Source organism: Schistocerca serialis, chromosome 4 (genome assembly GCF_023864345.2).
Source record: "Schistocerca serialis cubense isolate TAMUIC-IGC-003099 chromosome 4, iqSchSeri2.2, whole genome shotgun sequence".
In the NCBI taxonomy this organism is placed as follows: Eukaryota; Metazoa; Arthropoda; class Insecta; order Orthoptera; family Acrididae; genus Schistocerca; species Schistocerca serialis.
The window spans coordinates 641640753-641712841 of NC_064641.1; the positions used below are offsets into that span (position 1 = coordinate 641640753).

Consider the following 72089-nt stretch of genomic DNA (forward strand, 5'->3'; position numbering starts at 1 on the left):
AGTTGCAACTTACGATTAGGCGTTTGGATGACTGGGCGCAGATGTGTGGTTTTAAGTTTTCCACCGAGAAGTCTGTATGTGTTCTTTTTAACCGTTCTCGTTCGATTTTAACCTTTCCTGAGTTGCGGTTGACGGACACTATTCTTACTTTTAAAGACACGGTGAGATTTCTGGGGCTCATTTTTGACTCGAGGCTCACGTGGTTACCTCATCTTAAAGACCTGAAACGGCGGTCGCTTCAGGCTTTAAGTATTTTAAAATGTCTTAGCCACAGTACATGGGGAGCTGCTCCAGTTTTACAGAGCGTTTGTGCGATCTCGGCTCGATTATGGGTGCACGGTGTATGGGTCTGCGAGGCCTTCTTACTTAAAGATTTTGGACGTTGTCCACCATGAAGGGCTTCGGTTGGCCACTGGGGCATTCCGAACTAGCCCCATACCAAGCCTCTGTGCAGAGGCAGGTGAACCGCACTTCATATGCGGCGACGGCTACTTACGGTACGCCAGGCGTATAAAACTTTATTCACGCCATACACACCTGCGTACCATACAACGTGCGACGCAGCCCTATGTGATTCGCGCACAGGATTGCCTCGCTGCGATGTCTATGGCTGGTTTTCGTGTTTTACGTCGCGGTTGGAGCAGATCTCCACCTTGGCTCCTCCGGAGACCCAAACTTATTTTAGATTTGACTCGTTTTAAGAAGGATGGCACGCCAGATTTTACATTCCAGTCACTGTTTTTTAACATTTTAGATGTGCATCACGGTTTCACTGTCGTTTACACTCATGGCTCCAAACAGGAGAATTTCCTTGGCTGTTCTGTGGTGTTCCCTGATCATGTTACCCGGATTCGCCTCCCTTCTGAATATACCGTTTTCGCAGCGGAGCTCCACGCGATCCTGAAGGCACTGGAGCTGATGCATCGTGTTCGGGGCGATCGATTTCTTCTCTGCTCCGATTCTCTTAGTGCCTTACAATCACTGCAGAACCTATACCCGACTGAGGAGATGGTCCAGCTGATATATGACCAACTGTACTTGCTCCAACGGAGGGGTAAAGAGGTATCCTTCTGCTGGGTGCCTGGTCATGTCGGTATATGGGGCAATGAACAGGCCGATCGGGCTGCCAAGGAGTCCTGCAGAGAGCAGGATGTGGTCCAGTGTCCTATCCCCTTGCAGTCGGTCATTGCTGCACTCCACAGGAAGTGCATGGAGTTGTGGGAGGACGAATGGCTGGCGGTGACGGCCAATAAACTGCGGTCGGTAAAGTCAACCACTCGGCCGTGGCGTTCCTCCTGCCGGTTGCTCAGGCGGGAAGAGGTGGCCCTCACACGTCTTCGGATCGGGCATTGTCCTCTCACACATAGCTTTTTATTACGGCGAGAGGATCCTCCGTTTTGTGATGCTTGTGGTGTGCACATCTCTGTCCGGCACATTTTAAAAGACTGCATTTTATACCGTGATGCACGGGCAGAAGCACAAGTTGATGGGGATCTGCCTTCTGTTTTAGCTAATGATGAGACGTGTGTGTCTAGGGTTTTTAAGTTTTGTGACGTGTCTGGACTCTGGCCTAAACTTTTAGGCTGGAGGTTTTAGTGTATTGCAGAGTGGCTGACTCCTCCCCTTTTTTTCCTTGTGGTCAGCCAGCCACTTCCATCTGCTACATTGTTTTACCTCCCTCTATCATTTTCTTCCTGTGTTGTCCATGTTTTACTGTTGACACCCTGCTTCATCCCACACTTCGGTGTGGATGAGCACATATTTTTCAACGATTGTTACCCGTGTTTTATGTTCCGTTTTAAATTCCTGTTCTGGGATTTTTCTTGACACCCGTCTCCCTATGTTACTGAACGGGCGCTGAAGACCTTGCTGTCGTGCGCCCACAAAACCCCTCTACTCTACTCTACTCTCTCTCTCTGGTTCCCCTTACTCCGCCTCAGTTACACTATGTCGGCGATTGCTGTGCAAACAAGTTCTCCACGTTCGCGTACACTACCATTATTCTACCACGCAAACATAGGGGTTACACTCGTCTGGTGTGAGACGTTCCCTGGGGGGCTCACCGGGGGCCGAACCGCACAATAACCCTGGGTTCGGTGTGGGGCGGCGGAGGGGTGAAGTGGACTGCGGTAGTCGTCGTGGGGCTGTGGACCACTACGACTGCGGCGGGGACGGAGCCTCTCCGTCGTTTCTAGGTCCCCGGTTAACATACAATACATACAGTACAATACAAACCCTTCACATCTGCGATTCCCATGTGGGAACTAGTGATGGATTCTCTGCAACATTCTGTCATCTCGCACCATTGGTCGTGGAATAGTGGCAACTGGATTAGAGTATTACCGTCCCGTGTGTAGGTTGCCGCTAATACCACAGCACAAACGGCTGCGTTTGATATAGTGTCGTGACAGGGAAGCGTGGCCTGCTGGTGAACGGCGTCGCACTTTCCTCAGTGATGAATCTAGCTTCTGCACTATCTCGGCTGACCATCGTCAGCCACCATGTCAGCAGCCTGGAGAAAGGTCCCTTTTTTCAAGTGTATCGTTAAGCTCAGCGATATTACTCCTGGAGTCATGGTATGGGGAACCATCAGATATGAGTTCAGTCACATCTGGCAGTTACTGAGGGAACTCTGACAGCACAACAGTATGTGAAGGACATCTCGTGTCCTACTGTTTATGTCTCATGAGACAGTATTTTGGGACCATTTTCAACAAGATAATACTCATACATATTTTCTGAATATCGCACCTTATGATAATGTGGAAAAAAAACTGTGCGTTATGATGCGGAGTGATATTCAGAAAACTTCTATGTCAACTGACTCTGGCCGCAATTATATGCGGCTGTTTGTCTACAGCAGATGTCTCTATGAAATGTCTGTGTGATGTTGAAATACTCTAGTGGCTAGCAAGATCCCCAGATCTGTACCCGACACGACAAACGTTTGATCAATTAGGCCATTAGCTCCGTCCCAGTGCCAGTATCAGGAAATCTAGGAGTAGTTCTAACAGTTGTGGGTTAAACTGCATCAGGAGAGGACGTCTGTAAACACCTTTCACAACTGAAACAGTTCATACATAAAGACCAGCGGGGATGCAAAATCACACTATTAAGTGGACTGAACTGCCATGTTTTTTTTTTTTTTTTTTTTTTTTTTGTAAATTTGACTTGATTTTGTAATCAATGAAATAACATGACACATTCATTACAGTAGTGCAGTTGATCGTCTTGAGGTTGAAGCTATTTTGTCTGTGTTTGCTTCAACAACCCCACCCAGTCGTATTTCTTGTCCTGCTCCCATTTGGGTACTTTACTTTTTTTGCTATGCAATGTGGTTTTAACACCTGGCCTTCCAGACAAACAGCCTTCAGGACGGACTATAAGCATTTCCACTGGTCAGTTTCCACCCTTGCGAAAAAACACTACTGGCCATTAAAATTGCTACACCAAGAAGAAATGCAGATGATAAACGGGTATTCATTGGACAAATATATTACATTAGAACTGACATGTGATTACATTTTCAGCAATTTGGGTGCATAGATCCTGAGAAATCAGTACCCAGAACAACCACCTCTGGCCGTAATAACGGCCTTGATACGCCTAGGCATTGAGTCAAACAGAGCTTTGATGGCGTGCATTGAGTCAAACAGAGCTGGGATGGCGTGTACAGGTATAGCTGCCCATTCAGCTTCAACATGATACCACAGTTCATCGGGAGTAGTGACTGGCGTATTGTGACGAGTCAGTTCCTCGGCCACCATTGACCAGACGTTTTCAATTGGTGAGAGATCTAAAGAACGTGCTGGCCAGGGCAGCAGTCTAACATTTCTTCTATCCAGAAAGGCCCGTATAGGACCTGCAACATGCGGTCGTGCATTATCCTGCTGAAATTTAGGGTTTCGCGGGGATCGAATGAAGGGTAGTGGCACGGGTCGTAACACATCTGAAATGTAACGTCCACTGTTCCCCATACCATCACGCCGGGTGATACGCCAGTATGGCGATGACGAATACACGCTTCCAATGTGCGTTCACTGCGACGTCGCGAAACACGGATGCGACCATCATGATGATGTAAACAGAACCTAGATTCATCCGAAAAAATGACGTTTTGCCATTCGTGCACCCAGGTTCGTCGTTGAGTACATCATCACAGGCGCTCCTGTCTGCGATGCAGCTTCAAGGGTAACCGCAGCCATGGTCTGCGAGCTAATAGTCCATGCTGCTGCAAACGTCGTCGAACTGTTCTTGCAGATGGTTGTTAACTCAGGGATCGAGACGTGGCTGCAAGATCCGTTACAGCCATGCGGATAAGCTACCTGTCATCTCTACTGCTAGTGATACGAGGCCGTTGGGATCCAGTACGGCGTTCCGTATTACCCTCCTGAACCCACCGATTCCATATTCTGCTAACAGTCCTTGGATCTCGACCAACGTGAACAGCAATGTCGCGATACGATAAACCGCAATCGCGATAGGCTAGAATCCTACCGTTATCAAAGTCGGAAACGTGATGGTACGCATTCCTCCTCCTTACACGAGGCATCACTACAACGTTTCACCAGGCAACGCCGGTAAACTGCTGTTTGTGTATGAGAAATCGGTTGGAAACTTTCCTCGTGTCAGCACGTTGTAGGTATCGCCACCGGCGCTAACCTTGTGTGAATGCTCTGAAAAGCTAATCATTTGCGTATCAGAGCATATTTTCCTGTCGGCTAAATTTCGCGTCTGTAGCACGTCATCGTCGTGGTGTAGCAATTTTAATGGCCAATAGTGTAACTTCTCCAGAAGGTGCTGCTTCGCACCAGCTGTCAGGAGAAAACCACTTGCTTTTGTAAACTGATTTGTGGGCTCAGACCACGGTCCATTGAGAAGAATTGGGAAAGACTAGATCTGTATCTCCAGCATGAACTAAAACCCAATTCTCTAGGATACCGAAAACCATTTTAATCGTTCACAAGAGCGATCAACCACACGCGTGACCAGGAAATAAATATGTTACAACTGACGGCACTGACCCACTCGCGACATGATTGGCCACTGATTTACAAGCTGGCACGTGACAGACCCAACACGAGTAGTGGGTTTTGACTAGAAAGTGCTTCGTGTGGAACGGACTGTAAGCGAAGTCGATCGGAGGCGACGAGAAGAGCCCGCTGTGGGCCTGGCTGGCGCTGCGGAGGCGGAGGCGGCCGTGGCGGCGTGGGAGGCGGTCTGGCGGTCCGGCCGACTACCTGTTCGCCCCCGCGCTAGCGGCGTTGGGCCGCGCTGCGCTAACGAGCCGAGCATAATGGCGTCCAATTTGGAAGGGCCCGCAGCGCCGGCGGATGCACGCAGCGACACGCGCCGCGCCGGCCCTGCTGCGTCGCCCGGCGCGGCTCTTCCACGAACACGTGGGCGGCGCGGGCTGCCTGCGGAAGGGCAAGCCCGCAGACGCCTCGCTCCCTTCCAAAGTGCTTATGAGGGACTCAGGTGTAACAGCGGCGTAGTCAGCACTGGATGAATAGTTAATCACCCTTCAGCAGATAGAACGCTGGCATCAGCTACCACCTCATCTAGCACTGATTATGGGAAGTTGAGGAAAAGTCCACAACTTTCTGCAAGCGTTCCATATCCAGCTGAAGCCACTCATAGATTTTTAGACCTCATCGAGCTACCGTACGATAGATTTAATTGAGACAGTTTTCAACTTAAAAAGAAAAAAAAAAGTCGACAGTTTCTAAAAAGAAATATTAAAATCAAAATTATATTGGACTGCAGCTGTTGGGTCTAAAAATATATCTAGGTTTCGAAAATAACTGTTTCTATTTACTCAGGGGGGAGGGGTCAATAGAAACAGTAGTGCTAATCTTATTATTTTTTCTGTTTACTGGTATTCAGGTGAATGGGACCATGTCACAATCTCTTTCGAACCTAGTGGAAGTTTCCTTTAAAAATATTTGTTTTCGTTTATTTTGTCACAATCTCTTTCGAACCTAGTGGAAGTTTCCTTTAAAAATATTTGTTTTCGTTTATTTTTGAACTCGTACTGACTTGGTCGGTTGGTTGTAACTTTGCTGTTGTTTATCTTTCGGTGACTTTGTGCACTTCCAACTGCGAGAGAAACCAAATATACCGGGTAATCAAAAAACCAAATTCATGTTGTATTCTCGCAGGTAGATACCGGGTGATCAAAAAGTCAGTATAAATTTGAAAACTTAATAAACCACGGAATAATGTAGATAGATAGGTAAAAATTGACACACATGCTTGGAGTGACTTGGGGTTTTATTAGAACAAAAAAAAAAAAAAGAAAAAGAAAAAGGAAGAAAAGTTCACAAAATGTCCGACAGATGGCGCTTCACAGCAAAACGCGTCAGTGCTACCTTGACGGGTGAAAGATACGTCGATATGTTACAGAATCGCATCATCCCCAGCCTGGATGATAAACACCTGCTGGAACGTACGATGTTTATGCAAGATGGCGCTCCACCCCATATTGCTAGACGCGTGAAAGATCTCTTGCGTGGCCAGCCGATGCGGCCGAGCGGTTCTAGGCGCTTCAGTCTGGAACCGCAAGACCGCTACGGTCGGAGGTTCGAATCCTGCCTCGGGCATGGATGCGTGTGATGTCCTTAGGTTAGTTAGGTTTAAGTAGTTCTAAGTTCTAGGGGACTGATGGCCTCGGATGTTAAGTCCCATAGTGCTCAGAGCCATTTGACCCATCTCTTGCGCGCGTCATTTGGTGATGATCGTGTGGTCAGCCGCCACTTTCGTCATGCGTGGCCTCCCAGGTCCCTAGACCTCAGTCCTTGCGATTATTGGCTTTGGGGTTACCTGAAGTCGCAAGTGTATCGTGATCGACCGACATCTCTAGGGATGCTGAAAGACAACATCCGCCGCCAGTGCCTCACCATAACTCCGGACATGCTTTACAGTGCTGTTCACAACATTATTCCTCGACTACAGCTGTTGTTGAGGAATGATGGTGGACATATTGAGCATTTCCTGTAAAGAACGACATCTTTGCTTTGTCTTACTTTGTTATGCTAATTATTGCTATTCTGATCAGATGAAGCACCATCTGTCGGACATGTTTTGAACTTATGTATTTTTTTGGTTCTAATAAAACCCCATGTCATTCCAAACATGTGTGTCAATTTGTACCTCTGTATCTACATTATTCCGTGATTTATTCAGTTTTCAAATTTATACTGAATTTTTGATCACCCGGTATCTAGCTTCGAGAATACAACATGAATTTGGGGCTATTTTATAATCTTTCTAAAAATATCTGCTGACTGATTAAATCCTGAACTTAACTATTAACCTCTTTAATTAAGCAAAGCGGTCCCAGTGCGTTAATAATCTGCCTAACGATGCAGTTCATGAAATGCCCCCTGTACGTTGATAATTTTCGTAACAAACTAATCGTGAAATGAAAATATCTTACCTCGTAACATAATTGCTAGAAAACGTGGTGCTTGCCGCTCTCTGCGCGCCAGATGCAAATTTCTATCTACATTTGCTGAGAGCTTAGTGCAGTGCTCCGGACAACAAGTAAACTGTTTTATACACCTCACTGAGTGAGACACTCTTTAAATAAAACTGGCTTGGATTTAGGATGTGGACAGTGCTCTTAAAGAACTATTTCTTTAACAAACTGGTTTTGAATTATGTGATATATTATTACTTGTTTGAAATTCATGTTAAAACACTCATAAGGGCAATACAGATACCACAAATGTTAGACAAATAATTAATAAACATAAAAATACCGTACGGTGAAAAGTTACTCAATCTTTAATGAAAAATCTAAAGTTCCCTGATATGGATGCCTCATTCAACAATGGTTCCAAAGTACGCGCGACTGTAACACAACTGAATAAAAAGTATTACCTTCCTTCCTCTTCATATGCTTGTGTAATCTCATTACATCTCATTTCATTTTAAATCACTGATCGAATCTTTGTCCTCTGTTCCGCAATATTTACACAGAAATCATTTTAGTTATTTACAGATGCACTTAACTTTACGTCTACATTGCCACAAGTCCTCTGTTCGACGTCAGTCTCACTACACCTCTAACAATAGAATTCCCGCGCTCTTCGCTGCCAAACAGCGATGACATAACAGACACAGTTACTCTGATGGAAGACTGCGCGCGAATAATCAGAAAATTCAAAATTGTCGCCTAGCGTTTAAGACATCCAAAGTATGTACAAACTCCAGAAATGCAAATAACGAACTCCCAATAGACCTGTTTCATCAGGAATATAAAAAAACAAAATTTTACTTCGTTGTAACACGAAATTGAGCAACTTAGTTTGTTTATACGTTAGGTAACTCACACCATATTAAATTAATGTGTGTGAAATTTTATGGGACTTAACTGCTAAGGTCATCAGTCCCTAAGCTTACAAGCTACTTAACCTAAATTATCCTAAGGACAAACACACACACACCCATACCCGAGGGAGGACTCGAACCTCCGCCCGGACCAGCCGCATAGTCCATGACTGCAGCGCCTTAGACAGCTCGGCTAATCCACCATATTAAAGATGATGTCTTTCAGTCAAGGAGTCGTACCACGAGAAATAATTAAGAGTTTTTGAACAACATCTTCTTTGACTAAAAAATGAAACATCTGTTAAAATAAACGTATTTAATCGGTTTTGCTTTTCCTTTACAACGTCAACCTAAACTTTGCCTTCTAAATGACACATTCTACATGCATACAATCTAAATGACTGCTTACTTTTTCCATATACTTTAATCACAACACTTTCTCCTGGGCTGAACACGGTGCTACGTGCTTCTACATTTCCGTCAGTTTAGATTGGTCTTACAAGTTCAAAATACGTAAATTCACCACCACATCTAATGTCTGTTGTAGAATGGACACAATGTAAACTGACGGTGTCATCAACTTTCAAATTCACAATTTTCCTGTTAGACTGGTTCACTACCAACCTAGGCAAAGAAATCTTTGAGTGATATTCTTATTTGTCTTCCGACGCTATATCATATAATTTTTTTGCAAGTTTTGTTCCTATTCACCTCATTGATTTCTATTTACCCCATTTTACTGTACAGTACCAAATTACTGCGGTTCATCCGCTGCTCTGAATAGTCTCAGAGATTTTCAGTGTCATTAACATCGAGTGATTTATCGGATCATGCGAGATGTGATATGATGCCTAACAAGGAACCCATGAGTAGAGTTCCGTGACTCCGCAGCTCGTGGTCGTGTGGTAGCGTTCTCGCTTCCCACGCCCGGGTTCCCGGGTTCGATTCCTGCCGGGGTCAGGGGTTTTCTCTGCCTCGTGATGACTGGGTGTTGTGTGATGTCCTTAGGTTAGTTAGGTTTAAGAAGTTCTAGGGGACTGATGACCATAGATATTAAGTCGCATAGTGCTCAGGGCCATTTGAACTATTTTTGAACAGTTCCGTGAACCTAGCTGTTGTCATCTTGGAAGACGGTAGTGACCACAGTATCTTCTTGAAGCAGATGTAGAAGAAATGGCTATATATCCTCCTTCATGACCAGGGCAACGTCAGTGAGAGCTCTCTAAGTCCTGGAAAGAGAAACGCCTCCAATCCACCTACAGCTGAACTACACAATGGCTCACTGGGCCGTCGTTGCACTTGACACCTTGCATCAAGTAACATGAGGCATTATTGCGACTCTTCGGGCCATTCTAAAGGCCGTCTCCCCCTCTCTTTGTCTCCTCCTCTCCCCTCTCTCTGCCCATCTGCTCTTGTTCCTCTCTCTGTCCAACACCTATATCCCCCTCAGCCTATCTCCCCCTTTCCTCCTTTCCCCGTCCACGTCATCCTTTTCTCTGTCCCCCTCCTTTCTCCTATCTATGTCCATCTCCTCCTTTCCCCTCTCTGTCCATGTGCGCCGGCCGGGGTGGCCGAGCGGTTCTAGGCGCTTCAGTCTGGAACCGCGCGACCGCTACGGTCACAGGTTCGAGTCCTGCCGCGGGCATGGGTCTGTGTGATGTCCTTAGGTTAGGTAGGTTTAAGTAGTTCTAAGTTCTAGGGGACTGATGACCTCAGCTGTTAAGTCCCATAGTGCTCAGAACCATTTGAACCATTTGTCCATGTGATCCTCCCCACCTTCTGTCACCAAGTTATCACCTACATACCAATAGCACGCTAGTGGTTGTTACCCCAAAATTATTACCAGATTGTAAGTAATATGTGTACCAAGTTTGGCTGAAATCGATCCATGGGTTTAAGAGAACCTTTTCACCTTCGGCTTTGCCAGGATATGCACATACCACATTATTTCACATATGTTTAACATATTAGACACATATTACTACACATATTTCAGCTTTATCACTAACGAATTTCCCCCTAAAGTCTCATTTTCACGCAGTTCAATCTTTATGACGGCATATTTCCTGAACAAAGTTTCGCTAAATGATATAATTTTGCAAGTACATTTACTATTATATTTGGTGAGTTTTTCAGAAATTTGTTGAGAATAGAATTAATAACAAAGAAGTAATAAATGTAAACTTTATACAGTATGCGGCAGTTTTTCATGCGTCTCAGTGTTTATGAATCATATCTGCTGAGCAAAATAAACCAATAAAGTAGGAAAAATAGAGAATATAAACATTAGTTTTAATAGTTTAAAAAACTATGAGTCTTAGAATAATAATATTTTGGAGGTACATTTAGTGGTACATATGAACACTGACTGCTAAATGTGTCGTAAATATAGTTAATAGTAAAGAAGTAATAAATTGAATAAGATGCGGGACTTTTACTGCATGAAAAGCGAAAATGTAGTAAGAGATCAATTTTCTTTTCTTTTCATCATGTTGTGGGGGTTGTCAGCGAGAAAACTTTCGTTAAGATTTGAAATTATGTTTAAAGTCTGTTTAAAGTCACTAAGTACATTCATTCTCAAATACTGGATGAACAAAGTCTGGGAATTCACGTGTCATGAGCTGCACTTCTTTTTCATTCCCACCCATACCCCAATGACAACCCACGTGGTTCTAACGGAAACGGAGGGAGCTAAACAACAACATTACGAGTATGCTGAAACTGAAGAAGGTTTAAAGATTGTAGGAAAGATTAGGGATGAGTTGCAAATTCTCTCCAGAGGTGAGCTATCTGCTACACAGATACATAGGGTGTTTCCGTAAGAGCGTGTAAAAATTTAACAGTACACTGAACAATCTGAGGAAGGGAACCTGGCGTCGGAGAAGTCAGATTTTGGAGGGAATAGGAATAAAATCCCATTGTTCTGTACTTTTTTATTTACATTAGTTAGAATTAGCTGCAAATACTATCGTTTGTACTCTTATCTTACAAAATGTGCTGAAACTGACGGTCATCAAACGCAATACAAGCATGATATTGGCGAATAAAATTCTGACGAACCCTGACAAATATCCCTGGTTTGTTTCGAATCACACCACAGGCAGTTACAATTCTGACAACTAATTCCATCTTCGCATCCTCTAGGGCCTCATACACAAGTGATTTTAGATATCCCCATAGGGAACAATAAAGCGGATTCAGGTCAGGTGACCTCGCTGGCCAAGTAATAGGACCACCCCTTCCAGTCCAATGACCAGGAAACACTGTACCAGTACTGGTCCATAGTACTGTACTATACGCTTCGGAATAGCACTGAATAATGGATGGTTCTGTCGTTGATTCATAGCACGTTCTGTCATGGACAATGCAAATACGACACAACAGAGCCACCTTATGGACAAGTAAACTAAACCAACTCTGCATCATGACTTCCTGGTAATCAGGCTCATCCTCCCTGTTTCCATGCAGGAAATAAAGAACGTACATGCAAATAAACACAGTTGTACGTGTAAACTTGTACACACTTAGTTGTAAATAGGCTGGAAAACAGTAATGCTAGACAAAGCGGTAGAGAAGCTTATTTGCATGTCTCCTAAAGCTGGCTACCTGTTCAGTGGAGGATACTCTTTGTACTGTTGCATTTTTGTACGCTCTTACGGAAACACCTTGTATATAAAGAAATGATTGTCATTGACATGACATGACATTCATATCCAGTCCCCCCCTAGGTTACGATGTTTCTACGACCACCGTTCTTACGGCGTGCTAACTGACTGTGCTACACCATTCCCTTGCTGATGGGGGGCGTGCTCGGATGGCCGAGGCGGTTAACTACACTGGTCGCATTTAGCGAGTGATCCAGGTTTGACGCCTGCAGTGTGGTTCTAGGCGTTTCAGTCTGGAACTGCGCGACCGCTACGGTCGCAGGTTCGAATCCTGTCTCGGGCATGGATGTGTGTGATGTCCTTAGGTTAGTTAGGTTTAAGTAGTTCTATGTTTTATGATACTGATGACCTCAGCTGTTAAGTCCCATAGTGCTCAGAGCCATTCGAACCATTTTTTGAACCAGGTTTGACATCCGGTCCACCACAAATTTCCACCTACTCCCACTGATTTATTTCAGTGCCCAAATGCGGCTAACTTCATTGAAAATATTTTAATTCAATAGCTCTTTTCTGCCTTTCTGCCATGTCTCTACAACGACGCATTTTAGCTGCTCCGATTCTGTATAATCGATTGGCACTTAGGCACTACTTCATTGCCAAGATGTACATCAGTAATGGAGGACCACGTGACCGCCTCGTACCAATTCTACTGAAACGTCTCCTTAAAAAGATTATAAATGACTGTGCTTAAACTGACACACAATATTTTTAACGCAACGCAATCTGACTTTCAAAAATCCCTACAAAAGAATGGCCCTAACTAACAATAACCTATCCTTTCATGAATCACTTACCTCACAAAAACCTTCGGTACTCAAACTACTGCAATACAGCGTGCGCCAATACTGCCAGCTGAATAAAAGACTCTAACTACTGAAGGCACTAACTACTGATAGGCATACTTAGCAAGTGAAAGATTTTGATAGAGAACAATAACATTTACCTTAATAGTGTTCATCAGTTCATGACATCCAGTCTTACAAATTTACTATCTCTGATGGACACAGGTCCAGATCATCCGCTCTCAAAACTCCGCCATCTCTCTCCCCACATCCACCACTGCTGGCGGCTCACCTCCAACTGCGCAACGCTACGCGCTATTCACAGCCAACTGCCCAACACTACAATAGCAAATTCCAACAATGCAAACCAGCCACAGACTGCACACAGCACAGTCAGTGATTTTCATACAGAGCGCTACGTGGCGTTACCAATATAAAAACCTAAACAGCCTACTTACACGACGTTTTCTAGAGTGCTCGTAAGTGGCCACTGTGCCCTTTTAAGTAGTTCACTAATAATTTCCTCCAGCGAGCTCATTTTTTTGATGCGACGGCCCTTTCCACGCTGCGGGAAGTTTCCATTAATTGCAAAACTGGTGTTATCCGCTATTGCTTTCGCGAAAGCGAGTCTCTCCACGGCCAAAGCGGCGGGAGGCCCGCGGCTGTTTTACCGGGGGACGTCATTAGGGTAGGAATGCCCGTCGGCTGAAAAACCGCGCCGGCGCTCGCTCGCCTGTGACAGGACCCGGCCGCCGCCGCCGCCGTCGCTTCTTGTGGCGCCGCGGCCTTGGCTGACGTCACCCAGTCCAGGGGCGCCGGGCGGCGGCGGCGGCGGCGGCAGCGGCGACAGAGGCGCCGCACCTCACCGGAAGCTCGTGCCCCACTTACACGTGGGCACTGCGGGTGCACGTTACGCTCACGTGGCGCCTTCTGGATCGCTGTTTATGATTACAGTTACAAGTCTGCGCGTCCGGGGATACTGAGTACGGCTTGGTCCACAGGTGCGGAACCACTGTATAAGGTGAGGTGGTCCAGCAGTAGAGCGCTAGACTGTGGTCCTGGAGACCCGGATTCAGTCCCGGGTAGGAACGGAGATTCTTCCTCGTTCCTGCCCATCTAGGACAGTCCCAAGTCCACACAGCTCACAACCAAATGAGTACCGGGGCTCTCTCCAGGGGGTAAAAGGTGGCCGGGGCGATGGGCCCGCCACTATCCCCCTCCAGCTGCCGCGAAAAAGAAAGGTTGCACTCTACCTGGCGTTAGGCCACTAGCCAAATCATAGGCTTGCCCCACAGACTTAACCTACGACAGGAATGGTGGCAATTCTGGAAGCCACTCTACTCGCGTAAAGCTGAAATACTAAACACCTTTTTCCAGAGCTGTTTCACAGAGGAAGACCGCACTGCAGTTCCTTCTCTAAATCAACGCGCGAACGAAAAGATGGCTGACATCGAAGTAAGTGTCCAAGGAATAGAAAAGCAACTGAAATCACTCAACAGAGGAAAGTACACTGGACCTGACCCGATACCAATTCATTCTACACGGAGTACGCGAAAGAACTTGCCCCCTTCTAACAGCCGTGTACCACAGGTCTCTAGAGGAACGGACGGTTCCAAATGATTGGAAAAGAGCACAGAAGTCCCAGTTTTCAAGAAGGGTCGTCGAGCAGATGCGCAAAACTATAGGCCTATATCTCTGACATCGATCTGTTGTAGAATTTTAGAACATCTTTTTTGCTCGCGTATCATGTCATTCCTGGAATCCCAGGATCTACTCTGTAGGAATCAACATGGATTCCGGAAACAGCGATCGTGTGAGACCTAACTCGCTTTATTTGTTCATGAGACCCAGAAAATATTAGATAAAGTCTCTCAGGTAGATGCCATTTTCCTTGACTTCCGGAAGGCGTTCGATACAGTTCTGCACTGTCGCCTGATAAACAAAGTAAGAGCCTACCGAATATCAGACCAGCTGTGTGGCTGGATTGAAGAGGTTTTAGCAAACAGAACACAGCATGTTGTTCTCAATGGAGAGTCGTCTACAGACGTTAAAGTAACCTCTGGCGTGCCACAGGGGAGTGTTGTGGGACCATTGCTTTTCACATTATGTGTAAATGACCTAGTAGATAGTGTCGGAAGTTCCATGCGGATTTTCGCGGATGATGCTGTAGTATACAGAGAAGTTGCTGTATTAGAAAATTACAGGATCTGCAGCGGATAGGGACTTGGTGCAGGGAGTGGCAACTGACCCTTAACATAGACAAATGTAATGTATTGCGAATACATACAAAGAAGGATCCTTTATTGTATGAATATATGATAGCGGAACAAACACTGGTAGCAGTTACGTCTGTAAAATATCTGGGAGTATGAGTGCGGAACGATTTGAAGTGGAATGATCATATAAAATTAATTGTTGGTAAGGTGGGTGCCAGGTTGAGATTCATTGGAAGAGTCCTTAGAAAATGTAGTCCACCAACAAAGGAGGTGGCTTACAAAACATTCGTTCGACCTAAACTTGAGTATTGCTCATCAGTGTGGGATCCGTATCAGGTCGGGTTGACAGAGGAGATAGAGAAGATCCAAAGAAGAGCGGCGCGTTTCGTCACAGGGTTATTTGGTAAGCGTGATAGCGTTACGGAGATGTTGAGCAAACTCAACTGGCAGACTCTGCAAGAGAGGCGCTCTGCATCGCGGTGTAGCTTGCTGGCCAGGTTTCGAGAGGGTGCGTTTCTGGATGAGGCATCGAATATATTACTTTACCCTTCTTATACCTCCCGAGGAGATCACGAATGTAAAATTAGAGAGATTCGAGCGCGCACGGAGACTTTCCAGCAGTCGTTCTTCCCGCGAACCATACGCGACTGGAACAGGAAATGGAGGTAATGACAGTTGCACGTAAAGTGCCCTCCGTCACACACCGTTGGGTAGCTTGCGTAGTAGATGTAGATGTAGATGTAAATCTCAAAAGGGAAGGGATCATGTGGCTTATCAGACAATAGAGAATTCCACGAGAAAGACAATGATGGCTTTCATTCGGACACAGCTTTATTCATTTTCGAGTTATGTAGGATTTTGTACAGAAAACTCAATTTAGTTTTACCAGTGATAACACACAATGGCTAATGTACTCGACGTGTTGCGCAGCACGTTGTACGGTTACTGTCATCTGCTTCACTCGTTCTCCATGGACTTTAAACAGCACGTGTACCTGAATGCGTGCACATGCATCAACAATCCATTTGAAATCAATTAAAAAACAGTCTAGATCGCAAATATACTTTTATTACAAGGTGACCGGTTCGACTGTCACGTGATCATCCTCAGATCTTTAAAACCATACCGATGGTTAAGGGCTGAATTCAACCATTCCTGCTCAGTGTACAGCCATTGCCGATCAGTATGGTTTTGAAGTCTGAAGACGGATGATCGAACCTGTCACCTTGCAATAAATGTGTATTTGCGATTTAGACTGCATTATAATTAGTTTCAAATATTCTATTTTAATCGCTGACTTTCTCCGGCAATGTTTTCAAAAATAATTAGATGCATTTGAAAATTAGAATGCAGCAACCAAGATGGCCACCATGTTGATGACATACCCTGACAATTTTGCCTCCTTTCCTGTTACATAATAGTTTACTTTGAACTCCTGTTTTCATTTTAGAAACATGTTCCCACACTACTGACTATCTTGAATTGTGAATAACTTTAAACTGCTCGGTACGCTGGAACCCTGGCGTCAGGTCTGCACTGGCGTTATTTTTCGAATCCTGAAATCGTGACTCGTAACAGACATTTAGAAGACCAGGAACGTAGAGGCGGTTCATGATCACATTTCCTTTCAATGTAAACTTCTGTCTTCTTGATACAAGTTTCTCGCGAAGCGACTGGAGTATATTATGTGAAATTTTCTACAGAATATTTTCTCAACTTTGGCGACTTAAATCGCGTCGTGTTACAAATTGTCGTCCCACCTAGCATACTACTGAATGGTAATAACGACATTAGTTTATCAAAAATACGTCAGTTCATCGTTACGGTAAATCATGTTAATGTGCTACACTTCTGAATATAATACTGTTTCACTGATATTACACCAAACATTATTTATGTCTTATTTAACATACAGATCTTGAAGTGAAGATCCCATTGGATGGAGTATTCTAGAACCTGTTTCGTATCTCTTTGTTGCAGCTTATGTTAGATAAGCCGAAATGAGGCCATTACCAAGGCCGGAGACAAATGTTACACCATATTAAAGTGGTGTCTCCTGGAGGTGACCCTCCCAACCTAATACCTGAGGAGACGATTCTGATGCAGTCGAGCTTCGCCATGAGTACCCACATCCACATCCATACTCAGAAAACCGCTTTCAAAGCCCACGCCAGAGGATATTTCTCAGTGTACCATGTGATTATTCCCGTTGCGGCGGCCCATGTGACCGAGCGGCTCTAGGCGCTTTAGTGCGGAACCGCGCAGCTACTACAGTCGCAGGTTCGAATCTTGCCTCGGGAATGTGTGTGTGTGATTTTCTTAGGTTAGTTAGGTGTAAGTAGTTCTAAGTCTAGGGGACTGATAACGTCAGATGTTAAGTCCCATAGTGCTTAGAGCCATTGGAACCTTAACGTTGCGTTTACGTAGGCATTTATGTGCCTTATAACTGTCTAAATTCATCTTCGCAGTTCCTACCAAAGTGGCACTTGCATGCAGATGGATAATGGATCCTGAGCTATGTCATAGGATGAGTCAGACTAGTGAAATTTCCTATGGTCCACTGGTTTCATTTTCCCAATATCTTAACCAATGAAGCCCACCACCTGCTTTACAAACAACTGTATCTACGTAAGTAACGATATTGGGGAACCTAACAATCCGGATCGGAGGTTTCTTAGGCCTCCTCATCCATTATAGCTGGAAAATACTGAGAGACTGTGATTTTCACGGAATAACAAATAACAGTGCGGACTCCGTAAAAAAAATGAGCGTCAATGTGTGTAGCAGTGCCTGGGAGTCGAATTCGGCTGTAGATACTGGCGCGCTACCAGCAATACTTCGCACGCAGTCTGGTTCCCATCCAGCAGGAAACGAGTTCACGTAACAACACAACTCGCAATACCTCACAATCATGACTGGATTGATTCGCAATATTGCGAAACAAAAACAAAAAACAAAAAAAAAAAATACTAGGCTGGACCCCTAATAGCATAGCGTCAATAATGCCTCTAGCAACAACCTGAATTCTGCGCTTTGGGGAGGTATGTTGCATCGCCTCGCGTGGTTTTAGACGTATTTCTAGCTTTTAATGTGTGGCCGTTTCTCACACTTTGACAGTAAAAGACATTATTCGCCCCATATTGTGTGCGGTAACCACAGAATCTTTTGTGAGGTGATGTATTCTGTAGCACATGAAGAGGCGATGGCTGTGGACACTACGACTGCTTACCGGTTGTAGTGCGACACTGAATTGGTGTATGGTTTGTTCAGACTCCGACCCATCTATCCTCTGTTACATTCCGCTAACATCGATGGTGACCCAAGCGATCAACACTTTGTGTATGTCAACGGATCACGGCTCAAAAATGGTTCAAATGGCTCTGAGCACTATGCGACTTAACATCTGAGGTCATCACTACCCTAGGCTTAGAACTACTTAAACCTAACTAACCTAAGGACATCACGCACATCCATGTCCGAGGCAGGATTCGAACCTGTGACCGTAAAAGCAGCGCGGTTCCGGACTGAAGCGCCTAGAACCGCTCGGCCAGAGTGGCCGGTCGGATTACGGCCTAGTAGTCATTTACTCATGGTAAGCTCCCGACACACACCAACAAAACACAGCTCTCTGATTTAACAGCACGTTAATCTACTGGAATTATCTCTTGCTCTAGCTTTACAATAACCGATCTAATTTATAAACTTATGACACATTTATCATGAAGACAATCATTGATAATTACATACTCACTGTCGCAATATTTCTCCTTCTATTTATTCAAATGACCGCTTTTGAGAAATCCGGTATAATTATTAAACATTACAGGGACCATAATGTTGGATATCAATCAGTTATACAAAGTGGAGCTGAATTTTTTTTAAAATCTTATAACCATTAATACTTATTATATATTTAAATGATATCCTTCATGAAGCGTAATTATGAAAAGGGCAAATTCTTCTGACAATGCCACGCGGAGTATCAGTGTGGTTTGAGGCGTCATGTCACGGATCGCGCGGCCCCTCCGAACGGAGGTTCGAGTCCACCCTCGGGCATGGGTGTCATCTTTCGCACTCTAATTGTTGATTTATTCTGCAAAGCACGTTGCGTCTCCTGATCGATTTCTTACTTTCTAACTTTTAAGATTTTTTTCAACGTAGCGATTCTCCATAAATGCAGATCAAAACTATGAGTCTGGTCATGAGGTGTAATCGTATGGTTTAGATTGTAATAAAACGCTGCCTCCGAACGATAAATATCCCGGTTTCAGATTTCGGTCCTACAGTTTTTCATCCATCATGAAGCTTCTAGCCGGCCGAAGTGGCCGTGCGGTTAAAGGCGCTGCAGTCTGGAACCGCAAGACCGCTCCGGTCGCAGGTTCGAATCCTGCCTCGGGCATGGGTGTTTGTGATGTCCTTAGGTTAGTTAGGTTTAACTAGTTCTAAGTTCTGGGGGACTAATGACCTCAGCAGTTGAGTCCCATAGTGCTCAGAGCCATGAAGCTTCTACATTTCTAGTATAGATTCAAGTAATTTCAAGAAAACAGAAAGAAATCCTAGTGACTGTATTGAATCTGTAACGATGACTTTTGCAACTACGAATGTTTCATTTTAGATTTGCCCACCTTATCCTTCCCGGGACGATGATGCTGCGGAATCTGAGCGAATTAAGGTTTTTCCGATCCGTTTCAGAGTTACTACAATCCTCCACGCCGCTTGTGTGCAAGGCAGCTGATTCTGCCTTGGGTGGCAAACGCTGGGCTTGCTGCGGCACCCGATACCTGGCGACTAGGTGGCGCCAGTAAGTAGAAGCGCTGAACAAGTGGAGATAAATCTGTCTGACACTGCAACTCACCCATGTTGAGCTCGTCTACAGGTGTCGTACAACAAATATTTCTGCAAGCTGGCGGTGTCGCATTGTGCCGCCTACGTACGCGCTGGCCGGTGGAGCTACAGTATCCACCAGAGCGGGAAGCACATGTGTAGACGGTGATGGGTGCAATACTACTCGTTGCCTAATGTCACAGTGGCCTCCATAATCCCTCATGTCTGTGGTTTTAAATCTATTATTAATTAGTGAAATAATTCCAAGGCAAGATGTAATACACAAGTTTGTCAGGATGAAGCTCGCCATTTTGTTTTCAGACGTAGGGATTGTGTCACATAAAATGTTACACAAACTCTGCGGTTTTGCCGTCAGTTTTCGAGCTTCCTGCTTGACAATTAGGCAAACTTTCTGTAAGTCGTAAGATATAATACTAGGTCTACAACTATGCTTCCGCCGTTTTTTCTCGAAGTTCGGGGCTTTATCGTGAAAAATTTTCAAAAAAATTATGATTCGTAGTATTGCCCATCGCTGGCCACTACATACTGCCATCTTTTGGATAGCATACGAATCCTGTGGCGGAAAAACTAGGCGTCTTTTGTGAGGATCCATGAATCGATTCAATTTTGCAATTGATCATATGATCGGAAGTGCTGGTCAGCCAGACTGTATGCCACTGATCGAAATATGTGGTAGAGGCAGCAACATATGGAGAATACGGCGGGAGGCACAGGACTTCTCATTTCAACGTTTCCGTGTATATTTTGATGGGTTTTGCGACTTGGGGTCGAGCACTGACCTGCTGCAAAATTACCTTTACGTGTCCATTGCTGTATTGTGGCCGTTTGCGTTTCACTGCTGGGCTCGATAATGATGTCCTGTGACTGTCTTCGTCTGTTTCAGCAGCTACGAAAACGTTCTGTCTTCCACCGCCATGCCGGTCGTCGACATCAAAATCACCGTTCTTAAGGCGTTGAAAACATTCCCTGCACGTTCTTCCACTAATAGTTCCCTCACCTTAGGTCTTACCCAGCATTTTAAGAGACACAACCACAGATTTGTTCATGTTAAAGCAGAAAGTTAAAACTTCCCGCAAATGGCGAGAAATGGGTACGTAAGTTGTACTTAATCGAGAATAACCTTGTGAGGCAATCACAAATCTACTAATATTTGTATGGCATTATGTTTACTGATGCCTAAGCTTATTGTATTACACCTATGACTAACCACCTGAACTCCACTTGCCGCTACTGCCGTCTATTGCAAAACGGTGGAAGCAAAGTTGTAGACCTAATAACGTCTGTATAGCACTCACTTTTCACAGAGCTCGTAATGACTCCCACTGTTACCAGTGAGAGACAACGAACAAACTTCACGGTTTCATCCCGTCAGTATCAGGAATCTGAGATGGAACAATAAGTCAGTTACAATGTACGTGGGAGGAAATCCCCTCGTAATGTTTCTGACAAGGGAACCTCCTCATCGCACCCCCCCCTCAGATTTAGTTATAAGTTGGCACAGGGATAGGCCTTGAAAAACTGCACACAGATCAATCGAGAAAACAGGAAGAAGTTGTGTGGAACTATGAAAAAAATAAGCAAAATATACAAACTGAGTAGTCCATGGGCAAGGTAGGCAACATCAAGGAGCGCGTTAGCTTACGAGCGCCGTGGTCCCGTGGTTAGCCTGAGCAGCTGCGGAACGATAGGTCCTGGGTTGAAATCTTCTCTCGAGTGAAAAGTTTAATTTTTTATTTTCAGATAATTATCAAAGTTCAGGCACTCACACATAATCAACTTCGCTCTCCAAAATTCCAGGACATGTTCAGATTTGCTTGGACATATACAGGATTTGACGGTCTACGCACGGAAACATTTGAAAACGTAAAAAACATATGTTTTGACAGAGCACAGGGAAAACTGTGCGACTGTGAAACTGTTGCATTCATTTGATGCAGTTTGTGTGACAAACTCTTATGTTTTCATCACTTTTTTGGGAGTGATTATCACATCCACAAGAAAACCTAAATCGGGTAAGGTAGAAGAATCTTTTTACCCATTCGCCAAGTGTGCAAGTTAGGTGGGTCGACAACATATTCCTGTCATGTGACGCACATGCCGTCACCAGTGTCGTAAAGAATATATCAGACGTGTTTTCCTGTGGAGGAATCGGTTGACCTATGACCTTGCGATCAAATGTTTTCGGTTCCTATTGGAGAGGCACGTCCTTTCGTCTACTAATCGCACGGTTTTGCGGTGCGGTCGCAAAACACAGACACTAAACTTATTACAGTGAACAGAGACGTCAATGAATGAACGGACAGATCGTAACTTTGCGAAAATAAAGAAAGTAAGATTTTCACTCGAAGGAGGACTCGAACCAAGGACCTTTCGCTCCGCAGTTGTGCACTCTAACCACGAGACCACGGCGCTCATCAGCGTACATTGTCCTTTATGTTGCTTATCTTCCACATGGACTACTTAGTTTGTATATTTTGCTTACTTTTTCATAGTTCCACACAACTTCTTCCTGTTTTCTCGATTGATCTGTGTTCAGTTTTTCAAGGCCTATCCACTGTGTCAATTTATAACTAAATCTGAGGGGGGTGCGATGAGTAGGTTCCCTTGTGAGAAACTGTATCCAATACAAATTTTCCTGGGTCACTTCTACTATTAAGATCCATGTTCCGTGCTAACTTTTGACTCTTTGCCTGCAGCCATTTACACACGAAGTACTGTAACTAATTTGTGCTTCTAAGCCTCACAGCTTATAACTGAAGAGATAAAAGTCATTGTGTGCCTCCTACTAAAGTGTCGGACCTCCTTTCCCGGCATAGAGCAGCAACTCGACGTGATATGGTTCCCTGCAGAAATACCGAGCCATGCTGCCTCTATAGCCGTCCTTAATTACGAAAGTGTTGCGGGTGCAAGATATTGTGCACGAACTAACTTCTTGATTATATCCCATAAATTTGCAACGGACTTCATGTCGTGCGATCAGTATGGCCGACTCATTCGCTAGAACTGTCCAGAATGTTCTTCAAACCAATCGCAAACAATTGCGGCCTGTTGCCCGGAAGCATGAAGCCCATGAATGCCTACGAATGTTCTACAAGTAACCGAACATAACCATTTCCAGTCAATGATCGGTTCAGTTGGACCAATTCCATTCCATGTGAACACAACCCACGTCATTATGGAGCCCGCACAAACTTGCGCAGTGCCCTGAAAGTTGGGTCCATGGCTCCATGGTGTCTGGGCCACACTCGAACGCTACCATCAGCTCTTACCAACTGAAATCGTCACTCATCTGACCAGGCCACGGTTTTCCAGTCGTCTAGGGTCCACCCGATATGGTCACGAGTCCAGGAGAGGCACTGCACGAAATCGTGCTGTTGCAAAGGCAGTCGCGTTGGTCGTCTGCCGCCAAATTTCGCCGCACTTTTTCAACGGATACTTTCGTCTTACGTCCAACATTGGTTTCTGCGGTTGCTTCAAGCAGTATTGATTGTGTGTTAGCACTGACAACTTTACGCAAACGGCACTGATCTCGGTCGTTAACTGAAAGTCGTTCCCCCCTACGCTGTCCTTGGTGAAAGGTAAGGCCTAAAATTTGGTATTCTTGGCACACTCTTGACATTGTGAATCTCAAAATATTGAGTTCCCTAGCGATTTCCGAAATGTAATGTCTCGTACCCATAGCTGTAGCTACCATTTCGCGTTCAGAGTCTATTAACTCCCGTCGTGTGGCCATAATCACTCCGGAAAACTCTTCACATGAATAAGCTGAGGACAACTGACAGCTCCGCCAATGCAATACCGTTTTATACCTTGTGTACGCGATACTACCGTTGTCTGTACACGTCCAATCGATCTCCCATTACTTCTACCACCTCACTGAACTTCCTCGTCATGAGACTATTGAAGGGTGTTCTATTTTAATTGCTAAAAAACCGCCTGCCGGGGTGGCCGAGCGGTTCTAAGCGCTAGAATCTGGAACCCTGCGTCCGCTACGGTCGCAGGTTCGAATCCTGTCTCGGGCATGGATGTGTGTGATGCCCTTAGGTTACTTAGGTTTAAGTAGTTCTAAGTTCTAGGGGACTGGTGACCTCAGAAGATAAGTCCCATTGTGCTCAGAGCCATTTGTTAAAAAACCATTCAAAAGCCAAAAATTGCACAAAATATTTTTTACTCAAGACAACCGGTTTCGACAGTCTTTGCTGTCATCTTCAAATTTAAATCTCTTTCTTTAGTAAAACATTTTCATTTTATGCTCAAGCTCATACACAGTACATTATAAACGTTTTTCATCAACGCTACAGTATTTAAAAACATAAAGCACTTTGTCCAAAAGGCCATGTCCATATACAAATTGCTGACAGGTGCTTGTCACATGATACAAATACGGTACACAATAGTACATCTGTTTACACGTGCTGGACACATACTAAACAGTGTGAAAACACTTTAAATGACGTGTAAGGTACCCCATTTAAAGAGATTCGCACTGTTTAGTATGTGTCCACCACAAGTAAACAGATGTACTTTTTTGTATCGTTTTTGTATCACGTAACAAGCATCTGCGAGCAATATGTATATGGACTGGCCTTTTGGACAAGGTGCTTCGTGTTTTTAAATATTTTAGTTACGACAAACGTTTATGATGTGCTGAGTTTTATCCAATTGACATCTTGTGCATGATGTTCAGTGTAAAATGATCATGTTTTACTACAAAAAGATGCTTGAACGTGAAAATGACAGCAAAGACTGTTGAAACCTATTATCTTGAATAAAAAATATTTTGTGCGATGTTGGCTTTTGAATGGTTGAAAGTATCATAGATGACATTGTTCTAAATTAATTATTCAGCAAACTTGCATCTGACTGCGTCTGTAAACTTGTTTCTTGCACTCCTCCATTTTGCCAGAAATGCAACATGTATTTGACTCAGCAATAAAATTTAAGAGAATAATGCCGTTTGTGCAATGGCATTAAGATGGTACTGGAAAATTAACTTTTGGCCCTGAGGGTTACTTGGTTCTTTCATTGGTGGGTAACTTTACTCTACTATTCATTTTCATATTCAGTTTAAGCAAAGGATTTGGATTATGATTCAGGCTGTTAGATTTAAACGCATTGTTGATCTTAATATATATATACTGTTAAAATTTTAAGTCCTACACAAAACCTACCATTTCCAACATTTTTGTAGCACGAAACACTCTTACAAAAATGTTTACCAAACGCTTACTGTGTCAAACCTAACTTTGAATATCATCTAACAAAATCCAATTTGAAATGATTATATATCTTCTCTCATTTACGTGCTAAAGTTTGGTCAGGGGCAGCGACCTACTTTAACGCTGTTACCACACGTCTGATTACTCCGGGCACCTAGCTACGACTCCTCCCTTAAAGCTGTCTGCACACGTCTGCTTCCTCCGGGCACCTACCTGCGACTCTCCGGTTTTTTACTACGTGCGTCAGGCTCTCTTAACCATCAAAGGTCCTCCTACTCAAAGATATTATACTCGTTCCACCTTGCGGTTGGCAACGACTATTTTCTGGAGCTACCCTGATCAGACCTTAGCACATACCTTTCATAACCCCCTGGTCCACTGGACCAGAATTTTGTGGGGGGATCTGTGCAGTTAGCATAGATTTCCCCACGAAATTCGTAAAAAAAAAAAAAAAAAAAATACGATGTAAGATACAATACAAAGCATACACAGTATTCTAATTAAAAGAATATTACACAGCAATAAAATTCACCAATAGAAACATAGAATGTGAAGTAAAATGCATAATATCAGTAGATTGTCAAATTGCAGTGAATCAAAATGTACAAAACAGAAACAAATAAATTTAGGGTTTCCTTTCAGCTCAATGAAAATGTACACGAAACTTTCGCAACACAATGAAACATACTCTCATGAAATTCTTTATATCAGCCTGTGTGGTACCGTTCTCATTGTACCGTATAAAAATTATAAAAGTCCTTCCAGCATCATTAAAACTGACGATAAGTCAAGCGGCCAGAAGATCACTCAACACAAACGGCTGGACCTCGAGTGATGGCATAACGGGAAGCGTGGTCTACTGGTGAAGGGCGTTTCATTGTATTCAGCGAAAATTCCCGATTCTGCACGCATCGAATGACCTTCGTGGGCGGGTATGTCGACGACCTGGAGAGAGGTCACATTTTGGAGAGACACGGTAGTGCAACTCCTGGCGTCATATTGTCAAGGGCCACCGGCTGTGATTTCAAGTCTCTGCTCATACTGATAGAAGGAACTGTGAAAGTACAACGGTTCATCACGCAGTCCTGTGTCCTCAAGCGTTACCCCTGTGCGACAGTTTTGTGGCGCCATTTTTCAACAGGATAATGCTCGTCCACACGTTGCACGTACCTTTGTGAAGTGTCTGCCTGATGCTGAGGCACTCCTGTGGCCAGAAAAATCCCCATTGGAAATTGTGGTTGACCATCACCGGCGACAACTCCGTTCCAGTGTCAGTATCTAGTATATGGTGAACCAGTTACAACAGTTGAGTATCAGCTTGCTCCAGAAGAGGACATAACTGCTTTATGATCGCCTCCCCAACCAAATTAGTGCATGCATCCAGGCTAGCTAGGGTTCAACATCATATTCATATTTCCAAGTTCTTTGCAAATTTGACTATCCCGTGTACGAATTCATACACAAACGGTAACGAGAGGTGGGCTACCGAGTGGTGCGGCAACTATCGTCATAGAAAAGCTGGACAGGAGCAGACATGGTTAACAAACAAGCAGAAGATTTGCTTAACTTGTCTTTCTCCTACATATGAAGACGCATTACAAATAATACAGCAAGAAATAAAATCTAGTCACCCGTGTCACAAAGAAGAAGCTCCAAGCGCGAGCGGTCTGAGTGGCTGCCGCCGGCCGTCGTATATTGCGATGACAGAGGGTGCACATAATACGGATACGCATGTTGGCGTGGTTCAGTGGGAGCACACCATTGTGTCGGACAGATACCGTGATCCCGCTATTGGCAGCTAACGGAAACTTGCCACTCCGTTACCAGCTGTGGAATGCCAGTTGGTTGGTATTGATACATGATACCACAGACTAGATATTGTATTCACTGAAATGCACTGAAGCGCCAAAGAAACTGATATAGGCATGCGTATTTAAATACAGAGATATTTTAACAGCCAGAATACGATGCTGCGGCGGGCAGTGCCTATATAAGACAACAAGTGTCTGGCACAGTTGTTAGATCAGTTACTGCTGCTACAATGACAGGTTATCAAAATTTAAGTGACTTCGAACGTGGTGTTACAGTCGGCGCACGAGCGATGGGACACAGTACCTCCGAGGTAGCGATGAAGTGGGGATTTTGCCGTACGGCCATTTCACGAGTATACCGCAAATATCAGGAATCTGGTAAAACGTCAAATCTCCGACATAGTTGCGGCCGGAGAAAGAACCTGCGCGAACGGAACCAACGACGACTGAAGAGAATCGTTCAACGTGACAGAAGTGCAACCTTTCCGCAAATTGATGCAGATTTCAGTGCAGGGCCATCAGCAAGTGTCGGCGTGCGAACCATTCAACGAAACACCATCGAAATGGGCTTTCGGAGCCAAAGGCCCGCTCATGTACCCTTGATTACACGACATAGAGCTTTACGCCTCGCCTGTGCCCGACAATAGTGATATTGGCCTGTTGATGACTGGAAACACGTTGCCTGGTCGGACGAGTTTCTCAGATTCTATCGAGCAGATGGACGTGTACGGATGTGGAGACAACTTCGTGAATCCATGGACCTGCATGTCATCAGGCTGTAGGGAAGCAGCCTACTCACGCCGTATAAAATTCACATCAGCCTTTCCATTGTGTGCCAGCCAGTCCGCTGTAACTAACTCTGCCGTCATAAATGTTGCGCAATGCTTTAAAAAATCAATTAAATAGCCTGAAACGTTTCTAGCATGTCAGGAGTAATACTAAATCAATATGTGTTGAATATCAGATCAATAACTTAAACCATTTTCGAAATTTGGACGTTTTTCTGTAAAAATCATTGGCGCAACAGAAAAGAGCTAGAAACTTAAAAATTTATATTTAGATTCGTTTTGCATAAGAATTTAGTAGAAACAGTATTCTGGATCTCACAATTTAAAATTTTAGTTGAAATTCATGATTTTCTGGTTTTTGTCTTAGAAATTAAGGAGGCAAGTTAGATAAAGTAGGCGGATAAATAAGGCTAGGATGTTTAAATTTAAGTAGAAGGGAGATCCGCTATAATCATAAAGATATGACAAGTTTCAACTGAATAACTATAAAACTATAGCGATAACGTATCTCCAAAGGGCAAGTTCAGAGCTCGTCTACTGCGTGTAGTGCAATTAAATTAATTCTCTCGCCCAAAATATTTGACTTAGCCACGTCATACTTATATTGTGATTACTTACCTGTGTGCTGAATGCACATTTAAATTGAGAGCTTCATCGGCCATCAGCAAAGGAAGCGATGATTTATTCAATAACTTAAAGTGGTGCATTACTAGCCCAGCGGCTAGTCGGGAGAGCAATTTTGATCAGGCGTTCCCTTAGCCGTCCGCACCGCGGCTTTATATATAAGACCGCTGCGCGAGGAAGAAGGCCCCAGTTCTCTCCAGACGCTGAATAGCACACCACCTGTGCCGGGAGTCGCGTCGCGTCGGTATCATTGCTATAAACAGCCTCGGATGCAGTAATAAGTTACTCGGGACAGACATTCTACCATTATTTAGCGTGGCGTTTGATGAACATTATCATCAAATTATGGCGAGCATTCACTTAAACATTTAATTTGAACAGTTATAGTTGCATCAGCGCATTAGACTCTGAACTGCTCCGGTAGTTGGAGTGTGTGGATTTTTTTTTGGTCTGTGACTTTCAGAATATAGTGAACATTTTAGACAGAATCGTTTTTGATTATGAATCCCAGACAATCTCCTAATTCCTCAGAGCTATAAGCTGTAGCTATAAGTGTATTTCTCAGATGAAGTGGGCACTAGGAATTCTAATTACAGGCTTCACGTTTTGCTAATCACTTTCTGGTTGCCAAGATTGAAGTTAGAGAGCCAGTGTTGAGAACGGCAAACAACAACACAGCACTGAATAAATAATAGGAACATTTTAAATAAACAATTAATTCCACCCGCCGCCCCACATATGGTGCATCGGCCGCGAAAAACAAACAAAACATTTTAAATAACAACAATAATTCCACCCGCCGCCCCACATACGGTGCATCGGCCTGGAAATGCATCTTTTCTACATTACATTCTACATTTTTATATAAACAATTAATTCCACCCGCCGCCCCACATATGTTGCTAATCGGCCGGGAAAAACAAACAAAACATTTTAAATAACAACAATAATTCCAACCACCGCCCCACAAGGCGACTGTTCAAGCTGGTGGAGGCTCTGTAAAGGTGTGGGGCGTGTGAACTTGGAGTGATATGGGACCCCTGGTACGTCTAGATACGACTCTGAGAGGTGACACATACGTAAGTATCCATTTATGTCCATTGTACATTCCGTCGGACTTGGTCAATTACAGGGGGATAAGGCGGCACTCCGTAAGTCCAGAATTGCTACAGGGTTGCTCCAGGAACAGTCTTCTGAGTTTAAATACTTCCGCTGGCCACCAAACTCCCCAGACATGAACATTAATGAGCATATGTGGGATGCCTTGCAACGTGCTGTTCAGAAGAGATCTCCACCCCGTGGCACTCTTACGGATTAATGGACAGCCCTGCAGGATTCATGGTGGCAGTTCCCTGCAGCATGTCTTCGAACATTAGTCGAGTCCATGCCACGTCGTGTTGCAGCACTTCTTCGTTGGTTGGTTGGTTGGTTTGGGAAGGAGACCAGACAGCGAGGTCATCGGTCTCATCGGATTAGGGAAGGACGGGGAAGGAAGTCGGCCGTGCCCTTTGAAAGGAACCATCCCGGAATTTGCCTGGAGTGATTTAGGGAAATCACGGAAAACCTAAATCAGGATGGCCGGACGCGGGATTGAACCGTCGTCCTCCCGAATGCGAGTCCAGTGTCTAACCACTGCGCCACCTCGCTCGGTAGCATTTCTTCGTGCTCGCTGGAGTCATACATGATATTACGCAGGTATACTAGTTTCTTTGACTGGTCAGTGTAATATCACGTCATCTCAAACCAGTGCAGTTTCATTTAGTTGGTTTCCTCCTCTACTTCTGTATGCTTCACTTTTTTTGTCAGTCACTGTATCTGAATAATCTTCATATGCTGTCGACATTCAGTTTCTGTTGTCCTATTTGGAGTGCATGTCTGATTTCAATTTATATATTGATGCCAGGCTGATATATTACAGCATGCAAAGAGCCTCTAGTTACTGATATTTCCATAAGCGTTATGCTTATGATTTTCTTAACAGAAATATTCTGTGTAATCATATGTTAGCTATGAACAATTGTATCGTACACCAAACGTTACGACCTGCAAGTCATAGGCGACAGCATGTAATGTGTGTTGTGACATAACAACAACGCTAGTTCATATTATTGTTCAAAAGGTTTATTCTTCACAAATGTAGAGGAGCGTTGCCATGAAGAAGTATATGACAAAGAGATAGAAGAATCGCGTTCTAGCTCAAACACTTTGATGGAAACCAAAATGCAGGACATATTTTTCGAGTATCTGTGAATGTGCACAGCTTTTACCAAACCAGGCAAACTAAACGACGTAATTTTTTCCCCCTTTTACGTCAACTGCAAACTTTGACATGTGCCGATGTTCACCTTTGTGCAACCACAACGGTACATTTCAGCCAGTGAGCTTTCGGATGTTGGTTTGCCAGATGACACAGTACCGTCAACCAGCTAACTACAACAGTGATCGATCTGAGAACATATTCCTGAACAGCATAGCCCGACTCGAGGAGAGATTTTCTGTTCCCTCGGAGGTCACTTGCGTCGCCCATGTCCTTGCAGTTCATCGGGAACAACGATTCTGGCCTCGGAGTTTTTCTCTGCAGGTTTCACATATAAAATTCTCTCGGTGTTCAAGCCGCATTGTGTCTTAGTTAAAACTCTCACTTCGAGAGATACTCACCATCCTCGTCAGGAGACTGCCGCGATCAATGTGTTACACATTTTATCATCACCAAATGAAACAAAGAATAATAGCCGATGGCTGTACACATAACAGCTAAACGAGTAGGAAGATAATCTGTCAGCTGCTGGAGGGTCTCCACGAGCACGCTGTATGTAGTGTTTGCATTGACTACCGAAGGGTACAATATGAAGGATTCACATATCGAATAGATGTTCGTCTAAACTAAGATGCGGTGAATATGGAAGCCAAAGAATTACTTTCAGAGCTTGATCATGTCCTTCGCAGTATTTTCGGACTTACCTAATCGTGTAGCAAGATCTAGTTGGGAGATTCCATTCTCCTCCGGGAAGACAGTGAATGTCATCTGCTCAAATCAGTCGTAAAGTGATGGTGAAGTAAATAGTTGCGGAAAAGAAATTTAATTAAATTAAATTTGGTCTTATAGACGGACGACAAATAGATCTAATTGGATGCTTGTACAATTCTGTACAGATTATGGGAAAAAATTGTCCCCTTCTGGCACCAGGTTTATTGTAGATAGAATGGAACAACGAAGAATTCGAAGTGATGGGAAAAAGATGCAGGCAGTTCCCATTTCCGACATAAACATATCTAAATGTCTTTATTGCTGACGTCAAACTACTGTAGAACGATGCAACACATTTTGTACCCCATACACCGTACCTACATGGAAACATCACTTCCAAAACTCTCTTCCGTGAGAATCGCGCCGGCCGCGGTGGCCAAGCGGTTCTAGGCGCTCCAGTCCTGAACCGCGCGACTGCTACGGTCGCAGGTTCGAATCCTGCCTCGGGCATGGAAGTGTGTGATGTCCTTAGGTTAAATAGGTTTAAGTAGTTCTAAGTTCTAGGGGACTGATGGCCTCAGATGTTAAGTCCCATAGTGCTCAGAGGCATATCAACCATTTGAACCGTAAGGATCATTATGATTTCCGGAGGCAGCAAACTTGTGAACCTCAACTCGATCTGTTCGTCATTCGATGCAGTTTCGCATTGTCCCCTAATAAACAGATTACTGATTACCTGATCATCTTTGTTATTAGACTAGCTGACAAACCCGGTATTGCCCTGGTATTCGTTATGCCAATTGTCTGCTAGAGACGAAAACGAAAAACGAAGTGTGATAATAGCGTAATATCGAAAAAATTTCATTTCCTCGTATTCGTGAAAGCGCTTTTGCAATTATGGAGTACACACGGTGTGAAATGATCCTGGACAGTTTCTGTAAGCTGGGCGCAGCTGCTTCGCGAGTCTACAACGTCTCTATAGCAACGCCTCTTCATAGCTCTATAGAGGGCTATTGTTACCGCCTACATCCATTTGCACTTCGCAGCTGAAAGCTGTCAAAAGCGCTGCCAGGTGTCCGGGATTTCCTTACGTTGAGTCGCCTGTAGGAATGTTAGAAGTAAAGAATAGATGTATTAAAACTTAATCCACAACGTGGCTTTTTTTTTTCAAATGTCTCACTGTTTATAATTCCATATCTCTTGAAATATGTCGTACAATTGTATATTTCTATATGTACATTCAGCAGCTTATGTGGATACCGTTTAAGAAATATGTCGCAAATGCAGTTAGGAAGCAAAGAAGTAATAACTTTTAACGTCATGCATAATCTGGCAGATTTTCACGCATCTTATTTTTTTTGACGTGATAACTCCTGAATTCTAATAGGTAGGTTCTTTCCCGAACAGTGATTGCTATGTAACAGTAAGGCGTATGTGTACCAAGTTTGGTTGGAATCGGTCCGTTGGTTATGGAACAGATGTGGAGTACACTCATACACACACATACATCCATTTTTGTAATACCTCCGAGGATTCTGGACTTCCTCATATAGAAATCAACACATAGTTACTGGGCGATGTGGTAAGATGTGAAAGTAACATTGGTCGTTATCAAAAGGTATGTTGTATGGCCATTACGTCCTAGACGACTTTGGACAGGACACAGTCACACATGCTGCTTCTTTTGGCTATTAAATTTTGTCTCCCCCCTGCCCCTCTCCTCACACGCTTCCTACCGTTCTCCTGACATGGAACCAAGTGAGTTCTTCTTCCTCTTTCCTTGAATAAAGAGACTGCAGATATTTTACACAATGACGACTATTGCTCAAAATGCGGACTTCTAGAACCTTCGCCAAGTCGTCCATCGTTGGAAAAAAGATGTCGCACTGAGGGGTGAATAAGTGGAGAAGGACTAAATCCGTCAACAAGTCCCATGGTCACAGCTTGACCTTTTTGAGGTTAATTAAAAACTGGACAAGGGCGAGTAGGTGCCGGACTATAGGTAGTTGATCCTTAGGTTTCGATGAGTGAGTTTGTGAATATCAAAATATGTCACATAAATAGCAGTATCTTTTGACTGCATTGGCTTAGAAGCTTAAATGTTTTACACCACCAAGGCCCCGTAGTATTTAACAGCTATTTCAACGTCACATCTCAACTCGTTCCCGAGATGAGAGATCTAATAGACAGACAGAGAGACAGATGGGCAACAAATGGGAAAAATATGTTATATAATTATAAATGAACGATTTTCGGATTTTTGTCTCCACATGTGTTATGAAACGTTGGTTCTTTGCGAATTTCGTGGTTCTAGGTCAACGGGAAATTTTGACCAGTGTGTTTGCGAGTGTTGAAGTACACTGACGGAAGAAATCGCAGCACCAAAAAATAATTAATGTACAGTATTAATTTTGGGGTTACTTTCATCTAGGTAACACATTTTAGTGATTTACACCGCAAGATGACAGGTTCACGTAAGCGCGAGATAAGCCTTTGCAAACGTGGAATTATGGTACGTTAACAACCCATGTAATCGCTAGAATGTTGAATGCAAGCATGTATACGTTGCGTCGTACAGATAACAAATATCAGTTTGTGGGATGGAGTTCAACAACTGTTACACTTGACCGGTCAATGCAGGGACGGTTAATGCTGTTCGTGGATGACGCTGGAGTTGTTGTAAGATGATTTCCCGGTTTTCCTCAATTGGAGACAGATCTGGTGATCGAACAGCCCAAGGCAAGATGTTGAGACTTTGTAGTGCATGTTTGGTTTCACTGGCGATATATGGGCCAGCGTTACCCTGTTGGAAACACCCCCTGGAATACTATTCTTGAATGACAGCACAACAGAACAAATCACCAGACTGACATACAGTTGCCGGCGTTGTGGCCGAGCGGTTCTAGGTGCTTCAGTCCGCAATCGCGCGACTGCTACGGTTGCAGGTTCGAATCCTCCCTCGGGCATGGATATGGGTGATGTCCTTAACTTAGGTTTAAGTAGTCCTAAGTTCTAGTGGACTGATGACCTCAGATGTTAAGTCTCATAGTGCACAGAGCCATTTGAACCATTTGACATACAGTTTGACGTCAGGGCGCATGGAGTAATCTTGAGTACTCCTGCTGTCATACACACCGCACTCCAGACCATAACTCCAGGTTTAGGACCAGTGTGCCTATCATACAGACAGGGTGGTTGCAGGCCGTCAGATGGCCACCTCCTAACTAAAGCACAGCTATCACTGCCACCGAGGTAGAACCAGCTTTCATGAAAAAACGAAACATACCTCCACACTGCATTCCAATCAGATCGAATTTGATATCAGTGAAGTCGCAAATGGCAGTGGTTTGATGTCAGTGAAGTGCACGCTACGGGGCGTCTGGCTCGGAGCTGACCATGAAGTAAGCGATTTGTAACATTCGTAATGTCACTGTGGTGCCAACTGTCAGATTCCTGCTGCAGATGGAGCCCGGGCCATACGCTGAATATGACTGTCTTCCCTCTCGATAGTTCCACGTGCCCATCTGTAGCCCGGCCTTCTTGCGACCGGACATTCTCCTGATCACCGCTGTAAGCAATCATGTACGGTAGCTACACTCCTGCCAAGTCTTTCCGCAATATCGCGGAAGGAATATCCAGTTTCTCAAAGGCCTGTTACACTACCCCATTAAACTCAGCAAAGTGTTCGTAATGGCGTCTTTGTCGCCCTAAAGGCATTCTTGACTAAAGCAATCTCACCACGTCGTCTCAACGCCCAGAACCGTGACAGCTTGTATTTAAGGCAAACCTGATTTGCATTCTCATAGTGGCGCCAGCCCTATGCGAAATTTGAACAGTCATCATCTTTCAGATGTAGAAACAGGCCTAGCAACTCCCGTTTGTTTCGCACAACACCTTCTTGGTGTTGCGATTTTTTTCCCGTCAGTGTATGTGACATAAAGTGCCTTGTTATTTGACTGAAATGGCTTAGAAGCCTAATCTTTTAACACTGCCAAAGGATCCTAGACAGTAGTATCTGACATAACTCTCAACTTGATATCTGTAACCATTCGTGAGAGAAAGGGATCTTAACAAGGGTCAGGCAGACGGACAACACAACGATGCAATGAAGATTGTGTTTTTGCCAATTGAGATACGAAACCATGTTGTTGTTGTGGTCTTCAGTCCAGAGACTGGTTTGATGCAGCTCTCCATGCTACTCTATCCTGTACAAGCTTCTTCATCTCCCAGTACCTACTGCAACCTACATCGTTCTGAATCTGTTTAGTGTATTCATCTCTTGGTCTCCCTCTACGATTTTTACCCTCCACGCTTCCCTCCTATACTAAATTGGTCATCCCTTGATGTCTCAGAATATGCCCTACCAACCGATCCGTTCTTCTAGTCAAGTTGTACCACAACTCCTCTTCAATTGTATACAATACCTCCTCATTAGTTATGTGATCTACTCATCTGATCTTCAGCATTCTTCTATAGCACCACACTTCGAAAGCTTCTATTCTCTTCTTGTCTAAACAATTTATCGTCCTCGTTTCACTTCCATGCAAAGCTACACTCCATACAAATACTTTCAGAAACGACTTCCTGACACTTAAATATATACTCGATGTTTACAAATGTCTCTGCATCAGAAACGCTTTCCTTCCCATTGCCAGTCTACATTTTACATCCTCTCTACTTCGACCACATCAATTATTATGCTCCCCAAATAGCAAAACTCATTTACTACTTTAAGCGTCTCATTTCCAAATCTAATACCCTCAGCGTCACCCGATTTAATTCGACTACATTCCATTATCCTCGTTTTGCTTTTTTTGTGTTCATTTTATATCCTCCTTTCAAGACATTATCCATTCCGTTCAACTGCTCTTCCAGGTCCTTTGCCGTCTCTGACAGAATTACAATGTCATCGGCGAACCTCAGTTATTATTTCTTCTCTATGGATTTTAATACCTACTCCGAATTTTGCTTTTGTTTCCTATACTGCTTGCTCAATATACAGATTGAATAACATCGGGGAGAGGCTACAACCCTGTCTCACTGCCTTCCCAACCACTGCTTCCCTTTCATGCCCCTCCACTCTTATAACTGCCATCCGGTTTCTGTACAAATTGTAAATAGCCGTTCGTTCCCTGTATTTTACCCCTGCCACCTTCAGAATTTGAAAGAGAGTATTCCAGTCAACATTGTCAAAAGCTTTCTCTAAGTCTACAAATGCTAGAAACGTAGGTTTGCCTTTCCTTAATCTTTCTTCTAAGATAAGTCGTAGGGTCAGTATTGCCTCAGGTGTTCCAACGTTTCTACGGAATCGAAACTGATCTTTCCCAAGGTCGGCTTCTACCAGTTTTTCCATTCGTCTGCAAAGAATTCGCGTTAGTATTTTGCAGCTGTGACTTATTAAACTGATTGTTCGGTAATTTTCACATCTGTCAATACCTGCTTTCTTTGGGATTGGAATAATTATATTCTTCTTGAAGTCTGAGGGAATTTCGCCTGACTCATACATCTTGCTCACCAGATGGTAGAGTTTCGTCAGGACTGGCTCTCTCAAGGCTGTCAGAAGTTCGAATGGAATGTTGTCTACTTCCGGGGCCTTGTTTCGACTTAGATCTTTTAGTGCTCTGTCAAACTCTTCACGCAGTATCATATCTCCCATTTCATCTTCATCTACATCCTCTTCCATTTCCATAATATTTTCCTCAAGAACATCGCCCCTGTATAGACCCTCTATATACTCCTTCCACCTTTCTGCTTTCCCTTCTTTGCTTAGAACTGGGTTTCCATCTGAGCTCTTGATATTCATGCAAGTAGTTCTCTTTTCTGCAAAGGTCTCTTTAATTTTCCTGTAGGCAGTATCTATCTTGCCCCTCTACATCCTTACTTTTGTCCTCTAGCCATCCCTGCTTAGCCATTTTGCACTTCTGGTCAATCTCATTTTTTAGACGTTTGTATTCCTTTTTGCCTGCTTCACTTACTGCATCTTTGTATTTTCTCCTTTGATCAATTAAATTCAGTATCTCTTCTGTTACCCAAGGATTTCTACTAGCCCTCGTCTTTTTACCTACTTGTTCCTCTTCTGCCTTCAATATTTCATATCTCAAAGCTACCCATTCTTCTTCTGCTGTATTTCTTTCCCCATTCCTGTCAATTGATCCCTTATGCTCTCCCTGAAACTCTGTACAACCTCTGTTTCTTTCAGTTTATCCAGGTCCCATCTCCTTAAATTCCCACCTTTTTGCAGTTTCTTCAGTTTTAATCTACAGTTCATAACCAATAGATTGTGGTCAGAGTCCACATCCGCCCCTGGAAATGTCTTACAATTTAAAACCTGGTTCCTAAATCTTTGTCTTACTATTATATAATCTATCTGAAACCTTTTAGTATCTCCAGGATTCTTCCATGTATAAAACCTTCTTTTATGATTCTTGAATCAAGTGTTAGCTATGATTAAGTTATTATCTGCCCAAAATTCTACCAGGCGGCTTCCTCTTTCGTTCCTTAGCCCCAATCGATATGCACCTACTATGTTTCCTTCTCTCCCGTTTGCTACTCTCGAATTCCAGTCACCCATGGCTATTAAATTTTCGTCTCCCTTCACTACCTGAATAGTACCTGACATAAATCTCAACCCGATATCTCTAACCATTCGTGAGAAAAAGGGATCTTAACAGACGGTCAGGCAGATGAACACCACAACGTTGCAATAAAGATTGTGTTTTTACCAATTGAGGTACGAAACCATAAAAAGATTAAGTACCAGTCGTGAGTGGCATCGAAGTAGCGGGTCCGCCGGACTTGTGCGGCAGTCCGCTCTCCTCAGTGACCTCCGCACGGTGAACCGTGACGGGCGCGCGGCGCTGCTGCCCTGTCCGCTGTCCGCTGTCCCCCGGCGCGGCGTCCTGGCCGCAGGGCGCCAAGGTGCCGAAGCGGCTGCGCGCAGCGGCGCGCGACGGCCGACCTTCACGCAACGCAGCTGCTGACACGGGCCGTCCCATCCGTTGAACCCGCGTTCTGCACCGCCGCCGCACGCAGCGCCCGCTGTCGCTCTCATGCCGGACGAGTGCTGGAGAGCGACTCGAGCGGACCGCCACTGCAGCTTATGTTTCTGCGCGACCAGCGGCTACTCCTTTTAGCTGTACATTCTGTCACTTTACGTAAAATGTGGAACATATCATTTTATGGCTTACAGCCAAACCTCCGGATGTCAGACACTCAGATCGCTTGATACGGGCAAGTCTTCAGGTCCAGATTGTATACCGATTAGGTTCCTTTCAGATTACGCTGATACAATAGCTCCCTACTTAACAATCATATACAACCGCTCGCTCACCGATAGACACTGTATTCAAACATTATGAATCACCTCGAAGGGAACGATCTATTGATACGTAATCAGCATGGTTTCAGAAAACATTGTTCTTGTGCAACGCAGCTAGATCTTTATTCGCACTAAGTAATGGCCGCTATCGACAGGGGATCCCAGTTTCATTCCGTATTTCTGGATTTCCGGAAAGCTTTTGACACCGTTTCTGACAAGCGACTTCTAGTAAAATGGGGTATCGTCTCAGTTGTGCAACTGGATTTGTGATTTCCTGTCAGGGAGGGCGCAGTTCGTAGTAATAGACGGCAAATCATCGAGTAAAATTGAAGTGATATCAGGCGTTCCCTGGGGAAGCGTCCTTGGACCTCTGCTGTTCCTGATCTGTATAAATGACCTGGGTGACAATCTGAGCAGTTCTCTTAGGTTGTTCGCAGATGATGCTGTAATTTACCGTCTAGTAAGGTCATCCGAAGACCAGTATCAGTTGCAAAGCGATTTAGAAAAGATTGCTGTATGGTGTGGCAGGTGGCAGTTGACGCTAAATAACGAAAAGTGTGAGGTGATCCACATAAGTTCCAAAAGAAATCCGTTGGAATTCGATTACTCGATAAATAGTACAATTCTTAAGGCTGTCAATTCAAATAAGTACCTGGGTGTTAAAATTACGAACAACTTCAGTTGGAAAGACCACATAGATAATATTGTGTGGAAGGCGAGCCAAAGGTTGCGTTTCATTGGCAGGACACTTAGAAGATGCAACAAGTCCACTAAAGAGACAGCTTACGCTACACTCGTTCGTCCTCTGTTAGAATATTGCTGCGCGGTGTGGGATCCTTACCAGGTGGGATTGACGGAGGACATCGAAAGGGTGCAAAAAAGGGCAGCTCGTTTTGTATTATCACGTAATAGGGGAGAGAGTGTAGCAGATATGATACGCAAGTTGGGATGGAAGTCATTAAAGCAAAGACGTTTTTCGTCGCGGCGAGATCTATTTACGAAATTTCAGTCACCAACTTTCTCTTCCGAATGCGAAAATATTTTGTTGAGCCCAACCTACACAGGTAGGAATGATCATCAAAATAAAATAGGAGAAATCAGAGCTCGAACAGAAAGGTTTAGGTGTTCGTTTTTCCCGCGCGCTGTCCGGGAGTGGAATGGTAGAGAGATAGTATGATTGTGGTTCGATGAACCCTCTGCCAAACACTTAAATGTGAATTGCAGAGTATTCATGTAGATGTAGATGTAGATCGGCACCAAATGTTGTTTGTCGATGGAGTATCAACCAAAACACTGATTTAGTTCGTACTGTGTGCTGCCGTCCAGTGGAACATGTGTAAATGGTAATTAAAAGTAACACGAGAACATGGTGCTTCTAACAATAACACCACTTGCAAAGTAGGTTAGAAATCAGATTAATAATGTTGCTCACGCAGCGTATTTTCACATTGTCGGGCAACAACAAAGTTATTGACTGTGGATGGTATCGTCAGAATGGAAATAATGAAGTCACTGTAAAAAAAAGTCATTAATTTTGGCACTTATCTTGAATGGATTCTCACGTAGATTTCGTCGAAGTAGTTATGGCTCATCTTGTTGATTCTAGGGTGATTCCACTTTGACTGCTAGAAGGTCCAGATCTGTATTTTAGCAATATTTGAAGACCTAACAAATGCGTTTTTCAGGAAATGCTGAATGATCAAACAATCCCAGATCAGAACAATGGTATGGTAGAAATAATTTTTGACTTGGTGTTCGCGATCCACATTTTTATTAAACTTCTTGTAAATTCACATATACTTCTTCGTGATTGTCACATCATCCAGAAAACAGTTTTGTATCGAACTTCATATATTTAATTTCCACTTTAACCAAACACAAGACTTGACTGTTCTTTTACAAAGCGAAATAACAACTTAACTTTTGCAAAGTGAAACAATGACTGCTCTGTGCGCATTCGCGCCAAAACGGTTACAAGTAAGTCAAAGATTGTGACAGTCTCACAGAAATGAATACACACAAGAACCATATGACTGTAATATATCGATACATCGGAGTACCTATACATTAATAAAACCAAATGTGAATATTGTCACAAAAATATGTCTGTTACTTCGCAGAAAAGTAGTACGATATTACTGGTATCGAGAACTGGGGTTGGAGTGCCGTAATGGTCACGTAAATAAAGAGCCATTACAAGCTCTGTGGTTTGTGAGTTGGTACAGCGTCAGATTATCATACTAAAAGTCCCCAATTCGAAACCTAGTGATGGCGGACTTTTTTTGTTTGACAGTTTACGCGTGAAATTGTTATATGGGAGAACACTTTTCAGACATCTAAAGGGACGTTTCGGAGCTTGTAGCACTGTTATTTTGAAAGTCTGCTTTCGATTCAATAGCGGGAAGTACATTTGTATACATAGATGTGGTGTTATCTCAACAAATGTACGCTCTAGATTTGCTACTTTCAACTAATGAAGCGGAAGCACACTGTCAAAAGAACAGTGCTACAAACTTCGAAACGTCCTTTTACGAGGGTTGGAACTTAAATAGTGGCAACTATTTATTCACAACCGATACAAAAGCGTTACATATTTCCACATGTTACTGTCCTTCAAAGTAGTCACCAGCGTTGTGTAGAGCTCATTGCCAGCGATGTGGAAGGCGCAGTATACCGTTAGCAGAGCCTGTTCTGTTGAAGGTGCGAATGGCGCGGTCTAAAGTTATGGCGGTCAATCACTTCTTAGAAGAATTTTTGCAGTTGGCTACGGAACCATTATTGTATCCTAGCGTGCTTCGTTCAAAGCAAATCGACTGCCAAGAATGTTTTTCTTCAGGCCTCAATAAATATGGAAAGCGCTTCAGGAGACACCGACAGCGTACGAAGAATGTAAGGGGTTCCCAGCGAAACTTCTGCAGTCCAGTTCAAACAAGCTTGGCAACATGTGGGCCCGCCCGCACTTAGTATATGTATTAACAGCTATGGCGATTATTTTTGAAATAATAAACAGTTTACTTTTTTTTTTCATCTGTCTCGTTTTCATTTGGCTGCCACTTCTATGCTCGTATTTGCCATCCAAGCTCAGTTCGAGTCGATGTCTAGTTAGATTAGGGCCACTATTGATCCCAGAGGTGGCAGCTCCGTGTACTAAATTTCGCATCCAATAACCCCTAAAACCACCGACAAATTTAACCATACTTCCTACTACACTCTTTACTCACAGTAAGTAACATATCGTTGTTTACTGTCGTTCTTAATGTTCCATTTTAATAGACAGCAACGTATTAATAATGTGAATCAAGATGAAGGTCAGGAGGAGAAAATAAACCAAAAACTGTTGACCTACTAGCTCTGTCTAAACTGCTATCAAAAGCGATACATATATTCATGACCGCTGCCCACAAAGAAACTAAATAATTGCCTTCGATTATGGGACCTACATAAGACAAGAAAGCGAAGTGCGACAGTGGTCGAGGCAACAAACTCGCTTTCGAAAGGACTCCATTCCGGTTGCTTTTACTGTCATCCATAGTTGGCTTTTCCGTTCTTACCATAAACACTTAAAGTGGATTTCCTTTCCTATCCATGCCGTATCCACACATGGGTTTCTTCTCTAGTGATTTTCTTGGGACATTTCATTTTTACCTTCCTCCCCAACCCCTCTTTTTTATTATTTTCCAGAGCCTCAAATTCCACATCCAAAAATTGTTCGGCCTACTCACTTCTAAAAATAACTTTCGGGAAGTAGATATCATTACACGTTAATTCTGTCTCGAAATTTTCCAAATACCTCGAACCATTTTAGTGCTTCCTCAAAATACTGCTATATAAGTGCCTCGTGTGTTGCATTTTGTGAAAGTTATCTAGCGATGTAGTGGACGGCGTGAAATCAGCGTCCTTTGCCTAGGTCATTCTCTCTGGCGCGACCTAGAATCCCTGCATGCCTTTACACTTCGACGGGCACTGCCCTGAAACGATTCGCGTCACTGTAAATCCCCGAGTGAATCGCACCGCATCTCGTGGAAGGCCCTTCCGTAAGATAAAAAGCTGGGGGGAAAATAAATGTTCTTGTGCTTTGCTTGAATGGAAAGAATATGGCTCAGCCTCGGAACTAAGTCCGTGTCTCAGTTCCCCTTCCCTCTCCCCAGCCATCACAGCTAGTTCCGTAGCGACAGAGCTATCGACAGTTACCGCGGTCCCATTCACTGCACAGGTGCAACAGCCATGTTGCTCTTCACAGGAAGCAGACACTAGCTCCCTGCAAATCAGTTTGCTTGGACAGTGCTGCGCTTGTTCAAAGGTGCACCACTGGAATGAGCTCCAGGCCAATATTTAGCTGCTACTGTAGAAAAGAACCTGTAGCTCAAATACACAGATTTAATTACAAACAAAATACAGGGTATCCAAAAAGAGTCTCCGATCTCACACGATCAAGTCTTTTACGTGAATGATGATAGAAACTTAGGGTAAATTTTAACTTACGCATCGAAACTGAAACTTATCTTGGCAACAGCTGTAAATTCCCGGTTGTTGTAGTTGCCAGTGGCGGGCTTACTGATGTATCTACATCGCTTTATCGCTGTTCATTACATAGTGTGCTTCGAATAGATACGGCGGCAGCACAACAACGAAAGGCCTTCTGCGTTCTCCATTTCAACAGAAGCAATTCAGTTACAACAGTGCAGCGTGATTTTCGTCGAGAGTACTCTACTACACCTACTGCAGTATCAGAGCCGTACCGGTCTCGCACTGCAATGATCCAACGGTTTATGATTATTTTTATTGTTTTTTGTAGGGGGTAGGAGGATGAGTGGAGAAGACGAGTGACTTCCGCTATGTGCCTTCCGTTCAAACAAATTTCAGTGAACTCGCATACCCACTGCAGTAACAGTGAATGAAATAACTCGAGACTGCTTCAATTAGTATGATACGAGTCTATCATCTGGATATTGAGCTTTTGTAGGCTGGGGGGAACAATGAACTTCTGTAAAGGTAAATGAAAACTTTGATCATAAACGTAACCATAAAACGTATTGCTAAGTGTATGTGTATGCATGTAGTAGTATACCCTTGTAATATCGGAAGGTTCTTTTGAATATAAAATCTTTGTAATCCTATGCACAATTTAATTTTTTCCTCAATTTTCTACCTCAATTAGAGTAGGTGATACAATATTTTGATATCAGATGAATGATTTTGAAACATCATTTAATATCAATCCTTACAGAAAATATGGCACTTTATTGTTCGAATACAGCATTCAGAGCACAAGTAAATTCAAATCTCTTAACGTAATGGAAATACGTCTCAATTATTTTGTTATCACGAGAAGACAGAACGAGATTAGATCACCTTTATCCAGATTCTCTTCCATTTTTCAGTACTGTCTAGTTCTAAATGAAACGGTGACTGTTAAGGATATCCGTAATCGTGCAGAAATATTCGTTCTAGTTTGCAACGACAAATGTTTCTATTCATGTATTAAGACTGTACAAAAGCCGAGAAAAACTGTTTTAAGAAAACATATTTTACTAACTGCTAACTGAAACTGACTAAGAAAATTTAACTACTGTTTTCCTTTTTTCTTTTTAGGTATGGTGTGATGCTCTGTTTAAGCTGTAGATGTTGGCTGCCATACATATTCCAGTGGTAAGTACCAAAATACAGGGTTGTTGTAAATCATGGGCCCATTTTCAAAACTTGGTATTTATTCAAGCACATATCCAAAATGAACAACCTTTATACCAATGAAAAGAGGATGTTTCAAAGTTTTTTTTTCATTGCGTTTATATCAATTTAATAAATTTAGTAATTTGTAATTAATTAGTTTTTAATAATTATTTAATAATTAGAAATGTGGTTCAAAATGGCTCGGAGCACTATGGGACTTAACTGCTGTGGTCATCAGTCCCCTAGAACTTAGAACTACTTAAACCTAACTAACCTAAGGACATCACACACATCCATATCTAACTAACCTAAGGACATCACACACATCCATGCCCGAGGCAGGATTCGAACCTGCGACCGTAGCGGTAGCGCAGTTCCAGACTGTAGCGCCTAGAACCGCTCGGCCACTCCGGCCGGCCCAGTGTGTCTGGCACAGAAATGTGGTAAATGTTATAAAAGTTCAATGTGGCCGCCGTTGGCTGCACGGCAAACATCGACGCGGTAGCGAAATTCGTCCCACACACGCGAAGCGTGTCTGCTGTTACTGAGTGCATGGCAGCAGTGATCCGGCAATGCAGATCATTCAAAGTGGTTGGTAGAGGTGGGACGTAAACAGCTTTCTTCACATATTCCCACAAGAAATACTCGCAGGGTGTGAGACCAGGAAATCTCGGTGGCCAGGAGTGCAAAGCCAGGTCCTCAAGTCCCCTGCGACCAATCCAGAGCTGAGGAAGGGAATCACTCAAAAAGCCTCGTACTTCTTGGTGCCGATGGGGCGGAGATCCATCCTGTTGGAAAATTAAGTCCTGGGAATATTCCATGATTTGAGGGAACAGCCATTGTTCCAACATATCCAGGTACGTGATTCCCGTTACAGTTCTTTCCGCAAAGAAATATGGTCCATAAACCTTTGTACGGGATACGGCACAGATCACGTTGATCTTCGGTGAGTCTCTTTCATGTTGCAATAGTGAATGTGGATTTTCCAAACCTTATATGCGAACATTGTTTCTGTTGACTTTTCCACAGAGGTGCAACGTCCTATCATAGCTAAAAATTACACGCTGTAGAAATGCGTCGTCCTCCTTCGCTAGCACAAAACCACAAAATGCGAGACGCTTCTCTTTGTCATTGGGGTTGGGGGTTGAGAGCCTGCAGAAGTCGTAATCGGTAGGACTTGCACAGCAAATGCCGTTTCAGAACTCTCTATACAGTTGGTTGGGGTGTTCCAAGTTCTCGACTGGCTCTATTGGTGGACTTACTGGGACTGCACTCAAAACCTTCTTGAACCCGTCAGACATCATCCTCCGACACACGCGGTCAGCAAGTGCTTTTTCCTTTGCAAACATTCCCAGTTTGTTTAAACTGATTAAACAAACGGCTAATACTTTTGCAAGTTGGTGGTTGAATACCGAATATGTTTCGAAATGCCCGCTGCACTCCAATTTGTAACTCACTTTTCGCGAACTCAAGAACGCAGAAAACCTTATGCTCCATAGTCGCCATCTCACTCACAGTGACAGTGAAACGGAATGACGGCTCTATTGCAAACATGTCCAAATGTGTGTGGAATCTTATGGGACCTAACTGCTGAGGTCATTAGTCCCTAAGCTTACACACTACTTAACCTAAATTATCCTAAGGACAAACACACACACCCATGCCCGAAGGAGGACTCGAACCTCCGCCAGGACCAGCCGGGCTCTATTGCCGGGCGTACTCTACCGGTTGCTTCTGAAACTATCACTGCCCGCCCGCCGCCGCCCGTCAAAGGCTTTGAAACTTCCTTTCATTTGTATAAAGCTTGTTCATTTTGGACTTGTACTTGAATACATACGAATTTTTGAAAATAGATCCATCATTCAGAATAACCCTGTATAATAAATGTCAGTTGAGGTAAAGGAGATAGAAACTGAATATCTCTGAAAGACGCAGATAACATATTTGTAGTGGTCTAGTAGTTGTCTCTTAACTTTTAATGGTGATTCTAGAAAGTAAAACATCTTAGGCATGGTAATTCCGATTCTTTCCAGTCAGACCCCAGCGAGTTGAGAATGGGGCGGCCGGATTCGCAATATGGAGTATTGGAGTACTTTTGAGCGGATTTACAGCTCCGGCATTTGCCTATCAGTCAGGTAAAACCTCTCGAGGACCTTGGTCAGAACCGGAGGAATAGTACCTAGTTCTAATTTCTTTCAGGGACATTACGTCTCAGGGAAAACTATGAACATATAGTGTATTTGTTACCGTGTGTGACAAAGTAACATCGATGGTTTGCTCCACATGGAGTGGACCTATTTTTAATTTATTTTTGGGACAGTATGTCTCAGGCAAAAGTATTAATATATATTGTGTGTGTGTGTGTGTGTGTGTATCTCTCTGCGTGTAAGAGAGGATAGTCTGTCACCCGATCGACAGAAAACTTCGTTTCCTACATCTGCGTCTACATCGGTACTTCGCAATCCATATTACGACGCTTGGTGGAGGGTACCCTGTACCACTATTAGTCATTTCCTTCCCTGTTGAACTCGATGCCTCCGTATGAGCCTTACTGAGGCGCTATGTATGTTGGAGGAAACAGTATCGTTCTAGCTTCCTATATGGTATAGGGTACCTTGTGCCAGTATTACCCATTCACTACCCTGTTCCGTTCGCATATGGAGCGAGGGAAAAACCAATACCTATACGCCTCCTTAGGAGCTGTAATTTCTCTTATCTCGTCTTATGTTCGTTGGCAGCAGTAGAATTTCTGTAACTAGCCCCAAATCCGGTTCTCCTAATTTTGTCAGTAGTGTTTCGCGAAAAGAGCATCGTCTTCCCTCCAGGAATTCCCATTTGAGTTCACGAAGCGTCTCCGTACCACTCTAGTGTCGATCGATCCAACCGGTAACAAATCTATCAGCACGTCTCGAAACTGATTCGACGTCTTTCTTTAATCCTACTTGGTAGGGATCTCACACACTGGAGCAGTATTCAAGAATGGGTCGCACTAGTGTTCTATAGGCGCTGTAGAGGGATGTCCTTTATAGATGAGCTACAATTTTCAAGAATTCTTGCCATAAACAGAAGTCGGCCATTCGCCTTCGTCTTCCCTGCTGTTGGCCTCATGTGCTCGTTCCATTTCGTATCTCTTTGTACAGTAACTCTTAGATATTTAATTGATGTGACAGTGTCAGGCAGCATCTACATCTAAATCTACATCTGCATTTATACTACGCAAGCCACTCAACGGTGTGTGGTGGAGGGCACTTTACGTGCCACTGTCATTACCTCCCTTTCCTGTTCCAGTCGCGTACAGTTCGCAGGAAGAACGACTGTCTGAAAGCCTCAGTGCACGCTCGAATCTCTCTAATTTTACAGTCGTGATCTCCTCGGGAGGTATAAGTAGGGGGTAGCAATATATTCGATACCTCATCCAGAAACGCACCCTCTCGAAACCTGGCCTGCAAGCTACACCGCGATGCAGAGCGCCTCTCTTGCAGTCTGCCACTTGAGTTTGCTTAACATCTCCGTAACGCTATCACGCTTACCAGCATGTCAGCATATGACTAACATTTTATTCGAAAGTTGCAGGATTGTTTCCCCTACTCATCTGTATTCATTTACATTTTGTTTACGTTTAGAGCAAGCTGATAATCATGACACGAAACAGAAATTCTGCCACCTTTTATCTTTCTACTGTCACTCAGTGACCTTCCCTTGTACTACAGCGTCATCAGCAAAAAATCGCAGACTGTGTCTAACCCCTATCTGTCAGATCTTTTATTTAAATGGAGAACAAGAGTCCTGTCACACATTCTTGAGGCACCCCCCGATGATACTCTTATCTCTGATGATCACTCGCCGTCCAAGGCGACTTACTGGGTTCTGTTACTCAGAAAGTCTTCGAGCCCTCACGTATCTGGCAAACTATTCCGTATGCCCGGACTTCCGTTAACCATCTGCAGTGGAGCAGTGTATCGAACGCTCTCCTGAAACCTAGAAACGTGAAATTCGCCCGGTGCCTTCCAACCAAGGCTTGCACGATATCGTGCAAGAAAAGGACAAGCTGAGTTTTGCACGAGCGATCCGTTGTGAACCCGTGCTCATTTGAGGACAGAAGCTTTCCAGTCTCAAGGAAATTTATTATATTCGAACTCAGAATATGCTCAAGACTTCTGCTGCAAACATAAGGCCGTTAATTTTGCGTCGGCAAAGAGTCCCCAATGCATGCTACATAAAAAGTATTTTACCCATATTTCTCAGGACTTTCAAATTACACTGGCTAACCATCGACGATATTACGGTGGGCAATGAAATGTTGTGTGCCAGTGTGGATGGCGGTGTTTTTCGGATGACCAATTTATTGGCCTGCCGCGGTGAGAAGTCGCAACTGGCAGATGTGCCATGTTCCAGAGAATTCTAGGTGGGAGGCAGAGGCCGCGTAGGTGCCGGGGGCAAGTAGGTCAGCGTGTGTGTGTGTGTGTGTGTGTGTGTGTGTGTGTGTGTGTGTGTGTGTGTGTGAGAGAGAGAGAGAGAGAGAGAGAGAGAGAGACGTCGCCTGTAGGAGGCTTCAGGTGGGCCGACTACTACTTTAGCGTTCGCCAGTCCAACGCTCGGTCGTCATCTAAGTCTTCAGTATTTTGACTCATAGCTCAGTGACGTTTGGCTGCACAGTCAGCTAAGTTCTAGTAGCGTGCAGTAACATCACCAGTTACATTCATTCTGGTTTCCGTGAACGAGGAAATTGTCCCAAATGCAGCCGTAACTCGGGGAAACGTACAGAACTTGGTACAGAAACTGAGTATGCTGTTACTACAACTGAAGTGAAACTAAAAGACTGGCCGTGCCACGTATAGATTCAGAATGGAGAAACGTCAAAATAATTTTCGTCGAAGTTAAAATCAGAGGTGTCAACACTGGGAGAGTAAATGGACTTCTACAGAGACGAGAGAGTGGACACGTAGAAAGAGTACGTTCAAGACCTATAAGAGGGAAGGAACTTCCCGCTGACCTCATGGAACAAGTAATAGGAGACGAATTAGGAGACACAGGGGACCCGGTATTAAATACAAAGTGCAAGAGAGCTTTGGAAGTCTTGATGTCAAACGAAGCAGGAGTTATAACAGCACTTCCTTAGAATTACAAAGATCATTATAGAATCTGACAGCCAATCGACTATTCAAATTAATCTGTCGAACCTATGAGGCTGAATGTATCATCTGACTTCCTCAAAAATATGATAACACACTTGCAAAGATAGCAAATAGAAGGTATATGCATGAAGCATCGCACGATCAGCTTAATACTAATCCATCAAAGTTACGACAAAAAAAGGGCTGTACAGAACTATGTAAACACCAGAAACACAATACTTTACCACGCCTAGTACGGTGTACGAAACCCGTTGGTATTCAAAACACCTTCCAGCCGTCTCGGAATGGATAAATGGAGGTCTTGTTTGGTTTTAGAGGGAATTTAATGCCATCATTCCTGCAAAATAGTGGCATGTTCAGATAATGATGGTGCAACTGGATAGCGATCAAACACTCTTCTCTCCATAGTAGACCAGGTGAGTGTCGTTGTCAGGAGGGATACGAAAAATCATCCTCGCGCTCACAAAACCAGTCCTGGATATTGCGGACTGTGTGGAAAGAGATCGTGTGTTCTTGGCGAACAGCATCACCACTGGGAACAAACAATGGGCCATTGGATGAATCTGATCATCCTAAATGGTTACATAATCCTTGGCAGTAACGCGACCTTGCAGAGTAACCATGGTGTCCATGGAATGCCACGTTTTTTTTTTGGTCATCAGTCTACTGACTGGTTTGATGCGGCCCGCCACGAATTCCTTTCCTGTGCTAACCTCTTCATCTCAGAGTAGCACTTGCAACCTACGTCCTCAATTATTTGCTTGACGTATTTCAATCTCTGTCTTCCTCTACAGTTTTTGCCCTCTACAGCTCCCTCTAGTACCATGGAAGTCATTCCCTCATGTCTTAGCAGATGTCCTATCATCCTGTCCCTTCTCCTTATCAGTGTTTTCCACATATTCCTTTCCTCTCCGATTCTGCACAGAACCTCCTCATTCCTTACCTTGTCAGTCCACCTAATTTTCAACATTCGTCTATAGCACCACATCTCAAATGCTTCGATTCTCTTCTGTTCCGGTTTTCCCACAGTCCATGTTTCACTACCATACAATGCTGTACTCCAGACGTACATCCTCAGAAATTTCTTCCTCAAATTAAGGCCGGTATTTGATATTAGTAGACTTCTCTTGGCCAGAAATGCCTTTTTTGCCATAGCGAGTCTGCTTTTGATGTCCTCTTTGCTCCGTCCGTCACCTTCGTCTTTCTCCGATTTACTCTCAAACCATACTGTGTACTCATTAGACTGTTCATTCCGTTCAGCAGATCATTTAATTCTTCTTCACTTTCACTCAGGATAGCAATGTCATCAGCGAATCGTATCATTGATATCCTTTCACCTTGTATTTTAATTCCACTCCTGAACCTTTCTTTTATTTCCATCATTGCTTCCTCGATGTACAGATTGAAGAGTAGGGGCGAAAGGCTACAGCCTTGTCTTACACCCTTCTTAATACGAGCACTTCGTTCTTGATCGTTATGACTGCCTAAATCATCACCAAACTCCCGCCACGTTTCACTCCTGGGACGTAAACTCTGCCAGAAGTGAGAAGCGGTGTGAAACAGGACTCAACGGACCAAATGATTTTCTTCTATTACTGTGTAGCCCAATGTCACTCCTGGGACGTAAACTCTGCCATAAGTGAGAAGCGGTGTGAAACAGGACTCAACGGACCAAATGATTTTCTTCTATTTCTGTGTAGCCCAATTTTTATTACTTTGACGCCAAGTTTTCCTCCTATGGGCACTTCCGTCACTGATGTATGGTTCTGAAATTTCAGCGCCCTGCAATTCCCTACTTACGGAGATCCTTTCGTGCTGGATTGGTGCTGACGGGACTCGCGAGTGCGACATGCGTTCTGCAGTGATTTTTGCCGCTGTCGATTTCTTATCTTTAATGATTGTCAGCCACGATCATGCCAGCACACACTTTTGTCTGCGTTGTGACTTAGCGGATGATTTTTTTTTTTCCACTTTCCCTGTACGTGGTACAGATCTTCAGTACGGTGCCTCTCGAAACATCAAACTCCTAATATCATGTTCATGAAAGCACCCACTATTCGATCACCAACAATTTGCCCACGTTCTAATTCACTTAGCTCCGACATAGTGCAACCACAACTACGCAGTACGTTGTTCTGACCACGACTGACACTTGAAACGTATTGAGGACGATGCTCAGAGGTCGTTCGTGGTCAAATACAGCAACACATTCTGCATGCTTGGCCAGCATATGCGTTTATGTTCAGGCATGCATTTCTCGCTGTGTTTCCATATTTTGGTCCAACCCGTGTACATAAGAACAGAAAAGGAAATAGAGGAACCGTTAAATTACCGTCATGTGGCTTTAGGAAAGATAATGGCACTAGAGGCACTTCTGACGTTCCGCTTTAATAATGAAAAAAAAAATACTTTCATAGGATTTGTCACGTGGAAAAAGCGTTTGATAACATAAAATGGTGCAGTCTGTTTGAAATCCTCGGTGAAATAGGTATTAGCTGTAAAGAAGGATGACTAACTTATACTATGTACCGAAACGGGCAGAGAATAAATAAGAATAGAAGAGCAAGAGAGGACTTCTCGGATGAAAAAGGGTGTAATGTGGGAGGCAGTCTTTATAGCTTTCTGTTGCACCTGTACATGAAAGAAGCAATGACAAAAATAAAAGAAAGTAAAGGAGTGGGATAGTGGGATTTAAATTATTGAAGGAGTATGAATGACAAGATTTTCTGAAGACACTGCTGTACTCAATACAGTTAACAAAGATTTACTGGACTTGTTGAATAGAATGCACTATCGAATGGGCACACAATGTGGCTTGAGGTTAAATCAAAGAAAAAAGAAACAGACGAGGAGTACCAGAAATGAGACTGGCAATAAACTCAATATTATCGTTGCAGATCATGCGGAGGTATTCTACTGGCTTGGAAGCAAAATTACTCTGTAGATGGAGCAAGAAGGATATAAGGCGCCATTAGGACAAGTGACTGCAATGGACACGCCAACACGTGGCCCGGAATGTACATCATCGGGAGAATAGCAAACTTTTTTTGGTTAGATGAGAGGCTATGGCCTATTACCTTCCACGTAATGTCCGGAAAAAAGGTCTGCACGCATGTTGGACAGCGAGTACTCGTAGCGACATGTAAACGTATTGTAGTTAGAATATAAAAAATGCGATAGCTTAACACATAGTTATTCTTCGGCATGTTTGTATTTTTGTAAATTACACAAGAGCTGAACTGGTCAACATGTGAATGAAACATCGTAGAAATGTGCAAAACCTGTGCTTTCACAACGAAAATTATCTGTATTGCAAGTCTTTAGAACTGACAACAGAACCAGTACGAGTTTTATTTTGTTTTTACTTTAGTCACAATTATGTGATCATCAAAGTAAACTGTCTTTATATAATATGACCAGTGGTCACTGCCAGCTACAAATAATCTTTTCCTTGAAGAAGGAACTACAGTAATCAAATTTGTCACAAATTTTTAACGAGAAACACGATTTCTCTAAAGGAGGATTTTTCCTTTACATTTTACAATTTAAATCAGTTGCCGCTAAAATATATCCTATATGGATAAATACAGATAAAATAAATAAGTAATGAAAGCCTAGCTATTGTGTATAGTTTAATATATCGGATATTAAATATACTCATATCAGTGTTTGTTACAAACTTTGCTTAATGAAGAACTCTAGATTTTATTGGATGAATAGTTGGGTTCCCACGAAGCTGAGTCTGAACGGAGACGTTGTGCGCAGTTGCCCCTTCTCCAAACAGCGCCAAATTCGGTAACCGCGGCAGACGACCCGCCTGGCGTGTATGCAGCCCGCAGCACGATCTTTGCAGCGCAAAACCCACGCGGGCCTTTGACAGCGGGGGCGTTGTTGCTCTCGGAAGCTTTTAGAGACGCTATCGCCCTCGTATGTGTTTTCAGCTCATAAAGCCGCTCACCATTCAGCAGAGTGGGAGCTGCACATTCATAAACATTGCTGCCGAAGGCCGGGACGTAAATAACAGTCCCGAGGTTGTCTCCAAGGTGAAATTTGTAGCCACCATAAAGAATATATATATATATTCTAAAACAAGAAAACCACCGTACATGCGTCTCAACGCGACTGTGCGAATTCTGCTGATACGGTGTTATTTAAGTAGTTTTTTGTTATATCTGGACTGTAACGAGTGAGTGCACATTTTTCCAGGAGAAATAATGTTTCTAATAATTCATTTGAAGTGGGCGTATTCCTTATGACTCACTCGTTCCTTCATATCAGACTTTAATAGCATAGACCTTAAAAAGCACTTAAGACCACTTGTGCTGTAATGGTGAATTTATACAATGCAGTCTAGCTCTTAAAACGATCAGAGCTTCCTGGAAATGGTTTTCTACATTGAAATATATTTGTGAGGAATATCAGCAACAAATTTCTAGTAACACAGCTGCCGCAAGCTGTGGTGAATAGTTAAACCATTTGGAAGCAGAGGCACTTACAGCAGTCTTTCTTTTTTTGATAAGTGCAATAAATCGATCGACTTTAAGGACGCCGTTATACGCTACCGGAAAGGAAAAGTCTCACATCTTGGAGCAACAGCCCAATATTCATCAAACTTTGTCGAGATGTTCATGATGATGAAACCGGAACTTATGTCCATCATTAACATCAGTATGAAGTGGCCTCCCATGGCTAAGAATAAACTCTTGGTTTCGTTGTGTCATGGAAGCTAACAGCCTATAATGTCACCTTGTCGAAGTTCTTGCCGTACCTGAAACACATTCTGTGTCGCTTCATGAAGAACACTGGCTGTGTGCTGGTACGAAAGTGTATGTCCTCTCATCACATCCAGACATGCTATATGGCTGAAAAATCACGGAAGCAGAAAGGCCATTCAGGGATCCGTACATTGCTCAAGGCCCTATTCGTGTGAACTGCAATGTTGGGACGTGCATTACCCTTTTTTAATACGAGGGGCGAGTAATACGTAATGCAGCACTGTTTTTCTGAAAATAGGTTGGCCATATTCAGGATTCTCATACACCATGTTATTCCCCATTTTTAATCATAATCTCCGTTCAATGCGACAGCTCTACACTACTTTATTGGGACAGTCTGTATTCCCATAGGGTACCACTCTAGTGGTCGACGATGGAGCCAACGTCTTGCTGAATGAATAACTGCCCCATCAATCACGTACTGCTTCCCGCGGAGTATGTCCTTCATTACACCAAACAGATGGAAGCCGAGATGTGCGAGATCCCGGCTGTATAGTGGATGAACAAATAAAGTCCAGTGAAGTTTTTTGAGCTCCTCTTGGGTGCGCGGACCTGTGTGGGGCCTTTCATTGTCATGGAGAAGCAGAAGCTCATTTGCATTTTTGTGGCGAGGAGCACGTTGAAATCGTTTCTTCAATTTCCTGAGGCAGCATACTACACTTCGCAGTTGATCATTGCACCACGAGGAGGGAGAGGACATGAAACAGAGTAAACACTTTAGAGCTGTGCAGCGAGGTGTTTGATCGCAACCCGTCGATTACCTCGAATGAGACAGTCCGCACGTCCCAACATGGCAGGAGTCACAGTTGTGTGCCGCTGGCCAGCCCGCGGAAGATCGCACACATTTGCGCCAAACGTCTCGCCGTGCTTTTGTTCACTGTCAGGTCTCCGTAAAAATTCTACAAGGCCTATGAATATCTGCAATGTTCTGGGTTTCTTTCCTAAAGAAACTCAATGACAACTCTCTGCTCGGAACGCACCTACGTTACAGACGACGCCATTTTGAAGGTTACTTATTGTTGTGCCGCCTATCGGAAGTCCATGTAACTATAGGAGCTGAAGCGTGAATATTCCAATATGTCCCACAAAAATTCCGCGTTTTTCAACCGAAATTAACCGAGAAAAAATGTGCTGCATTACTTATTGAACAGCCCTCGTATATTTGTTACCCTGATCAGTGAAGGGCACGAGTCCAGGATTACCATTCCTGCAAGATATTGGCGAGCATTCAGTCCTCCTTCAGCAATTTCAAAATTCATTCTGTGGTCCCACAAAATGACTCTTGGGGTTTGAAGCAATGGGTCTCGAATATCTCTGCTACCAGATCGTCTACGTAGTCACAGGCAGAAGCGAGACTCATTTCTGAACACTGAAGAATGGCACGCAATGTCCTGGATGACTCTGGTACTCCACCATGAAAGTCTCTGTTGTTTATGGTGTGGTGTCGGCGGCAGACAACGCATAGCAACTCCATATCTCAACCCAGCTTCCAGTAATCTGTTCCCGACAGATCGCCGTGACTGTTTGTACGCTCTGCCTGGATTTCAGCTGTTATCCGTCTAAGTTGTTGAAGTCATTTTAACTTCCCTACGATCTTGCCGTGCTATAGACCTTCTGGAAGGGACCGTGCTACTCTTCACTGACGCTACTATCCTGAATCCAGTCCGTCAGCACTCATTCTGGAGACATCCGTCTGTGTGATCAAGCGATATGATGTTCCAATGTCTCTCATACCAATGATCAGACATTCCATAGAGGCGGAAATTCGCACTAAGCTGCACATGCATGTCTTCTGTGTGTACTGTGTTGCGATCTCCATCTGAAAAGTTTCAGCAACTTTAGATACACTCGTCAGCCACCGCGTACTCACACTGCTCTCCGTCCATAGGAATGGCTTTTCTGTACTAAAAGTATTCTGCAGCCGTAGAAATACTGAGGCTTCATTTTGATAGCGTGTGGTCAAAGCGTCTGTGGTATCGTCAAAAGACAGTGGTGTGACACCAAATTAGGAGATGCATAACGATACCACAGACATTAGTGATGTCTCGCTGGAATCCACAACGGATAGGAGAGGATGAAGAAGACACATCCTATCACTCAACACAGCAGTGGCCTCACACAGAGGTCAATATAGAGCCGAGCGTGGAAGCGCTCTGCTCAGTGTGTAACCTCAGCTGAAGCAGTCAAGATCGTGGAGTAAGACAAGCGTTAGTCAAGTCTCAGATGAACATTTACGTTTGTAAATGTTGAACACTGTACTTCAAGAGAACGAGTTTGACAGTTAGTGCATTAAGTGATGCTTTAGTAGTCACTGACAACTGTAGATTATCAAGGACTCCTTGTATCAAGTTAAGTAAATATTTTATTCATTCCTGTAATAAAATTAACTAGCATTTCATATATTATCGTCCGATGAGCCATCTCCCAGAGCAATCAAAGAACCCACAGCTATGGCCAGACGACTGTAGTTTCTCCTGGTCATAACAGTGTCCATGGTGTAACACTTCGTCACTTGATCACGTGGTGCAGCAAAACAACTATTAAGTCTCTGAAGTAAAATAACACTCTATAATTAAAATATTTATGTGACAGGAATAGCATGAATCAACTTCACATCTTCTGCTATTTGGATCGGAGAGATTACATACAGCCGGCCGCGGTGGTCTAGCGGTTCTAGGCGCGCAGTCCGGAACCGCGCGACTGCTACGGTCGCAGGTTCGAATCCTGCCTCGGGCATGGATGTGTGTGATGTCCTTAGGTTTAAGTAGTTCTAAGTTCTAGGGGACTGATGACCTCAGTAGTTAAGACCCATAGTGCTCAGAGCCATTTGAACCATTTTTTTGATTACATACAAGTTCAGTCGCAGAGAAACTACCCTATCTAGCATCGTAGGTTTAATTAAACTGTGCAGTTTGTAACATGACAATGTATTCGCAATATCATGTTGCTTAGTGGAGAAAACTGAATACCTGTATACATCAGTTTCTTTAACGTAACGAGTGGATGCTTCTACACGTCTCTGTTTGTGGTGTCGATTATCAGTCGTAATGTACCATACTTCAATTGTTAAATCACAAGCATCCATATCGTAAACTTTGAATTCAGAAATATGTTACCCTCTTTTTCTTTTAATCTTGGGTTTCCGCATGTCAAGGTCCATTAACAATGAGCAATAGCCAACCATGACATGCTAGTTAATTTAAGTTTGTGTTGGGTGACCTTCCTATCACCTAGAAAGATATACATGTGTTACATCTGTCTACGCATCGAGTAAGTTAAGTGCTCTGGGTATTGTTTTTCAGAGGTGCTGATTGGAATCTAGCCAGTATTTGCCTGTGCGACAGAGAAAAACGATAGCAATATTGTAAATGAAACAGTTTACAGGTTTTGACGTTACCAAAAGAAAGCTACATTTCTGATTACGTACATCTGCAGGCACCCCTGCATCTCGTAACCAAAATACCCAGCTACGTGTCAGCCCTGAAAACACATGCTTTGTTTCGAACACACTCAGAAGGCTAAAACTGTAACCTCCCACGTCGTTTAGATATATGGTGAACAGCAACTTGTCGTCAAATTATGTTTTTGGTTCGTTTAGACACAGTGGCAGTTAGAATCATTACCCGTTTCGGTCATAGATTGGTCATCTTCAGAATCCGTAAGTCAGAGGCGAGAAGGGGCACGTGAAGCTTGTTTGTCATAAGTATTACACTGTGGAAAAAATGATTCACTGATTGTACTTTCATTTTTAATTATTAATCCCAGAAAATGACTACAATCTCTAATTGTTTCGATTATAGATCGTTCACCTTCATTATTTATAAGTAGCAAGGCATGAAGAACACGCGTCATCGTAATATCAATAGAAATGACTGGCGTATAAACGCGTTTAGACACAATAACAAAGCATGGTTACAGTCATTATCACTTTCGGCCAATCACTGGCCATCTGCAGAATTCCTAAATCAGTCAGCGCATAGCAACAAAGCGTTCACGACTCCCTTTGTATTTTATATATCATTGACAGAATAACAGTACTTCTTGTGGCCTACTTGTTCGTCACATGCTGCCAGTGACTTATAGATTCCGAAGATGACCAATGTGTGTTTGTAACTAGTAATTAATGCGTTGATTTTTTGAACCAGTTATAGTTCCCACGAAGTCTTCAAATGCAACAAGTGGGTTGATCCTGTCGATACAGAACAGTGGATGTGACCCTTCACACAATACTGACACGAGTTGTTGCTTTGTACGTGCGCCAGCAGAGATAAAACGGAACCCTTTCAACAATGTAGGTTGCGTGACAAAATTCTACAGAGTAGTCTGAGGTCTATGCTAGTGACAGCTTGGTTGTGATGAACGCAACAAATGTAATGTCATGAGGATAATTCTTCATATGGCGAGAATATACGCATACTGGATTTCTACGAGTGGGCTATTCCCCCATATGGATGATATCACGAGTCACGATAGACAGGTTGTATCGGTAGGTTCACTATTTCCATCTTATCGCATATCTGTTCCGACATTCCGCAGATATATGGCGAGTACGCCATGTTTGTGACGAGGACATTCACTGTATACATGTACGTGTGTAATGTGTGTGTGTGTGTGTGTGTGTGTGTGTGTGTGTGTGTGTGTAAGTGAGAGAGAGAGAGAGAGAGAGAGAGAGAGAGAGAGAGAGAGAGAGAGAGCCCCTACGCGGTGGACAGCGCGGCCAGCACGTGTCGTGTAAACACAGCAGCACGGCCTGGCGCCCACACCAGCGCAGCCGTATTAGGCGGCCACCCTCCCACAGCGACCGCACTCATTTCAAACGCAAATTACGCGCTGCTGCCGAATAAAAAACCTAGGAGGGGAAAAAAGAGACTCTCAAATAACACGACATTCGTGTTAGTCAGACGATACAAATTAAGAGCTCCATTATGCGACCGACTGATTAAGGTGCGGCAGAGGTGTACGCGGCATCGACAGCGGGGCCACAGTGACGATGCGAAAGCGGCGGTAGCGGTATTTTCTGACTTACTTTCGTCCCTCGTACTCTGCATTCCGTGAGGCAACTCCCGTATATGCTATACTATCGCCCCTGCCGGTTGAAAAAATGGTTCACATGGCTCTGAGCACTATGAGACTTAACAACTATGGTCATCAGTCCCCTAGAACTTAGAACTACTTAAACCTAACTAACCTAAGGACATCACACAACACCCAGTCATCACGAGGCAGAGAAAATCCCTGACCCCGACGGGAATCGAACCCGGGAACTCGGGCGCGGGAAACGAGAACGCTACCGCTGCCGGTTGAAACCTACTGTCAGTACAGTAGTGGAAATCAGTATAAAGACATGGGTTTGTGTAAGAAAATTAACATTGTCAGTTGCAAGAGTTGTTTACAGTGTTTCTGCTACAGTGTCTTCCGGCAGGGCGTTGTGAAAATGCAATGGCGAGAGCTGAAAATTTGTGCCGAACCGGGACTCGAAACCAGACGCTCCGCTTATCTAGAACGGTTGCTTTAACCGCTTTTTTCTTTATCTGTACTGGTCTCAATAAAAAATGACATTTTACTTCACTTCGGTTCCTTTGTTTTTGTTCTTCAGAATATCTTCCCTTGGGGAGTAGAAAAGGGATTTAAAAGCAAGGAAAATTGGCGGCTACTTTTGGCCTAAGGAAAAAAAGAACCACTATTTCAGACATTGACCCTCATGTAATTCTTCTCCCAGTACGGCTAACATAGAGCTATGAGAGAGGGAGAAAAGATAATGGGAAGGAAACTTCAGGGGAGCTGTGAAAATTAAACTTTTTTTTTTTTTTTACATGAGAGCCTTGAGTAGCGGATCCTGCGTGGACCAGCGTGTCCAAACGTGTCTTCTCGTTAAGTGAGAGTCGATTCCGTTATCGATTCTGTTCCGTTGGGGTAGGTTCAGGCCAGTCCGCCTGGAAAATCCGAAAATATTTTCTGTTTCACCTAAATTTCCAGCTTCCAATTCTTAGCTCCTAACAACCAGTGCCCTTTAATGCCTCCTCGGAGATTTATGATTCCCGTAAGAGGTCGGACGTGAACGTTGGCTGTGGATCTGCACTGAAACATTTTCATCAAACAGCTGTCGTACCCATTGAATTACAGATGTGAGAGGTATCTGTACTGTGGAAATGGCTGACAGAACAGACACCACTCGCGATGAAGCAGCTGGGACATGTAAATGAATAAGTTTTTTAGTGCGGATGTACCACCAATGACCTTCTACTGCAAATACACTACTGGCCATTAAAATTGCTACAACAAGAAGAAACGCAGATTATAACGGGTATTCATAGGACAAATATATTATACTAGAACACATGTGATTACATTTTCACGCAATTTGGTTGCATAGATCCTGAGAAACCAGTGCCCAGAACAACCACCTCTGGCCGTAATAACGGCCTTGATACGCCTGGGCATTGATTCAAACAGAACTTGGATGGCGTGTACAGGTACAGCAGCCAATACAGCTTCAACACGATACCACAGTTCATCAAGAGTAGTGACTGGCCTATTGTGACGAGCCAGTTGCTCGGGCACCATTAACCAGACGTTTTCAGTTGGTGAGAGATCTGGAGAATGTGCTGGCCAGGGCAGCAGTCGAACATTTTCTGTATCCAGAAAGGCCCGTACAGGACCTGCAACATGCGGTCGTGCATTATCCTGCTGAAATGTAGGGTTTCGCAGGGATCGAATGAAGGGTAGAGCCACGGGTCGTAACACATCTGAAATGTAACGTCCACTGTTCAAAGTGCCGTCAATGTGAACAAGAGGTGACCGAGACGTGTAACCAATGGCACCCCATACCATCACGCCGGGTGATACGCCAGTATGGCAATCACGAATAAACGCTTTCAATGTGCGTTCACCGCGATGTCCCCAAACACGGATACGACCATCATGATGCTGTAAACGGAACCTGGATTCATCCGAAAAAATGACGTTTTGCCATTCGTGCATCCAGGTTCGTCGTAGAGTACACCATCGCAGGCGCTGCTGTCTGTGATGCACCGTCAATGGTAACCGCAGCCATAGTCTCGGAGCTGATAGTCCGTCCTGCTGCAAACGTCGTCGAACTGTTCGCGCAGATGGTTGTTATCTTGCAGACGTCCCCATCTGTTGACTCAGGGATCGGGACGTGGCTGCACGATCCGTTACAGCCATGCGGATAAGATGCCTCTCATCTCGACTGCTAGTGATACGAGCCCATTGGGATCCAGCACGGCGTTACGTATTACCCTCCTGAACCCACCGATTCCATATTCTGCTGACAGTCATTGGATCTCGACCAACGCGAGCAGCAATGTCGCGATACGATAAACCTCAATCGCGTTAGGCTACAATCCGACCTTTATCAAAGTCGGAAACGAGATGGTATGTATTTCTCCTCCTTAAACGAGGCACCACAACTACGTTTCACCAGGCAACGCCGGTCAACTGCTGTATGTGTCTGAGAAATCGGTTGGAATCTTTCCTCATGTCAGCACGTTGTAGGTGTCGCTACCGGAGCCAACCCTGTATTCAATATGCTTGAAATGGCTCTAAGCACTGTGGGATTTAACATCTGAGGTCATCAGTACCCTACAGTAAAATCTACTTAAACCAAACTAACCTAAGGAAATCATACACATCCATGCCCGAGGCAGGATTCGAACCTGCGACCGTAGCAGCCGCGTGGTTCCAGACTGAAGCGCCTAGAACCGTTCGGCCACCGCGGCCGGCCAACCTTGTCTGAATACTCTGAAAATCTAATCATTTGCATATCACAGCATCTTCTTGCTGTCGGTTAAATTTCGCGTCTGTAGCAGGTCATCTTCGTAGCAATTTTAGTGGCCAGTAGTGGAGACGGTCAACGAGCGGGGGTCGTTGCCATGCGGCGAACAGGAAGTTGGGAATTTGGGTCTGACGGATAGGTGGCGGAGGCTGTTAAGGCAATCGTTCTAGGGAAGCGGAGCATTTGGATTCGAGTCCTGGTCCGGCGCAAATGTTCATTTCTCACCGGTCGGCCGTTGTGGCCGAGCGGTTCTAGGCGTTACAGTCTGGAACCACGCGACCGCTACGGTCGCAGGTTCGAATCCTGCCTCAGCCATGGATGTGTGTGATGTCCTTAGTTTAGTTAGGTTTGAGCTGTTCTAAGTCTAGGGGACTGATGACCTACGATGTTAAGTCCCTTAGTGCTCAGGGCCATTTGAATCATTTTCATCCCTTACCTTTGCATTGCCGCAATCGCCTAAGAGACTGTAAGTCGTTGCTTCCTTCCTATCTGTTTCCCATTCCACTTCGTATCCATGACTTTCACCCGAGCTCTTCATCTTTAAAGCATTGTGTGTTAGACTGTTGGCGTACGCTGCAGTGGCGGGCTAGTCAAGGTGCTTGACTCGAAGCCGGCCGCGGGACACGGGCACGCGGGCTGTCGTTATTTACTCGCGGCTGTAACAAATGGACGGCCGTGCAGCGGAGGCGGCGCACCTGTTGGCGCCGAGAGAGCGCGACAGATAAATCACAGGCGAGCCGCGTGGCATGGGCGGCGCCGTGCGCGGCGGGGCGCTGGTCGGCCCGGCGTCCGCTGCAGGCCGCGGCGCGGCGCACTGCTGCTGCTGCCGGCGCGGGCCCATTCATGCCGCCCCAAGGCCGGCGGCCGTGCGGCAGGTGGGCGGCAGGATCGCGCGGCGCGCCAGCCGCTGCGGCGCGTTCATCCTCCACCGCGTCTTGCACCACGCCTGCAGTGGTCAGATTCTACACTACTGGCCATTAAAATTGCTACACCACCAAGATGACGTGCTACAGATGCGAAATTTAACCGACAGGAAGAAGGTGCTGTGATATGCAAATGATTAGCTTTTCAGAGCATTCACACGAGGTTGGCGCCGTTGGCGACTCCTACAGCTTGCTGACATGAAGAATGTTTCCAACCTATTTCTCATGCACAAACAGCAGTTGACCGGCGTTGCCTCGTGAATCGTTGTTGTGATGCCTCGTGTAAGAAGGAGAAGTGCGTACCATCACGTTTCCGACTTTGATAATGGTCGGATTGTAGCCTATCGCGATTGCGGTTTATCGTATCGCGACATTGCTGCTCGCGTTGGTCGAGATCAAATGACTGTTTGCAGAATATGGAATCGGTGGGTTCAGGAGGGTAATACGGAACGCCGGGATGAATCCCAACAGCCTCGTATCACTAGCAGTCGAGATGACGGGCATCTTATCGGTATGGCTATATCGGATTGTGCAGGCACGTCTCGATCCCTGAGTCAACAGATGGGGACGTTTGCAAGACAACAACCATCTGCACGAACAGTTCGACGACGTTTGCAGCAGCATGGACTACCAGCTCGGAGATTGTGGCTGCTGTTACCCTTGACGCTGCATCACAGACAGGAGCGACTGCGATGGTGTACTCTTCGACGAACCTGGGTACACGAATGGCAAAACGTCATTTCTTCGAATGAATCCAGGTTCCGTTTACAGCATAATGATGGTCGCTTCCGTGTTTGGCGACATCGCTTCGAACGCACATTGAAAGCGTGTATTGGTCATCGCCATAGTGGCGTATCACCAGCCGTTTTGGTATGGGGTGCATTGGTTACACGTCTGAGTCTCCTCTTGTTCGCATTGACGGCACTTTAAACAGTGGACGTTACATTTCAGATGTGTTACGACCCGTGGCTCTACCCTTCATTCGTCCCTGTCAAACCCTACATTTCAGCAGGATAATGAACGACCGCATGTTGCAGGTCCTGTACGGGCCTTTCTGGATACAGAAAATATTCGACTGCTTCCCTGGCCCGCACATTCTCCAGGTCTCTCACTAATTGAAAATGTCTGGACAGTGGTGGCCGAGCAACTGGCTCGTCACAATAGGCCAGTCACTACTCTTGATGAACTGTGGTATCGTGTCGAAGCTGCATGGGCAACTGTACCTGTACACGCCATCCAAGCTCTGTTTGACGCAATGCCCAGGCGTATCAAGGCCGTTATTACGGCCAGAGGTGGTTGTTCTGGGTACTGATTTCTCAGGATGTATGCCCCCAAATTGCGTGAAAATGTAATCACATGTCAGTTCTAGTGTAATATATGTGTTGAATAAATACCCGTATATCATGTGCAATTTTAATGGCCAGTAGTGTACATTCTACACGTAAACATGTTCCTTTCAGTGGGGGGCTACAAACTGAAGGTACACTGCTAGCTTGCCATTACACTTGCTTCAGCACAAAGTTGGCATGCAAAAAACGTCGAAGTGGCATTAAATGTACCTGAATATGGAAGGAATAAGCATTTCAACGCGAACGCACAAATTAGGCAGGAGTAGCGTAATCTACTTTCTATACGTAACGAAAGATTGTTCGCGTTGCTCGGGATCTCACGAGTGCAATGATTACCGAATCGGTGCTTTAGGATGGTCTTACTCAACGCCAGACAGTTTCTCAGCATCCGCCTAGACGCAAAGCACCCGACACGCCAGACATTGCTTCCTCGACTGTGCAAGTAACTATATCAGCAAGTCACAGAGGAGTGAAATACGTCGAATAAACAACATCTGACAACAGTGGATGTGCTCTATCTGATCGATTTCACACGTCTGTGCCTTTCTGATACAGCTATGGCTTTTGTTTTCGTGCACTTCCCGTGAGGTAAACATTGTTTTAGGCTGTGACGGTGGAGTCACCATAAGCAATCTTAGCGCTTTTTTACGTAATATTTTTATTTTCAATATTGATCTTCATGTTTTCAATCGACAAATGTCAATGTGCTGCACGTAGGGACTTCATAATACACGTATCCGATGGCATGTAAAAGTGATTTAACGTTTTTTCGAAATTAAGTACGATAATTATGAACAATATGTTTGTAACACTTACAGATCTGAAGATAATAATGCAGCTTTGTTGAAAGCAGTGATCAGAATATGTATCAACTGCGATATGGTCAACAAAACTTCTATAATGGAAGCTTCTTTACACTGACATACGGGTGACCCTCCTTCTGATGTGGCCATGCGGGGTAACCACGCGGTCTAAGGGCGTGTGTGTGTTTGGTGTTCTTAGCGTTAAGTTAGTTCAAGTTACATTAAGTAGTGTGTAAGCCTAGGGACCGATGACCTCAGCAGTTAGGTCTCACAGGAACTTACCACAATTTTCCAATTTTCCTTCTGACAAAGTGCGGTAATTTAAAAACTAATTGTATTCTCTCCTTTCTGTTGTTTGCTAACCCTTCTGGTGCTTCAGCTGCAGTGCTCAGTTGTGTATATTTCAGATGCACTATAATTACTTTTATTTCTCATGAACAAAGTCCTATGTCCATAGCAGAAATACAGACAGCATCCTGAATCATGTTTAATTGGCATGGCTGTTAATTTGGATAGCACCGTTACAATTCTGACGCGTCCGCATCAGAGTCTGCAGATATTAAAATATTGTAAACTCCATTTATCTCTCAGTATGTCGGTGCTGTGACGGTAGGTTTGCACCTCGCCTGAACTTTCTTCTGCTGAAATCACACCTCCTAATTTGCATTCCTTGCAGGAGAGGTCGCCAGCGGTCCGATCGACTTCTTGGCACAATCTATACGTTGATGTAGTTTAAGATCTTGTTTATTACACACTGCAGCCATTCATCCTCATGGGCCCAAATTTGCGAATAACTAACGAAAAAAAATTCGAAATTTTGTGCCACTCAATAACGTTAAAAAAGTCACGTTGTGTAGTGTCGTTGCGTGGTGTAATAGATGCGATAACAGCTTCTTCATGAAGGATATCAAGAGTACAAATCTTGTCAGGTGCAGTAAGTTTCTTTCATCGAAATGAAGTTGTACATCATTTTTATTCAATTACCTGATTTAAATGCAATTTTTTAATTCCACTCCTTCGTCACATAACTTTAATCATAAAACCAACTTCTTGATTTGCTCTCATTTTTCTTCCCAACATTCTTTGTCCACCTAAAAACTTGCTTAATATGTTTTAATTAATTTTATGTATTAATTTCTACGTAATTTCTTTTGTTTGTAGCCCTGTTTTTTTTCGTCCACATTATTGCGTTCATTACATCTATTTTTCATTTAGCTTGAATTTCATTTTACTTACAAATCCGTGTTTCGTTTAATTTTTCATCTGCGTTATTTTGTTATTTAGGTTATGTTTTGAACGTTTGTATGACGATTACCATGCAAAAAAATGCACATCTGGCAACAAAAAGACATTTTTCACAACATGGCACAGACATAAATAGATTACTTCGATTTTTGCGTTTTAAGTGATACATCGGAATTTTCAAATAATTCAATGTCATAAGAGATAAATATAATTAAATTCATATTCACAATAGTTCCGACTGGAAAAAGAATGATATAAAGAAAAAAAATGAAACAAATGAAAAAGTTCATATGATGATCAAAACTATGTGAATAGAAATAAAAAACCACAATTAAACGAAGCAACTGAAAAAAAATCGAATTAATTTCTATTAAGATTGAAAAATACAAATAAAATTTGTACACCTGACGAGATTCGAACACGCAACCTTCTCCATGTCAAGCAGTTGGCCCGGACTATAAACTACAACTTTTTTAACGCTATTGAGTATCTCACAATTCCGATTTTTTTTTTTTTTTTTTTTTACTCGTAAACGCGGGCCCACCAGTATGAATGGCTGCAATTTATAATTTATGATACCTGGGATCTTAACCTATATCACCGTATAGATTATTTTAAAAAGTAGATCGCACTGCTGGGGACCTTTCCTTGTTAGACTAAGAGACCGATGATCACTACATTTTATTACAACACTTTCTATGCAACGCTGCAAACCAGTTTTAATATATTCGATGTGTTGAAATTTTCTGTAGTAATCACTGATATGAATTTTGTGAAATTCTGTGTGGAAAATTTTCGAAACATCTGAAACACAAATGAAGTCGCGTTACACAGTTGTCGTCACATTTCACATACTGTTAAATGTTAGTTACATAGTTCGTTTTTCAAATGCATGTTAATTGACGTCAAGCAGTTCTGGTGAGTTAAGCACTCCATTACGTTATAAATATACGAGGGGATTCCAGGAAAAGAGTTACACATGTCGCCCCACGCTAAGACCACTGCTCAACAACAGTGTCGTATTATCAGATCAGAGTACATGTTCCGGGTTTTGCGCTGACACAGACCCGCTGCAGTACGGTTACGAGGTGCAGCACAGTGTGGGAGTGAAATGGCGCTGCACCTGGAAACGTACAAGGCCTATTCGGAAGGTAAGGTCCGATCGGTAGCAAAATTGAAACCACCGTGAAAATCGAAAATGTTTTATTTGCAACAGTTTGCTACACCTTCCAGTTACTTCTCCACATAGTCGCCCCTCCGATTTAGACAGTTGTTGTATTGTGGTACCAACTTTCCAATACCCTCGTCATAGAAGCAAGCCACGTGTGCTCCCTGTCAATTCTCTATGCTGATATACAGCTCGTTGTCTGTGCCAGAACGTTGTCTTCATAGCTAGCGATTCATGTGAGCAGAGATGAAACTCTGGGAGAGTCAATTACAGGCTCTATTGTGGGTGATCAAACACTTCCCATCGACCACGCTGCAGGAGCATCTTCATTGCCCCTTCAGAGTGCGGCAGAGAATTGTCATGCAGAAGGACACATGCGACAGTTACATTTTGCGGGCTGCGTGAATTCAGGCGAAATCTCACACCAGGCCCTTATACTTGGCGGGAGACATTGTTGTTCTAAGCATCTTTACGCGCTCACTATGCTCTCAGAACTGAAAAGCGCCACGTGGCGCTATCGATGGGCATACTACAGACCCTGTCCAACACATCTGTGCAAAGCTTCATCAGATTTTCTCTGTGATTTTCATTTCGCACCCCATGGGACCTTTCCGAATAACCCTCATACTGCAAGGCTTAATCATGCAGGACAGTACGATTCCTGTGGACAAAACTTCTAAATTGCACACAGTTCACAGTGAAATCCTGACCAAATAGACTGTCGCATCCACTCGTAGTGAAATTGCGTCAACCCTTTGACCACAGCCGGACAGACCTGGGTAATGCTGACTGGGAAGGAAGACCATCAACATCGTTAACGCGTGACAATGCCCATACAATCGAGGAACTGGTTTGCAGCATTTGCAGAATTTTCAGTGATGAGGCCGTACACATATCCGTTCTCAAATGGCTCCGTGAACGAGGAATGGATTTTTATGATCAAGGAATTGGACCATTGGTAGAGTGTTCTGAGCGCTATTGCCACTCTGTAGTGTAGTAGAGCACTGAATAAAATTTACTTGGCCTGGCATAATAATGTGTAACTTACTTTTTAAAGTCCTCTCGTATTCAAGAGAAATGTTGATATGACCACAAAGTTTTCCGCTTTGACAGGCTTTTATCCAATAATGTCTAACTTCCTTCCACGTCAGTTTAGGTAAAACCTCAAGCTTTCGACAGTCACCAACTTTGTCAGGAGTATCTGAGTGTCGAAGGTGCTGCTGTGGTGACCTTACATACAAAACGACTATAAATTCCCTTTTATACTGAACACTATTTATGTCGCATGTCATACACAAGTATAAGTATCGCCACGAAGTAAAGACTCCAGTGGATGGAATGCCCTAAAACATAGTTCATGTCGCTTTTTGTCACACTTCAGTAACTACATAAATGAGCCAGCTTACTGCCAACAATATAGGAATGACTCGGATAAGACAGCTGTCTCTACAAAGGAAACAAGATGCACGTGTAGCTGTGCGGAAAATAAAGGACAATGAGATGTCATCGTCTTCAGAACTTGCACATGTCAACAACGAATCAACACTCTTCCGGAGCCTGCTCATAACAGCAGAAATGATGGACCCCGTCCTGAATCGGTAATGATAGTGATGGCTCACAAAAATCTTCATCATTATCAGTCACATGAAATACAAATAGACGAAATTCGTGTTGTTGACGCTGTCCTTTAAATATTATCCTAGTGGTAATGACATGAATGGTCACACTGTATTTTTCACCTGACAGTAACCTGTAATGACTACGTGTAAAACAGGCTTCAGTGCTACTTAGCTATGCCAACTTATTTATGTATTCATAGTGTTTAATGGTTTCACGCTATTCCAACATTTAAGCAGAGCAACTTTTGCGCTATACGATAGGCACTCATTAGCTGTTCAATGTCAATATACTGAAGTTTATTGTAAAGCCATGATAGTCTTGTGTTCATAGTCTTGTGTTCTACATGTATTTTTTATGTCAATTCACCGTCCTCCGACACAATTTTGTTAACGTTTGTCGAACTATGGAAGATTTAACTCTTTCATTACCTTTTTCCGACTAAAAGAAATTAATGTATGACTATTTTTAATAAATATCGTAGTTAGAAGCAGCATATGGAAACAAATATAACCGCCCGTTTCGTTTTCCAACGTGGGGATGGGAGGGGAGGGCCTAAGTATCCGAGTGGCAGTTTTCGACGTGGGACCTGTATGTGATAGTGGTAAAAAAAATTGATGGTCGTCCAGAATTTTCGTTGATGGTATTTTCAGAAAAGCATTTAGATCGTATTTATGATTACAAATATGTGACATGTCTGTAGATTATTCCAAATGACAAGTTATTTATCATTACATGTAAGTTCTGAGTGTCTCATTTGACAGTCACGTTGATTGATCCTCTTACTTGTGATACGGTCTGAGTCAGTTTCTGCACAGGGGAACAAGATACAGCAAATTCTCACTAGTTCTCTGATAACCGATCGTGGGTAGTGAAAGTGCTGAGACCGAAATTAGTCAAAAATAATGCAAATTACTACAGCAGATCTTGGTAATATTAAGATATACTTTCTGATTATTTAAAATTTGTTGCGCGCTCCATTATAAAATATATTGGACGTTGTCTTCAGTATTTCACATTGTCCATATGTTTTCACAGAATCCCTATGAAATATTTCACTAATGTATTGGTGTTCTAATCGGAAAAGTGGTTCAAATGGTTCAAATGGCTCTGAGCACTATGGGACTTAACATCTGTGGTCATCAGTCCCCTAGAACTTAGAATTACTTAAACCTAACTAACCTAAGGACATCACACACATCTATGCCCGAGGCAGGATTCGAACCTGCGACCGTAGCAGTCGCGCCGGAAAAGTGGGAACACACATATACAGACATGTATAATGAAATGGCTTCAGACATAAGAGAGCAACACTGATTCATTGGCTGAAGCCCGATCATTCATATGCAAGTTTGTTTCGATACAAACAATTTTGCAATATAACTGTGAAGGGTTCTACTGCAAATGTCAAACTGAATAAAATCCTTTTCGGCATAAGACCGCGTTGTTTTGAGACCAAAACCACTGTTAAAAACCAACGTTTCGACCGTCTTAGCAGTAACTCTGAAGAAGACCGCTGAAAAGATGGTTTTAGTAGTGGATTGTTTCAAAACGACGTGGCCTCACCTCAGAAATGATCTTATCGGAATCTCTGTAATAGAGCCCTTAAGATTTGGTTTCATTGTATTGCATTTCCTTACCCTTTAAAGGGTTTTATTTTATGCTATGTACACATTTATAAAACAAAATTAACCGAAGTATTTTGAGAAGCACAAAAAAATCGCAAGTAATATCATGCAGTTTCATGTCATTGAACATTGTTGTTTAATTATGTAAATTCTCCCGTTCCCAAGTAACATGGCATACCATAAATCGCTATCGATAACTACAGTGACCGACTGGTGATACACATTGTTTGCCGGCCCGGTGGCCGAGCGGCTCTAGGCGCTTCAGTCTGGAACTGCGCGACCGCTACGGTCGCAGGTTCGAATCCTGCCCCGGGCATGGATGTTTGTGATGTCCTTAGGTTTAAGTAGTTCTAAGTTCTAGGGGACTGATGACCTCAGAAGTTAAGTTCCATAATGCTCAAAGCCATATCAACCATTTGATACACATTGTTTATGTCTCTAGTTCAAGCTTCCGTATTTGCAGTTTGAGCGATATGTAAGTTGACATCGCATGCAGAAAATGGCATGAGGGGATAAAACGAGTAGAAAGGTGCCTGATATATCGTGCTGATGTATGGCTCTGCTTTCGCTATCCACAATGCATCGTAAGGGTGTGACCGCTTCAATTAGTTCCGCGGGGATTCCTATGGTTTGTTCGTATCAGCTCCCTTCAATCTCGAAATCACTCGAGTTCGCCCACACGCCGCTAGAGGAAGCACTAAAGTTCTCTTCTTTGCACTGCGTTGGCGTTTGACATCCCCACGACAGCGACCATTAGGCATGCAAATTTCCTCCGCTCCTAAGCGCGTGGTTCGGAAAGCGCGATGGTGGCGAGGCGTCGCCTCTGCCGAGGTGTCGATGCGTGCAAATACAAGAAACAGCGCCGTGTCGGGTGTCGCCTGACTCGGCAAGTCTGTCGCGTGTGGGCGGGCCGTGTCGGCTGTCGGGCGGCGTGTGGCGCGGGCGCATCCAGCCGTCACCGCGCGCGCAACGGCCTGCCTGCCGTCACACTGGCGAAAGGGCTTCATTCGTCAGCACAGCCCGGCTGTACACGCAGCTTCGCTGAAACAGGTCCCACAGGTGACACACGCGTCTGCACCGAAAGGCCGCATGCCACCTTGCTGACGGTGGCGGAGGGTACTTTCAGGGTATCGACTTGGCTGGGAAGCATACTGGGAAAGCGGCAGTTCTCGGGGATATTTAACTAACGGGGAAATTGAATGAAAGCTCAGGAAATTCGGAAACTGTGAGCGCATTCTGAGACACCCAAGTCCAAAATGGCCTGTTCATTAGGGTGGCCCTTATTTTTCACCTTTCTAAAAGTTTAGCTCCCACCCCTGTCCTCTCCATGTGTTGATGCGTTCTATAAAAATAGATGAGTGCAAAATTTAAGCTGAATAGATGAACTACAAGACAGCCACATTGACGATGA

General features: G+C 43.8%; 1 protein-coding gene across 1 annotated transcript; it reads right to left on the minus strand.

The window, feature by feature from the left end:
• Window positions 1-5097: 5097 nt before the first annotated feature.
• On the minus strand, window positions 5098-38247 carry LOC126474656 (serine/arginine repetitive matrix protein 3-like). The gene is made up of 3 exons (XM_050102134.1): window positions 38010-38247; window positions 13453-13719; window positions 5098-5417 (listed from the first exon to the last, which is right to left on the minus strand). Exons 1-3 carry the CDS (start codon window positions 38245-38247, stop codon window positions 5098-5100), a joined length of 825 nt encoding a protein of 274 aa, XP_049958091.1.
• Window positions 38248-72089: the final 33842 nt, after the last annotated feature.

Bases quoted from the DNA above. Each gene is read 5' to 3' on its own strand.
- LOC126474656 (XM_050102134.1), bottom strand. From the start codon at position 38,247: ATGGGACGGCCCGTGTCAGCAGCTGCGTTGCGTGAAGGTCGGCCGTCG. The intron at 13,720-38,009 runs GTACTTAATCTT...AATCATAAACAG, and splicing joins TTCGATGCCACTCACGACTG to CGATCCAGAAGGCGCCACGT. The intron at 5,418-13,452 runs GTAAAACAGCCG...GCCCTTCCGCAG, and splicing joins TACCCTAATGACGTCCCCCG to GCAGCCCGCGCCGCCCACGT.